The 72,089-nt window shown below is 40.8% G+C and overlaps 2 protein-coding genes across 6 annotated transcripts; both read left to right on the top strand.

The window, feature by feature from the left end:
• The first annotated feature begins 22,445 nt into the window (after positions 1-22,445).
• CUNH1orf53 (chromosome unknown C1orf53 homolog) lies at positions 22,446-27,145 on the top strand. The gene is made up of 3 exons (XM_032137035.2): positions 22,446-22,729; positions 25,663-25,764; positions 27,008-27,145. Exons 1-3 carry the CDS (start codon positions 22,466-22,468, stop codon positions 27,077-27,079), a joined length of 438 nt encoding a protein of 145 aa, XP_031992926.1. The 5' UTR covers positions 22,446-22,465; the 3' UTR covers positions 27,080-27,145.
• A 5,336-nt stretch (positions 27,146-32,481) lies between these two features.
• On the top strand, positions 32,482-52,419 carry LHX9 (LIM homeobox 9). 5 transcript variants are annotated; one of them, XM_032136836.2, is made up of 6 exons: positions 32,482-32,577; positions 37,968-38,086; positions 40,060-40,262; positions 41,394-41,749; positions 47,688-47,890; positions 49,096-52,419. In XM_032136836.2, the coding sequence occupies exons 1-6, from the start codon at positions 32,550-32,552 to the stop codon at positions 49,351-49,353; spliced, it is 1,167 nt and encodes a 388-aa protein (XP_031992727.1). In that variant the 5' UTR covers positions 32,482-32,549; the 3' UTR covers positions 49,354-52,419. The 5 variants fall into 5 exon arrangements, with proteins under 5 accessions (XP_031992727.1, XP_031992730.1, XP_031992729.2 ...); XM_032136839.2 differs by having other exon boundaries at positions 32,550-32,577; positions 52,008-52,419; XM_032136838.2 differs by lacking the exon at positions 32,482-32,577 and adding an exon at positions 36,176-36,852 and having other exon boundaries at positions 52,008-52,419.
• The last annotated feature ends 19,670 nt before the right edge of the window (positions 52,420-72,089 follow it).

Here is a 72,089-nt window from a genome sequence, read left to right as displayed (position 1 = left end):
AAAAAAAAAAACAGCTCTTGGATTCATTGATTTTTTTGAAGGGTTTTTCATGTCTCTATCTCCTTCAGTTCTGCTCTGATCTTAGTTATTTCTTGTCTTCGGCTTGCTTTTGAGTTTGTTTGCTCTTGCTTCTCTAGTTCTTTTAATTGTGATGTTAGGGTGTCGATTTTAGATCTTTCTTGCTTTCTCTTGTGAGCATTTAGTGCTATAAATTTCCTTCTACATACTGCTTTAAATGTGTCCCAGAGATCCTGGTACGTTGTATCTTTGTTCTCATCGGTTTCATTGAACATCTTTATTTCTGCCTTCATTTTGTTATTTACCCAGTAGTCATTCAGGAGCAGGTTGTTCAGTTTCCATGTAGTTTTGCAGTTTTGAGTGAGTTTCTTAATCCTGAGCTCTAATTTGATTGCACTGTGTCTGAGAGAGTGTTATGATTTCCATTCTTTTGCATTTGCTGAGGAGTGTTTTACTTCCAATTATGTGGTCAACTTTAGAATAAGTGTAATGTGGTTCTGAGAAGAATGTACATTCTGTTAATTTGGGGTGGAGAGTTCTGTGGATGTCTATTAGGTTCTGTTGTTCCAGAGCTGAGTTCAAGTCCTGGATATCTTGGTTAATTTTCTGTCTTGTTGATCTGTCTAATATTGACAGTGGGGTGTTAAAGTCTCCCACTATTATTGTGCGGGAGTCTAAGTCTCTTTGTAGGTCTGTAAGAACTTGCTTTATGAATCTGGGTGCTCCTGTATTGTGTGCATTTATATTTAGGATAGTTAGCTCTTCTTGTTGCATTGATCCTTTTACCATTATGTAATGCCCTTGTTTGTCTCTTTTGATCTTTGTTGGTTTAAAGTCTGTTTTATCAGAGACTAGGATTGCAAACCCTGTGTTTTTTTTTTTTTTTTACTTACAATTTGCTTTGTAAATATTCTTCCATCCCTTTATTTTGAGCCTATGTGTGTCTTTGCACGTGAGATGGGTCTCCCGAATACAGCACACCAATGGGTCTTGACTCTTTATCCAATTTGCCAGTCTGTGTCTTTTAATTGAGGCATTTAGCCTGTTTACATTTAACGTTAATATTGTTATGTGTGAAATTGTTCCTGTCATTATGATGCTAGCTCATTATTTTGCCCATTAGTTCATGCTATTTTTTCATAGAGTCAATGGTCTTTACAACTTTCACGTTTTTACAGTGGCTTGTACCAGTTGTTCCTTTCCATGTTTAGTGCTTCCTTCAGGAGTACCCCACTCTCTTCTGTCTTGTAGGGTTTCTGCTGAGAGATCCGCTGTTAGTCTGATGGACTTCTCTTTGTGAGTAGCCTGACCTTTCTCTCTGGCTGCCCTTAACATTTTTTCCTTCATTTCAACCTTAGTGAATCTGATGATTATATGTCTTGGGGTTGCTCTTCTTCAGTAGTATCTTTGTGGTGTTCTATGTATTTCCTGAATTTGAATGTTGGCCTGCCTTGCTAGGTTGGGGAAGTTCTCCTGGATAATATCCTGAAGAGTGTTTTCCAACTTGGTTCCATTCTCCCCATCACTTTCAGGTACATCAATCAAATGTAGATTTGGTCTTTTCACATAGTCCCATATTTCTTGGAGGCTTTGTTCATTTCTTTTCACTCTTTTTTCTCTAATCTTGTCTTCTCACTTTATTTCCTTGAGTTGATCTTCAATCTCTGGTATCCTTTCTTCCACTTGATCAATTCAGCTATTGATACTTATGTATGCTTCATGAAGTTCTTGTGCTGTGTTTTTCAGCTCCATCAGGTCATGTATGTTTTTCTCTAAACTGGTTATTCTAGTTAGCAATTCCTCTAACCTTTTTTCAAGGTTCTTAGCTTCCTTGCATTCGGTTAGAACATGCTCCTTTACCTCGGAGGAGTTTATTACCCACCTTCTGAAGCCTACTTCTGTCAGTTCGTCAAACTCATTCTCCATCCAGTTCTCTTGCTGGCAAGGAGCTGTGATCATTTGGAGGAGAAAAGGCATTCTGGTTTTTGGAATTTTCAGCCTTTTTGTGCTGGTTTCTCCCCATCTTCGTGAATATATCTTCCTTTGGCCTTTGATGTTGGTGACCTTCGGATAGGGTCTCTGAGTGGACATCCTTTTTGTTGATGTTGATACTATTCCTTTCTGTTTGTTAGTTTTCCTTCTAACAGTCAGGCCCCTCTGCTGCAGGTCTGCTGGAGTTTGCTGGAGGTCCACACCAGACCCTATTTTCCTGGATATCACCAGCAGAAGCTACAGAACAGCAAAGATTGTTGCCTGTCCCTTCCTCTGGAAGTTTCGTCCCAGAGGGTCACCTGCCAGATGCCAGCCAGAGCTCTCCTGTATGAGGTGTCTGTCAACCCCTGATGGGAGGTATCTCCCTGTCAGGAGGCACAGGAGTCAGGGACCCACTCGAGGAGGCATTCTGTCCCTTATCAGACTTCGAATGCTGCACTGGGAGATCCACTGCTGTATTCAGAGATGTCAGGCAAGGACGTTCATGTCTGCTGAAACTGTGCCCATAGTCACCCCTTCCCCCAGGTGCTCTGTCCCATGGAGGTTTTATCTATAAGTCCCTGACTGGGGCTGCTGCCTTTTTCTCAGATATGCCCTGCCCAGAGAGGAGTCTAGAGAGGCAGTCTGGCCACAGCAGCCTTGCTGAGCTGCGGTGGGCTCCTCCCAGTTCGAACTTCCAGGCAGCTTTGTTTACACTGTGAGGGGAAAACCGCCTACTCAAGCCTTGGCAAGGGCAGATGCCCTTCCCCCCACCAAGCTCAAACGTCCCAGGTCAAGCTCACACTGCTGTTCTGGCAGTTAGAATTTCAAGCCAGTGGATCTTAGCTTGCTAGACTCCACGGGGATGGTACCTGCTGAGCCAGACCATTTGGCTCCCTGGCTTCAGCCCCCTTTCCAGGGGAGTGAATGGTTCTGTCTCACTGGCGCCAGGTGCCACTGGGGTATGAAAAAAAAACTCCTGCAGCTAGTTCAGTGTCTGCCTAAATGGCCGCCCAGTTTTGTGGTTGAAACCCAGGGCCCTGGGTGACGTAGGCACCAGAGGGAATCTCCTGGTCTGCCGGTTGTGAAGACCCTGGGAAAAGTGCAGTATCTGGGCCAGAGTGCACTGTACCTTCCGGTACAGTCTCTCACAGCTTCCCTTGACTAAGGGAGGGAAGTCCCTTGACCCCTTGCACTTCCCATGTGAGGTGACACCCCACCCTGCTTCGGCTTACCTTTCATGGGCTGCACCTACTGTCCAATCAGTCCCAATGACATGAACTGGTTACCTCAGTTGGAAATGCAGAGATCACCCACCTTCTGCATTGATCTTGATGGAAGCTACAGACTGGAGCTGTTCCTATTTTACCATCTTGCCAGCCTCCAAAAACTTTTAATAATTGGAGAAACTGGCTTTTGAAATGCTTGTATTAATCTGTTCTCACACTGCTATAAAGAACTACCTGAGACTGGGTAATTTATAAAGAAAGAGGTTTAGTTCACTCACAGTTTGGCAAGCTATAAAGGAAGCATGGCTGGGAAGCCTCAGGAAAATTACAATCATGGCAGAAAGTGAAGAGGAAGCAAGCACATCTTACCATGGTGGAGCAGGAGAGAAAGAGCTAGAGTGCAAAGGGGGAAGTGCTACTACAAACTTTCAAGCACCAGATCTCATGAGAACTTACTATCAGAAGAACAGCAAGGGGAAAATCTGCCCCCATGATTTAATCACCTCCTATCAGGTCCCTCCCAACAATGGGAATTACAGTTCAAGATGAGAGCCAAGCCATATCAATGCTTAAAGAGACAGTTGTAAAATCATGCTGTGTTGCATCTTACCAGATTTCTGAACATTAGTGATTGAGGAATATTGACTGTTAACCAAGCATTGTCATACTATGAATGCTCCCATTTTCCTTTATAATTTTTGAAACGTATGTTCATAGGTAAATAAGTTTGATGTCTGCACGGTTTTTGAACTTTATATAAATGATTTTGCATGTACATATTCTTCAAAACTTTTTTTCATCAATATTATGTTTGTGAGATTCTTTCATGTTGATTTGTGTAGCTGCAGTTCATTTGCTTTCATTGCTGTCTGGAATCACATTGCTGGATGACATTTTCATGGTCTACAGGTTTTTGTTTACAAACTATGCTGTTAGGAACAATCTTCTACAAGTTTGCAGACACACATTTATGATACTTTCTTAGTCTCCTCTAGCTGCTATAACAAAATACCTTAGACTGGGTAATGTATAAACAACAGAAATGTATTGCTGACAGTTCTGGAGGCTGGAAAGTCCAAAATCAAGGCACCAGCAGATTCAGTGTCTGGTGAGGGCTCTCTGATTCATAGATGGTGTCTTCTATATGTCCTCACATGGTGGAAGGGCAGTTCTGAAACCTCTTACATAAGAGCACTAACACCATTCATGAAGGTGGAGCCCTCATGACCTAATCACTTCCCAAATGCTGTATGCTTAATACTATCACATTGGGGATTATGTTTCAACATATGAATTTGGGGGAAACATGGCAGATATATTGTCAAAAGTGAAATTATTGGTTATAAGATATGCACATCTTCGCCTTTATGAGAGTTCCAAGTTGTTTTCCAAAACACTTGTGTCAATTTATACTCCTACCCACAGAGTGTAACTGTTTCCTTTGTTCTATTCTCTAGACAATACTCAATATTCTCAGACTTTTTTTTTTTACAATCTGTTGGTATAAAATAATAACTAATTGTGGTATTAATTTGAATTGTCCTAAGGAATTCAGTCTTCATATTTTTATTAGACATTTATGTTTTCTTCTCTTGAAATAACTGTTCATGTCTTTTGACACCATGGAATACTTGACATTTTATTAATTTGTATTGTTCTTACTGGTTCATATGAGTTTATTATATTTCTGGACAATAATCTCTTGTCAGTTATATGTTACAAATATTTTCTCCCAGTTTGTGGCCTTTCTCTTTACTTTTATGGTGTATTTTGAAGAACAGAAGTTTAATTTTAATTTAGTCAAATGTATCTATCATTTTCTTTATGTGTTGTACTTTTTATATCTTGTTTGAAAAAAATTCCCCTAACTCAAAAGTCATAAAGTAATCTCATGTATTGTCTTGGAAAATTTAGTTTTACTTTTCACTTTGAAGTATTTTATTCAGCAGAAGCTAGGTTTTACATATAGTGTGAAATAGACATCTTTTTTTAAAAAAAATACTTATCTAAATAAGCTAGGACTATTGATTAAATAGTCTACATATTTCCCACCGATTGTCAATGCCACCACTGCATTATATCAAGTTTCCATATATTTGTGTGTCTGTTTATGAGATGTATGCTATGTTCCAATAATTATTTGTCTACTACCACTTATCCAAGTTCATGTTGTCTTAATTGCATTACTTTTACAATGCATCTGGAAATCTAAGAGGGTAGTACTACCCCATATCTTGTTCTTTCTTTTCAAAGTCTTCTGTAGTAGTCTGCCCATTTCTCTTCCATAAAAAATGATTACACTTGGAATGATTTCATTTTAAAATCAGCTTTTCATGTTCAATGAAAATCCCTGTTGATTTTCATGATGGGGAATACATTGAATATAGAGATCAGTGTAAGAACCATTGATATTGCTATTATATTGGGTCTCTATCTATAATGCTTTTCAATGGTTTATGCTGTCTTTTACGTCTTCCTATAAAGTTTTAAAAGTTTCTCCAAAACGTTCTTGCACATTTTTTGTTCTATTTGTTCCTGGATACTTTTTATTTTTGATGCATTATAAATGTCTTTTAAAATTGTTATCTTCTAATTATTTGTAACATATATAGAAAAAATGAAGTTGGCTTTTAATATGAATTTTGAACTCCAATAACCCTGTACATTTTCATATTAGTTCTAATAGGTAATTAAACTTTTTGTGTATTTTATGACAAATTTATAATATTTTATTTCTATCTTTTCAAAGTTTATACTTTTTATTTATCTACCTTGTCTTAATGCTGATAAGGGATTTCAGTATATTGTTGGAAACAGGTGGTGATAGCAGATATCATTTTCTTATTCTATGTTTTAAAGTACAGTCTTCTAAAGTTTCACCATTTAGAATCATGTTTGCGGTCGATGTTTCCAGCTACGTTTAAATCATTTTAGGAAGATTCTTTCTAATCCTATGTACACAGTTGTTTAGAAATACTAGTTTTCTGGCTAACTAAACCTTTTATGTTTATGTGCCATTCCTTTTCATTCCAGTAATGTTTTTGTCTCAAAGTTTATTTGGTCTGATATTAATATAACAGCTTTCTCTTGGTTAGAATTTGCCTGGTATATATTTTTCTTCTTTTCTCTTTCAACCTTTCTGCACTCATGTTTTATTTGTGTTTCTTTTTAATAACATAGAGATTTGAAAACTCATTCTAATAATTTTTATATTTTAAGAAGTTAGTTCACTTTTACTAATGATTATTGATATATTTTAGTTTATTTCCCTAATTTTATTCTTATCCAATTTTTTTCTCTTCCTGCCATATTTTGGATTGACTGATTTTTTTGTTTATGTCATTTTTTTCTGTTTTCAAAATTGTATACTCTATTTCTATACTTTTTGTGGTTACCTTTGAATTTTAGCAAGCGTATTTAACTAAATCTAAGGTTATAATAACTTTTTCCTCCTCCAAACAATTCAAGATTTTAAAACTCCTTAATTCTGCTTATCCCTCCCTAGGCTTACATCCTACTGTTGACTATTATTTTAGCTTGATTTAATAGTGTTTTTTAAATCCCATAAATTATACATTAGGATCATAATTTCAAATAATCATCCTTTGTTTAGCTTTACTCACATATTTACAATTATCATTGCTTACCTTCCCTTCACACATCTCAGTCCTTTCTGCAGTACATCGTTGAAGAGTTCCTTTAGTATCTACTGTTGGTCAATATTTTAAGCTCATGTCTGAAAAATATTTTTCACCCCTATTCTCCAACAGTAGTTTACCTTGATATCCAATTCCAGGTTGATAGATTTTTTCACAGCATTTAAAAAACAGTATGCCATTATTGCCTTCTGGTTTCTATTGTTGCTGCTTTCAAGTCAGCTGTTAGTCTAATTGTAATTCCTGAGAAGATAACTTGCCTTTTCTCTCTGGCTTTTTAAAAAGATCTTCCCTTTGTTTTAATGTTCTGCACATTCACTATGGTGTTCATAAGTGCCTATTTATTTTTATCCTGTTAAGAATTCAGTGTACCTCCTGAATCTCAGAATGTATATGTTCTTTCAGTTACAGAACAAAAATCTTTTTTTTTTTTTTTGAGACAGAGTCTCACTCTGTTGCCCAGGCTGGAGTGCAGTGGTGCAATCTTGGCTCATTGGAACATCCGCCTCCTAAGTTCAAGCAATTCTTGTGCCTCAGCCTCCCCGGTAGCTGGGATTATAGGCATGTGCCACCATGCCTGGCTAATTTTGGAATTTTCACTTTTTTTTAGTAGACACAGTGTTTCACCACGTTGGCCAGACTGGTCTTGAACTCCTGGCCTAAAGTGATCCACCTGCCTTGGCCTCCCAAAGTGCTGGGATTACAGGCATGAGCCACCCTGCCAGGCCATTACAGAACAAAATTCTTGCTGCTCTTTCCTATTCTCTCCATTATCTCCTTTTAGAAGATCTATATTATAGATCTTCTAATTCTGTCTTCTATGTCTCCTTACCTCATTTAAAACCTCACATTTCTGCTCTTTCTGTGCTTCATTCTGGATTTCCTTGTATATGAATTTTTTTCTAATATTTGATTAATTCAAATTATTTTATTTTTTTTTTTTTTAGAGATGATGTCTCACTATGTTGCTCAGATTGGTCTCAAATTCCTGGGCTTAAGCAGTCTTCTCACCTTAGCCTCCTGTGTAGCTAAGACTATAGGCACAAGCCACCACTCCCTTTTTCTCTAATTCTAATTAACTAATTATTGTTTCACTTGTGCTGAACCTGCTCTTTAACCCACTCATTGAGTTTTTAATGTTAGCTATTCTTGTTTTCATTGATGAATTTTCATTTAGTTGTTGTTTACATCTATCTGGCTTTTTAAAATCTTTTATCCTGTTCCTTTCTCATGTTCCAATTCTAACTCTTGTTTCCTCACAAATTTAAAGCATTATTTTATATTCTCTATCCACTATTAAATTAAGTTTGGCCTAAGGCTGCCTCCTTATGTATTTTAAATTTGGCCTAAAGATTTCTGCATACATAATAAACTGTAACAAAACTTGATGTGTAAGCAAAATGTAACCTACTCTTGTAACAGGTATTGGAGTATCAGCCAATCACAGTAGCTAAAATTTAGTCAACAATACGCAGCCAACTGTTTAAATCATATAAGGTAAAATTATGTAAGGTTCATATAAGGTAAACACCTAGCTGAACCAATCCAGCTGTTTCTGTACCTTACTTCTGTTTTCTGTATGCAGCTTTTTTTTCTCTCCATAAATGTGATCCAACCATGTAGCAGCCCTGGAGTTTATCTGAACCTGTTCTGGTTCTAGGGGCTGCCTGATTCATAAATTGTTCTTTGCTTATTTAAACTCTGTTTAGTTTGTCAAATGTTTTTCTCTTAACATCAAGAATTTCATTTTTGGAAATTTTGGTTGTCAAATTATGCTGTTTGTTATTTCTGTTTACATGATGCCCAAATTCCTCAAGTGTTTTGTAATTTTGGGCTGTGGGATTATGTTCAGCAGGGCATTTTCTTTTTCTTTTTTTTTTTCTTTTTTTTTTTTTTTTGAGACAGAGTCTCACTCTGTTGCCCAGGCTGGAGTGCAGTGGCGCCATCTCAGCTCACTGCAAGCTCCGCCTCCTGGGTTCACACCATTCTCCTGCCTCACCCTCCTGAGTAGCTGAGACTACAGGTGCCCGCTACAACACCTGGCTAATTTTTTGTATTTTTAGGACAGACGGGGTTTCACTGTGTTAGCCAGGATGGTCTCAATCTCCTGACCTCGTGATCCGCCCACCTCGGCCTCCCAAAGTGCTGGGATTACAGGTGTGAGCCACCGTGCCCGGCACAGCAGGGCTTTTTCTACAGGAATCTTATGAGACAAGGATTAAGGTCCATTTTTTTTTTGTAAATTCTCTAGAGATAATTTATTTCTCTCTTCTTGCTTCTCTCAAGCAACTAGGGATTTTACCAACCTAAGACAAGTTCTTGTTATTGGATTTTACTGGACTAGGGTTTTCCTGATGTGGGTTTTACTTAGGAAACATAACTTTTAGTCTCAAACTCATGTGTGAGCAGACATCTCTTCATAAATTTTCAGGGGAGCTTAGACAGAGATAGACAAGTGTTCTGCCTTGTCCCATGATTGGCAGGTAGATTTAGTTTATAGTACACCCATTCACTAAGGGCCGGGCTGTGACTAAGGTATGTTCCTTACTTGCTTCACCCTAGTCCTGGCCTGACTAAGGGTATAGCTCTTTAAATTTTCCAATTTTACAAAGGGATCTTGGCTTAAATTCCTCGCCTGGCACAGGCCAAGGCTCTTACTCCTGACTCTACTCAGATGCTAAAACCCAATCATCATGGTTACAAAGACTGACAAATTTCTCCAGGGCAACAGTAGTGCCAGAGACAAATTACCTCTCTAATGTTTAGCTCAGTTTTCAATTTTTAGTGCCTAGATTGTCTCTACTTTATGTAGGCTCAGGTGTACATTTTTAAGATATAGTTTTACAATCGCCAAGTCAATCCTAAGCCAAAAGAACAAAGCTGGAGGCATCACGCTACCTGACTTCAAACTATACTACAAGGCTACAGTAACCAAAACAGCATGGTACTGGTACCAAAACAGAGACATAGATCAATGAAACAGAACAGAGCCCTCAGAAATAATGCCGCATATCTACAACTATCTGATCTTTGACAAACCTGACAAAAACAAGCAATGGGGAAAGGATTCCCTATTTAATAAATGGTGCTGGGAAAACTGGCTAGCCATATGTAGAAAGCTGAAACTGGATCCCTTCCTTACACCTTATACAAAAATTAATTCAAGATGGATTGAAGACTTACATATTAGACCTAAAACCATAGAAACCCTAGAAGGAAACCTAGGCATTATCATTCAGGACATAGGCATGGGCAAGGACTTCATGTCTAAACACCAAAAGCAACGGCAACAAAAGCCAAAATTGACAAATGGGATCTAATTAAACTAAAGAGCTTCTGCACAGCAAAAGAAACTACCATCAGAGTGAACAGGCAACCTACAAAATGGGAGAAAATTTTCGCAACCTACTCATCTGACAAAGGGCTAATATCCAGAATCTACAATGAACTCAAACAAATTTACAAGAAAAAAACAAACAACCCCATCAAAAAGTGGGCGAAGGACATGAACAGACACTTCTCAAAAGAAGATATTTAAGCAGCCAAAAAACATATGAAAAAATGCTCATCATCACTGGCCATCAGAGAAATGCAAATCAAAACCACAATGAGATACCATCTCACACCAGTTAGAATGGCCATAATTAAAAAGTCAGGAAACAACAGGTGCTGGAGAGGATGTGGAGAAATAGGAACACTTTTACACTGTTGGTGGGACTGTAAACTAGTTCAACCATTGTGGAAATCAGTGTGGTGATTCCTCAGGGATCTAGAACTAGAAATACCATTTGACACAGCCATCCCATTACTGGGTATATACCCAAAGGACTATAAATCATGCTGCTATAAAGACACATGCACACGTATGTTTATTGCGGCACTATTCACAATAGCAAAGAGTTGGAACCAACCCAAATGTCCAACAACGATAGACTGGATTAAGAAAATGTGGCACATATACACCATGGAATACTATGCAGCCATAAAAAATGATGAGTTCATGTCCTTTGTAGGGACACAGATGAAACTGGAAATCATCATTCTCAGTAAACTATGGCAAGGACAAAAAACCAAACACCACATGTTCTCACTCACAGGTGGGAATTGAACAACGAGAACACATGGACACAGGAAGGGGATCATCACACTCTGGGGACTGTTGTGGGGTGGGGGGAGGGGGGAGGGTCAGCATTAGTAGATATACCTAATGCTGGATGACGAGTTAATGGGTGCAGCACACCAACATGGCACATGTATACATATGTAACAAACCTGCAAGTTTGCACATGTACCCTAAAACTTAAAGTATAAAAATAATAAAATAAAAAAAGATATAGTTTTATTTTTCCATTTTAAGGATATCTACTATGCCATATTCTTGAAAACCAAAATTCCCTTAAGAAAATTTTTCCCAGGAGTCTCCCTGCAGAATTTCCTCTCGTGTGTCATTGGCCACTTGCTTGCGTAAATCAATCAATGGCAAGAAAAATGTGGTTTCCAAAATTTAATTAAAGACTAGTCAGGATTTACCTCAGGGACACATAGGAAAGTGATGGACAATGAAACAAAATTGGGGAATTGGGGGAATAGCTTTTGGGGAGACAAAAATAGCATGTCTGCAATATGGATAATTTAGGGGAGAATGGGCAGATTAGTCTGACTAGAACCTTGTGTTTGAATTAGAAGGCAGCAGAACATAAGACTGAAAAGGTATTTCAGGCGTCAAGGTGTGGGAGTACCACAAAAGCCTAGGTAATTAGTTAATATTTTATCCTACATGTACAGTTGTGATATTGAGGATTTCTGAACCAGAAAACAATAAAAATGTATGTACTATTTTGTAAATAGTGTTGAGAATGAATTAGAGAGGGAAGAGACTAGAGGCAGTAATTATAATTTAGGGAGCTTTGCAGTAACTTAGGCATGAAATGATAATGAACTAAACCATGTTAAATTACAATAGAAATTCAAAGGAAGGGAGACAAATTATGAGAGAAGAATAAATAGAATTTGGTGATTCAGTTGGATATAGGATAAGTTACGGGAGAAAAAGGCAAGTATTTGGTGCCCTTAAATATATTTGATACTGTGATAAAGACCAGTTCTCCCATTGGTAAAATTGAGATTATTATATATTTAATACTTATTTTAAAAGAATGTAAAAATTATAGTTTCTGAATGTACTTCAAAAATTATGTAAAACTATATAAACATTAGGGCATCTCGACCATATGTAAGGATTTAATGTGGGTACTGCAACAGGAGCTAGTAGGTGTGTCTCTATTCCTTAAGGCTGTTATAGCTTATTATGTTGGGAACTGCTGGGAGAAGGGACATATAAATTTTCCTGTGTTAAAGAAAGGTATGAAGAACAAAGGATAACAGTGGTAAGTCAGAAATGGAAAGTAGAGTTGAAGACTGAGGGAATATGAATGGTGAGTGAAGTAAACTCACTTCCAGGCTGAGTAGGTTATGTATCTTTCAGAAAACTTAAAGGATATATCTTACAAATAATTGCAGCAAAAAAATAAAAGGAGCCTGATTTCTTGGACTACTACTTAATGGAAAACTGTCCAGGAGAACTGACTGATGAGAAATATCAACAGTTGATTTTGGATAAGTAAAAAATAAACTTTTTCCCCTTTGCAGCTTTATCAAAGTAGAATTGACAGAAGCTTATATTTATGGTGTACAATATGATGTTTTCCTAAATGTATTTATTGTTAAATGATTAAATCAAGCTAATTTGCATATCCATCACCTCACATATTTTTTTTTGTGGTGAGAACTTTAAGATCTAATCTCTTTGCAATGTTTCAGTATACATTATTAACTATAGGCACTATGACATACAGTATATCACTAGGACTTACTCCTCTTGCGTAACTGGAACTTTGTACCCTTTGACTAATACCTCTCTGTTTTCCCCTCCCCCAAATCCCTAGCAACTATTCTCTCTGCTTCTTTGAGTTTGACTCCTTTAGATTTCCCATATGAGTGGTATCATGTTGTCCTTCTGTGATTGGCTTATTTCGCGTAGCATAATGTCCCCCAGCTTCATCAATGTTGTCCCATATTGCAGGACTTCTTCCTTATGGCTGAGTAGTACTCCATTGTACGTATATACCACATTTTCTTTATCCATTCATCTGTCGATGAACATCGTGGTTGCTTCTATGTCTTGGTTGTTCTGAATAATGCTGCAATAAATATGGGTATCTCTTCAAGATCCTGATTTCAATTCCTTTGGATAAATAACCAGAAGTGGGATTGCTGGATCATATTGTAGTTCTATTATTAATTTTTTGAGAAGCCTTCATATTGTTTCCCATAGTGGCTGTACCAATTCACCTTCTCACTGACAGTGTATGTTAGGGTTCCCTTTCCGCCATATCCTTGCCAACACTTGTTATTTTCATTTTATTATTATTTTTGGATAACCATCCTAATAGATACAATATCTCATTATAGTTTTGATTTACATTCCGAGTTATTAATGTTGAACACTTTTAGCTATATTTACAAAATAGAATCCTATACATGATGAAAAGGAATGTGCTAAAGCTACATGAATTAACATAGGTGCATCTCACAAAGTTAACTGAAAAATCAAGTTTTATAAGGTTGTATAGCTATATGAAATCATTTATGTAAAGTTGAACAACATAAAAAGCAATACTATATCGTTGAGGGATACGATATTGTTAAGCAATACTATATTGTTGAGGAGCAATACTACATTGTTGAGGGATATGCATGTAGTGAAAGGGATGTATGGTATCTTAGTCTGTTTCTGCTACAACAAAATATTTGATACTGGGTAATTTATAAATAACAAGAATTTATTTATCACAGTTCTGGAGGCTGGTAAGTCCAAGATCAAGGTGCCAGCAGATTCAATGTCTGGTGAAGGCTGCTGTTTCCAAGATGGTGTCTCTTGCTGCACCCTCACATGGGTGCAAAAGGGGGACAAAAAGGAATGAACAAAAAGGGGGACAAAAAGGAATGAACATTGTGTCTTCACAAGGCAGAGGGAAGGAAGGGTAAAAGAACCTAGCTACTTCCCTCCAGTCTTTTTATAAGGACATTAGTCACATTCATGAGGGTAGAGTGCTTATGACCTAGTCACCTCCCAGAGGCTCCACCTTCTAATACCATCACATTATTGATTAGGTTTCAACACAAAAATTTTGGAGGACCGTATATACTAAAGCCATAGCACACCAGAAATGATAAATTCAGAATGTGGGGAAGAGAAATATGCTTGGAGTGGTATGCACAGGGAGTTAGAACTTTGTTTCTAATGTTTTCAACTGGGTAACAGGAATATGGGTATTGGTTATACTCTCTTCATATTTGTATGTGTGTTTGCATATCCATAATAAAATTTAAGAGGCACAAGAAAACTCATCCTTCCTCTTTCACTGGTGTGACAGTCTATCTGTATTGCTATAAAGGACTACCTAAGGCTGGATAATGTATAAAGAAAAGAGGTTTATTTTGGCTCACAGTTCTGCAGGGTGTACAAGAAACACAGTGCCAGCATCTTCTCCTGGTGAGGCTTCAGGAAGCTTCCAATCATGGTAGAAGGCAAAGTGGGAGCCAGTGGGAGCCAGCATTTCATATGGTGAGAGAGCAAGAGCGAGGAGAGGAGAGGAGAGAGAGAGTACACGAGAGGGAAAGGGAGGAGGTGCCAGGCTCTTTTAAACAACCAGATCTTGTGTGAACTCATAGAGTGAGAACTCGCTCATTGCTTTGAGGACAACTTGAAACCATTCATGAGGAATCTGCCCCCAAGACCCAGACACCTCCCATTAGGCCCATCTCAACACCGGAGGTCACATTTCAACATGAGATTTGGAGGGGACAAAACATCCAAACTGTATCAACTGAACATTGTCATGTCTGGATATGATGCCTGAAACTGCAGCAAGCCAGGCTGTCATTCTAAGGCAAGCAGTAAGAGTATCAGGTGGGCTCACTCAGAATGCCAGGGTGAAAGACAAAGAACTTAGGTCCTTGGGGCTGCTACAAAGCCATTAAGCCAGGCTACCCTGCAGCACTTAGCTCTGGACTTCTTTTGTGACATGATCAATGTTATTTTTATGCAAAGAGAGTTGCCATTTGCTGTCACTTGTAACCAAAAGCATCCTAATAGCATCCACAAAAGCTCTCTTCTTCAAATCTTTTTCTTGCCTAAAATAAGGTGTTCATTCATAGCTCTTAGCAAAATTATAAACATTCTTTAATACTCAGTTCAAATTCTTCTTCTGTCATACAACTTTTTCTCACCAAGAAACTTATAAAGATATCTCCCTATTCTGAATACCTTTATCACTTACTGTCTATAACTATTTAGGGTTACTCAAGGAGTAGGTTATTTATATTCTTACAGTCAATATGCTTTGGAAACATGATCTCTGGAATCTTAACATATAATTTTAGCTCACTGTACAAAGATTTTAATTAATGGAAAAATCTGTTTGATTATGTAGGTATATAAGAAGATTTTGTCATTTATAAAAAAAAAAGTCATCATTCAAACAACCTAAGCCTCATCTCATTAAGGATCGATGGTAAAACAGGCAACTATTAAGCAGCTGAAGGCTAACATACAAAAAGGCTAAAAGCACAAAAGTGGTTTCCCAGTTCAGTAGTAACAACAGCTAATATTTATGAGCTCCCTCTACGTGCTAGACACCATGACAGATGTTTTATATATACTATGTAATTTAACCTTCACAATAATTCAGCTTTGAGATGCTATTCACATTCCACAGAGGAGGAAACCAAGGTTTAGTTTAAATAACCTCAGTGTCACAGAATTAGAAAGTGGATAGGTTAAGATTCAATTCACGTCTTCATGCCTTCAGAGACAATGCTCTTTCAACATTCCATGCTACCACTCAAGAACATATTCATTCAGTGAATTATGGGTTAGTCACTGTCCTTAACAGTGGAATAAGATGATAGGCAGAGCATACATGTTTCTATCATAAAACTTAGATCATATATGAATTACACAATTATGTTACAAATATACCACTGACCATTTCAGAAATTACAATGTAGGCATAGCACTTACATTTTGCAGCACTCAGTCAGCCACGAAACTTTGCTTCTTCTATTTTTATTGGTCCAACGATGCAATGCAAACAGGTTTAGCTCATAATAATGCTGTCTGAAATGTGCCATCAAAAATATCATCAGATGGAGCAACTGATGTTGATGACATTCTTACAGAATTATACAAAGAAGAAAACTCACATAGCAATAGTACAGTTTAACTGCACAGAAGAATCACATTCCACAGGATTTCAAAGATGCATCAATTTCAATTTTACACCTGTAGAAAACCTAAAGGGGTTGTGCATGCTGTGTTGATCACTGAGGCATATCACTCGTGCCCACCACTGGGAAGATATTAACATGTATCATACTCAGTAGACTAGTCATACACGTCAATGTCATGGATATTTGACCTAAAACTCAGTGTGCCTTTCATTCCAGTCATGGAACAGTGGACATGGTTTTCTCCCTCAGGCAGCAACAAGAGTGCAGAGAACAACGCTCTGATTTGTATGTTGTATTTATGGCCTTAACCAAGATCTGTTACAAATGTGTTGGTATGTGGGAAATCCTACAAAACAGTGGCTGCCCATGCAATTTTAAAAGCACGATGCTAATCCATTTATCCTAATAATGTAAAAATTCTTCCTTTTTTTTTTTCTAACGATGTTCCTGGAGATTTTACTGTTATACTAAATATACCTAAGAGTAGGTTTCATTTCTAATACTTGCATAACAAAAGGGCTAGAAGTAATTAGTCTGGATATTTTATGTGACAGTGATTGTGTACATGTAGTTTATAATTGAAATGATTGTTCAGGGTTAACAAGGCTACACTTCACTGTCAACATACACTTACTTCATTTAGAATGCAGCTCATACACTGCACTTACCATTAATTCAATGACTGCTTGGGGGAACTTACTAAACGGATTGCCAAATAAAATCACAGTTATGTTGTTGTTTTAGTATATTGTGTCTCATAAACAATAGCCAGAAAACAACTAATGTATTGGCAAAACCCAATACTGCTTCATAACCACAAAATATTAAGGAAAAATACATTTGTATAATTTATTTGCTATGTTACTCATATGTAGGCTTTTGCTGCCATTATTCATTCATCTATTTGTTTAAACAAGCATTTTTTAAGCATTTCCTATGAACTTGTGCTACTGCAGATACAAATTATTAAGACAATCTTTATCCTTAAAGACCTCACAGTCTGGCAGCAAAAACTCATAAACATAAAATTATACAATAGGAAAGTGCAAATGTAGAGTCATGCTTTGGATATTATGAGAGCCTTGGGGTGGGTGCCTAGCCAGCCTGCAGAGAAGACTGGGGAAAGGAGACAAGGAGCAGAGTAAGCAGTCAGGAAAAGCTCACTAGAGAAGGTGACACATAGGCTGAGGCTTTAAAAACAGGTATAACTTCATCAAAGACTGAGGTGGAGATGAGAATAGGGTATTTTTTATCAGACTGAACAGCATGCGAAAAATATAATAAATCTGCAGCACTTATCAGAGTGCCCTGATACACAGTAAGCCCTCCTTATATATTATTTCCATTAAGAAACCATTCTGTTATAGTTGTAGTCAGGGGAAAGAAATGATAATGATAAAGATAATGAACAATGATAGAAGCAAAGGAAAGGACCGACTTGAGACTTTTTGACAAATTAGAGACAATTTGAGACTTTAACTACAGAAAAAACTGACGAGTTGGTGATGGTCTGGATGGGGAGATGTAGAAAAAGAGTAGAATTACTCCAAGATCTCTGAATTTGATGAATGATTGGGCACCCATGCCTTTAAAATTGAAAATAAATGGGAAAGTAAGATTTCAAAGATAATGGTGATTAAGTCTGTTTTGGACATGATGAGTTTGGGGTAATTTTAAACATCTATGTCTAGCAGGAAGATGGCTAGATAGGTATGTTGCTCTCAAAAGCTTTGAACCCGATGAAGAATCATTACATGGTAATAGATTAAAAACATAAGCATGGGTAAAATCACTTGGAGAAGTATTATACAGTGAGAGCAGTGGGCTGAGAATTGCTGAAGAAATCTGAAGAAAATCAACATTTAAGGATGAAGAGGAGAGAAGAAGGGCTCTTTAAAAATTCAAAGAATAATCCTAAAAATAAAAAGCAAATTTTAAGAATATGGGGTCCAAGAAGTCAAGAGAATAGCTTTGAGGAGCAGACAACTGATCACCTTAAAAGTACAAGGAGTGTTAGTTAGGGAAGTACTGTATAAGTGCACTGGATTTAGTAACACTTTAAGTTGGCAGTGCAGGTAGAAGCCAGACTACTACTCCGTTAGAGAATGACTGAGTGGATGAGGAGATGAAATGGCTAGATTACTTCATATTATATAGCTCATCTATACTCATCCAAGATAACAAAAACAAAATGGAAAGATAGGCGCCAAATGCAGCAGTGCTCTAGGCATGTAATACTGGTGGAGTAGCATCTTCTGTGAAGTCAGCAGAGATTTGCTGGGCTTGCAAATAGAAATGTTTATAATTCCCAGAAGAATTTTCTAAAACCAGCTCTGTGAAACAAAGTGTGCCACTGGATGTCCGATTAAATGAAACAAAGATTCCCTATAGGCAACCTTAGGGGCATGTAACCTTTGCTTTCAATCATAAGAATTGATAGTGAAAATCCACTCTACATGGAGCATGACACGTCATAACACACCATTCGGCTACTTGGAAAACATGAAATACATAATCAGTGTCCAAATGGAAGTGTGCAAAACAGGCAATAAATGCACAAGAAGTCTGTTGGTAGCTCTGTGGCTCCAGTAATGATTTGTCCACTATCGGCTCAATACATTCATAATTCATTAAAAGATAACACTTAAAGTCAATTAAAGGTAGCATTTCAAGGGCTTAGATCAGATCATTTAATATAGGCATCTGTCTTGTTTGTCAGTAAAATAGCTCGTTTTATTTAATAATATAATTTAATAAGATTTCAGATTTAGTACCTCTTTTCACTTAGTTTTTTAAAGAAATATTTGCAACTATATATGTTCAAATATGCAATACTATGTATAGAAATTTAATATTAAAATTTCATGACATTTTTGTCCAGTAATTAGGAATATGTATTTGAGAATAAAAAACAGCTGACTCATTTATCCATTCAAAAATTCATTATTCATTATTCACTATGTGCCATAATACTTTCTGCAGAAGTACAAGTTGGGCTGTGGAGATAAAAAGATGAAAATGACATGTTCCCTATTATCTTATGATCTGTTGGGAAAACAATGCAAAAAAATATAAAAAGTTGAAATGGCACAAATAATTGTGAGAAATCAAAGGAAGGCTTCTAGAGGGGACAGAGGAACATAAAAAAACTTTAAAAATGAGTATTTAAATACTAAGTATTAAAAAGGACTGGGTGGGCTGGTGGAATTTTCTTTGCTTTTGAAAGTCACGCTGTAGTGGACTTTTGTGAATTGTGTCCTCCGCACTAATACAGGCCATTTTCAGCAATAGATTTGGGTTGGTTGCCCATAGGCAGATCCAGGGATAGGCCCTGATTGGCTTAAGTATAATTCTATACTCAAAAGACTGGTTCTGAAATGGGCACATGATAAAGATATGGCTGACAGGACTTTCAGAAGGGAAAAAGGGCTTCTCTTATCCTAGAGCTTCATAATATGACTCTTTTTTTTTTTTTTTTTTTTAACTTGGACAAGGACCAGAAAGGATGAAACCATGGGAGCTGTCTGCAGCTATATTTCACCAATGAGAAAAACGTCTGCCTGAAAAGAGAATTAGCACTGAAGAAGCTAAGCCGAAAAATGAAAACCAAGCCCTGGTGAATCCTGAATCAAGTCATGCTTCATGGTTATATGAGCAAACACATTCCTTTTATTGTAACCAGACTGAGTTGTGTAATCTATATCTTGCAACCTAAAGAGTCCCAACATACCTATTTAAAAATTAATATAGGGGAATGCATTTCTCTGATCCCTTACCCCCGACATAACAAGCATATTCAATATTAACACAAACATCCCAAATGATATAATAAATGTTATAAAATATATCAAATATTACATTACATGTTACACACAGAGTTGTGGTACAAAATGACTTTCTAGAGCAAATCTAAATGTAAATGCTTTGTAAATAAAGTTCAAACTTTATGTACCACTCTAAGGTGGGACTTAGTGCCCCACTTTCACACAGTTTTGTCTACTTTGAGCACAGAGAATCTGAGAAATGAACACATGATAGAATAAGCTAAGGGTGAAGCCCTGAGGAGGCTTTCTAAAATGAGACATAATGAATGAAAGTTACTTGGTGAGAAATGACACCGACTCTAAAGTATGAAGATCAAACGAAAATTGAAGGGGGCAGATAATCTATTTAACATCTAAATGATACTGGGAATGGAGAAGACAGAAAAAAAAAGGTCAATTTTGGTTAATTCAGTAATCTGCCTTACCAAATAATCTGAAATCCATTTCTACATCTCTTTAAAATTGCTGTTTTTAAGCCAGGTGTGGTGGCTCACACCTGAAATCACAGCACTTTGGGAAGCCGAGGTGGGAGGATCCCTTGAACCTAGGAGTTCAAGAGCAGCCTGTGCAACATTGGGAGACCCCGTGTCTACAAATAAAAAGTTGGCCACGCATGGTGGCACACACCTGTAGTTCCAGCTACTCAGGAGGCTGAGGTAGGAGGATGACGTGAAATCAGGAGTTAGAGATTGCAGTGAGCTATGACTGCACCACTGCACTCTAGCCTTGGCAAGAGTGAGACTCTGTCTCAAAAAAAAAAAAAATTACTGTTTTTAAATTTTGAAATAATTACAGGTTCACATGCAGTTGCAGATATGGTACTGTATTTACTTCACTCAGGTTCCCCCAATGCTTACACCTTACATGCTTACAATATGAAAACCAGGGATTTGACATTAAAACAATGTATGTATAGCTCCATGGCATCTTATCACATGTAAATTTGTGTAATCATCATGGTCAAGATACAGAATTATTCTGTTACCCACAGATCTCTGTTGTTCAAGCCCTGTACAGTCACTTCCACCCTCTCATCTCCACCAATATGTAACAATATGTACTCTTCCTCTATAAGATAGTTCTATTTATTTTCTATTTAAATCTGGTCTAGTCTATTTCATTCCTGTAAAATGCTGTCTCTACCCTTTGAATCGATGTCATGGCCTACTAGTGGATCCTGATCCTTAATTTTAAAGACAATGCAATAAATCAATCTCAGGTTTTTGTTGGTGTGGGGACCTGACTTATGGTGAATGTGAATAACATCACAGTTGTTCATTTTCGGTGATCTCAAGTTTGGTCCCACTCTTCCACAGCTTTCTCTAGGGTCCCTCCTTCGCTTTCCAGATTTTAAACTCTCCTCAGATTACTTAACAGTCTCCAGATCCTGATTTTTTATTCCAACAAAAAGAAAATCAATTTGCAAAATAGAATTCCAATTTATTAATTCACTGAGATTTTTAATGAACCAATAGGGTTGTTTCGATCACCTCCTACTAAGATTTAAGAAAATGAAAATATGACTACAGGGTTGCATGGTAAACATAGAAACCAAAAAAACACATAGTGATGGTCTATAGTGGCTTAGTCGCCTTTCTCCTGTACAACTGAATAATCTACTTTTGTCCTCAAAGATCAATTCCTGCCCTCAGTTCTTCAGTATTGAAGAGCACTAACAAAATTGGTACTCTTCAGCCCTCCTTTTCTTGAAACCCAGACTGGGGGAAGGAAGATGGGGTGGTGTTAATTTAATCCTAACACCTGAAATTACCTCCCGGGCTTGCCGTAATTTTCTCAAATTCAATTCTGTGACGGTATCAAGATCACTTTCATCCATCAGAAAGGAGATAAGTTTTACGTTGGATTTTGTAAATATTCAGCAACATGAACACAACACCTTTTCTTATTCAGTGTGCGATTTTACTTTTGGCCCTTATTCTAGGATGGGCCAAAGAACCATGCAAAGAAGGCTCCGCTTCCACCTTTATTCCTATCACATATTACCTGGAAACACGCAGCCTTTTCTGGATAGGCCCAAGGTGGTTATTCACAAACCTCGGGTCTTTTAATCACCTTCTGGGATCTTAACAGTTGTGGAGATTATACTGAATGATCCCAAGTCCAGTTTGACATAACAAAAAATGCCCACCTTTCAGCTGGGTGGGCGCGGGGGAGAAGAAGAGCTTAGAATTTAAGTCCAAAGATGTAGAAACACCAGGCTCTTCCCCGTCCAGGCAGCTCATCAGAGCCTCGTTAGCTGCTTTAAAAGCCCATTTTATTTCCGCAGCGGGCCCGGTGGTGAAGGCAGAAGGCTCAGTCCGTCCGCCTCCACCTGCTACCCCGGCAGCGCGAACCGACCGCACGCAGCGGTGGCCACGAGCTGCCCAAGACCAGCTCGCCGCGCCCAGGCCCGCGTTAGTCGCCCCTCCTGGCCCCAGCGCCGGGTGCTCCGCCTCCCAAGGCCGGCGGCGGCATGGCGGCCAGGCAGCTCTGGGCACGGGCGGGTCCCGCGCTCTGGAGGCAACCTTCCGCCGCCTCGCCGCCAGCACCTCTCTGGGTACGAGCTGGGTTCCGACAGCAGCTCAGCTTAACCCTCTGCCCTGCTAACGAGGGAAACTGCGGCGGCTCCGCGCCCAGCACGCCCGGTAGGCCGGAGAGAGCGGCGAGGCCTTCGGTGAGCGAAGAGTTAACCGCGGCGGAGCGACGGATCGCGGAGCTGCACACTGCCGCCTGCGCGGTGAGACTCTCTCCTGCCCGCCCCGCCCCGCCCCGCCCCGCCGCGGCCGCCCCGGGCTCGGCGCGCCTGCGCATCCCGGGCCTCTCCGGACCCGGAGGCCGCCCGGCAGAGGCAAAGGTTGCTGGACACCGGCGCGGTCCTGCCTCGGGCGACACGCGCGCACGCACACGAGCTTCCAGCCCCGACCTTTTCGCGGGAAAACTGGCCACAGTTCGCGTTCCAGACAAAGGGTTTATTTACCCTGTATCTGTCTTGGGTATGAGTGTGATTTGTTTTCCAATTAGCGTCCGAGCTAAACTCCGGTCGCAGTGTGGGACCCACTACCACTCTTTTGTGGTGTATGTGTGTGTGTTGCGGAAGGCGGTGTTAAGGAATTGATGGAGAAGGTGGAGGGACTGAGAAGTCACAACAAAAATGTGTTGTGTGTTTTTCTGCAGTGTCAGTTGAACACTTAGCCATCCAGTGATTCTTAGAGTGAAAAAAATAAGACATTGACACATTTATTTTATTTTTTCCATTGCCTTCTTATCCTTTCTCTTAACTGTTAACGGAGCATAGGGAACTACAATCTGGCATTTGTAGACACTCAGCTGTTTTCTCCTGTTTTGCGGATTGACAATTGTCTGTTAGTACCAGTATCTAAACTTCTCTCCCTTTACGCCTTCTAACACAGTCTGCGTGAGTTTAAAGGCAGCATGGTTTCCTTTACAAAAGAAACAGTGGGAAAAAAAGAGAAACTGACTATAACAAAGATAGAAAAGCAGTATGAAATGAACCCATTTAATAAGCTGTGTGTGTGTGTGCCTCCAGCACTTGATGGGACTAAGATTATGTGGTATGACTTGAGCCAAAGGGGTAGAGAAGAAAATCCCGGAGGTTGCCTAAAATTGACTTATTTAAATAATGACAGTAGGCCCTGAGAATCCACTGTCGGTCTGACCCATTCAAGTGCTGAAACTGAATAAAGACTCATGAGGAAGTGACTGGCAGCTTTTGATTGTTCTTGTTTATGCTGTCCTTTTAAAAATAATGTGTATAATTTGTTCTCATACTTCACTATATAGATATGGCGGATATTAAAGAAAAGTTTCATTCTCTTTAGAGCAAACACCAGTATCATGTGAAGAAATTTTCAATCAGTCTAGGGAAGGAAAGGAACTTTTTCTCACTCGGGAAATCCACACTTGTTTCATCAGTGTCAGTATCACAGGTTAAATGACTATCCAGGAGACCATAAATAAGCCCAGTAAATAACAAGCTGCTTGTTTTTCTTTTTCGACAAATCAGAGCCCCCTCACTATGATCCTTCTTCCAGCCTCAAGACAGATAGCTCTCTTACCTTTCTCCGGGTACCGATGCGCATCACTGAACATCTTGCTCTCCAGTCAAACTGTCATCACCCTTGCTTCATCTTTGTCTGTGGCCACCACCATTACGTGAAGCTCATTTACTGAGGACAAATTAAGTTTGTGTGGGCAGCAGCAAGCTCAGAGGTGCTCAATCAACACAGAAAGCTGTAGGGCAGGCGCATGCGCAGGAGCAATCTGTTAGGCTTCCAGGTTGCCAGATAATTGCCCTCAGAAGACTCCCAGAAGCTATGAAAAGTGAAAAGAAGCCTGCTACAGAGTTCCTAGTGTTGTTTTTGTTTTTCTTCCAAGTCTCCAAACACGAGCTTTGTAAATAAATAAAGAAATGAGGTCCTGACAATCGGTCATTCTAAGGCAGTGCTGAGTGCTCCTGATTTCATGTAATCTGCTTCTGTGGTCCCCCTGGATTTGGGAAGTCTCTCTCAGACCAGCCTTGGGATCTGCTCGGATTTCTGCCGCCCTGCCCTGCTCTAGCTTTGCTGGAATGCCTTAGAGTGAGGCTAGACTTCAACTGTACCTCTCCTTTTGCTACACACTTTATTCATGAAACATATTGGGTTAAAACCTCAACCGGAATAAAATATTCTGCCATTAAATAAGACACTGAAGAAGTTGTTGGTGGTTCATACACAAATGTGTTTGTCAGAAGACATGCAAGTTTCATGTGTATTTTAATGAAAAAAGCTCTGTACAAGATTGATGCACTGAGTTACTGCGTGGTAAAAAGGTTATACAAAAAGTCCATGGGAACGTTCCTCTACAAAAACCCAAGGCTAAGTAATATCACCCAAAAGACCCAAATCCACAGAAAACGTTATGTTATTTACTTTTCCCTTCCCACAAAGTACTTGAGGCACCGTTTTAAGTCATATTTGGATGTAGATAGAATATACTTCCTTGACATTTGAAATAGTACAATAGAAGTTTCTTTTGATCAAACTTGTGAAAGCAGTGAGTGTTAATATGTTAAAACAATACTTTTTTTCACTTAAAAATACAACTAATAACACACCAGCAAAAAAAAAAAAGTATAAAATGTGCAATGAAGTAACACATGAAGGTAAAGAAAGTGTTCAATAATAGCAAAGGTAATACTTTTCTATAAGGACCGTTGGTTTTGATTAGCACCTTTTCTGTAAGTTTAAATCATTATACACATATTTTAAGTACTGAAATTCCAACTGCAACTTCTGAGTGAAAGTTCATTTTCAGCCTCTTAAGCTCTTAAAATCATTTAAATCACCTGTTATTAAGCTTGTTACCTAGAAACCAAATGAAAAATATCAGAGCAGTGGCTACATAGTTATTAGGTACAGAGGAGTTCTTGTTTTTCCATCAACTTCTCATTTTTCTCAAACTGTATATTTTCTCCTTATGTCACATAAAGTTGGATTGTGTATAATGCTGGAGTGCATTTGGTCTTTAATTGCAAGTGCCACTAAAACTGCTGGGAAGAAGTTTAATATTGTTTAAAATTTTTCTGCTGTATTTTATGAGTAGACATTATTGTGAGGAGATATGATGAATATTGAGATTAATGAATTGTTTCATTTTATTGCACTTCAGGCTGGCCAGCTAAACTATGTGGATCCAGCTACTGGCTATGTGGTGCTCACACAGATTGCCCACTTGCAAAGAGGTGAATGTTGTGGCTCTGCTTGCAGACATGTGAGTAGCAATTCTCGCATTACAGCAGCAGTTTGCGGTGCTTCTGTAACTTCGTAAATACCTATTATTTGAACAACAAGTCAAATAAAAAAGCCAAATAGACCTGGAGTGAACTTTTCACAAGCTACTTTAGCCAACGACAATGAAGTCCTTAGTACCAACGTAGGACCTTTAAAGTTAATGGAATTTTGTAAAGTTTCACTGTGAGCATCAGTTCCTTGAAATGCTGTGATTTGAAATTCATGGGAGCTCTTTATTACAAGGAAACTTTTCATGGGGTTTCAAATAAGTTGTTTTCATTAGGCAAGTACAAAGAGGGCAGGAAAAGAAATCTAGAATGTTGCAAACTAGATCCCTCTTCTTTATTAGTCGAATAAATAGAAACTCGCCCAGCATTGAGAGGTAGGTTTCCTTCAGATAATGATTTTTTCTTTTCTTCTTTCCTTCCTTCCCTCCCTCCCTTTTTTCCTCTCTTCTTTCCATCTCTCTCTCTCTGTTCCCCTCCCCCCCCACCACCACCTTCCTCTCTCTGGTCCTTTCTGTGGCTCTTTTCCAGTCTGTATTTGAGATAACTGTGAAACTAGATTATACCGCACGTAGTGCCTGTACATTTCCTAAAATGTTTATTTCAATAGATACCTCTCTATGTTCACTAATTAAGATAAACAGACTTCTCCTTCCCTATTATAAGCAAAAAATAAATGGGAATGAGTTCTTCACTATTACTTTTTAAAGGCATAGTAGTGAGGTAAATTGTTACAGAGTCAAGATTATAAACAGTAACAACCTCTGTTTACAGAACACTTTGTATGTTTTGGTGCAAGGAGGTGTAATTTCCTTTAACTAGCCACTCTATAAAGAATAGACACTAAATGCATGTATTAACTGTAGCCAGGATTAAAAATTAAACCTTCCTTTTATGTATGTTCCTGTGCCCTTAGCTGTTTCTAATCAAATGCATAAGAGCTTTTTGTAAATTGAGGATTTGAGGATTTTCTAAAAGTGGATTTTTTGACAGTAAAATGCTTAAATTTGGAAGGATGCATTTAGGAAATGGTTCTTGGACTCTAATTAGGACCATTTGCCTGAGGTTGCCAATATTTTTATCTTAGTCGGCAGGACCTGATAGTTCAAGTGATCTATATAAAATTGTTAACAGTCTCTTTTTGTCACCATGAGCAGTGTGCTTTTTCGAGATGATTGTTAAATAATTTAATAATAATTTGTTTTATTTCTTCTGCAGTGTCCATATGGTCAAGTCAATGTTAAAGATCCATCTAAAAAGAAGCAATTCAATTCATATTTTTATGTTTGACAACAATTTCATCTCTGTTCCCTAACTGTGCTTGTATTTTTTTAAAAATAAAGCCCTAATTCAGAATTGCTGGGTTATTAGTACTTGAACACTAGTTTAATCCTAAATACATATATTAAAAGAACAGCAATAAAATGAAAAAGCTAACAAATGTTTGTGTGTTTCTGAAATGGCACATTGATAGTTATTTTCGCTTCATTATCAGACACATATGTTGAAGAAAGGAAATAATGGCTGTTCCATTAAATAAATAGTAGCAATCAGGTCACATTAGTAGCTCTTGGTTTTTCTTAGCCTCCATTCTACTGTTTTCTCATCAGTGTTAGCAATCCCAGGGAGGTTGCTGGCAAATAGAAGAGTTTTGATATATTCTTCATTTTATTTATATCTTGAGCTATACGGAGATGGATATAATATATCTTGCAGCATATGAGTGCCCAAGAAGTGCCATCCTGCGTCAAGAAATGCTCTCATCTTCCATCTGTTCTTTCAATAAAAACTTTAAATCATTTTGACTTGAGGGTCAGGCAGCTGAAGATGTGTCATTTAGACCATCCTTTCTTTTCTCCCCCACCCTTTCCTCCTGTATTTCTTTTGGCGCTTCCTAGGCAAATCTATCTTTGAACATTTTATTAGCTGTACACTTATTTCATTCACTGCAGTGATGCCCCTGGGCATCAGTCTCCAGCCTGAGTCAGGAGCTTACAAGAGCTTCTTTCCATACCTTCTCTGCTTCCTATGAGGACAGCAATCCCCAGGAAGCCCTTTGCTAACCAGTTGCAGCTGCTCAGAAAAATGAGGGTGCTTCCCACTTGGAAGACTGGCTTTGCCCAGAGCTGACTCCCAGCCTTCCCTCAGTGGAATCTGAAAGGTTCTAAGACATCTCAGGGGTCTGCCTCAGGTTCTGCCTGTGGCCCAAATAAGAGCTTTAGAAATCTTAAGCAAACAAAAGGTTTTGGTACCTTCTTCCACATTCAATTCAAAATAAAAGCCATTCTTAACCGTGAAATGAGCGAGAAGAAGCCCAATAAGGTTCTAATTTTCCTCTTGATTATGTCTTTTATTTTTAAATGTCAACTATTAAAATGTCTCTCCAAATTGTTGGCTTTTTTGGTGCCCTACTTTTGCTGGTGTTCTAACCATGGTGCCCTAAGTAACACTGCCCATGAGACCTGAGAGGTAACAGCAGGATGTAAGAGTGGTGTCTGTGGACTGGTACTGTCCTATCTGGAAATTACTTTCAGAGGAATAGGAGAAGGTGATCAGCATTATGATAATTGAAGCAGTTTTCCCGAAAAGCATAGGGATTCCTGGGAGCCAGTTTCCTTTCCATTTTTTGGTCAAGAAGCAACCAGCTAGTTCCATGTTTTCTGCTCGATTTGAAGATTAACAAGGCCATTTTCTATGTGGGGGATAGATAGTGTTTCTTTAGCAGCCCCCTCCCCCCGCAAGAGAGAAGAGTCTAAAACGTCATCTTTTTGGAGAATGGTGGAACGAAGAAAGGAAATTCATTTTGAAAAGGGGTCTGAGGTAAGACTGTTCTGAGAAAGCCCCTTAGCAGGTGGAAAGATGCCTCCTTCCTACCCGCAGCTCTTGCCTCTTCCCAGTGCACTTTCTGTAGTAGGAAACTGGCTGAAAAAGAAAGGATGTTTGTCACGGAGGACCCTTATGTGGGACGTTCGTAATTCTTATCGGCAATTCTTCCCTGGCAGAACTTCAAGCCTTGAGGGCAACAACAGCAAAGGAGCCGCTGGAGGGCTGCAGCTGGGACTAGGGAAGAGAGATGCTTATAGTCTTCCCTGCTCCTGGAGCCAGAAGGAGGGCTGAAGTTTGCTGTAGTTCTAGAGGGATGCATGCGAACTACATGTTAGAGGTGGCAGCGGGGGCGAGTGCTCCCACATTAAATACAATATGGCCACATAAATGGGTCTCCCTGTAAGAGCTTTAAGCTATATTGTATTCGCACATTGTAAAGTAAAATTCAGGTTTCTTATTAGGTGTGTGTATACAAACACATGTGGATGCCAAGAAATAGAGACTTACTTGGAGACTTTAGAGTTTAAATCAACTCTGGCGCTGCTTCACTTTCAAGGTTTCTGGAGACTCCTGCCCCAGGGTGCAATAAATCAAGGGAAAATGATTTTTAGATTGCTTCGTATGGGAAACGACCCAACGGAAACTGGGGAATCTTGTTGTGAGGGTTGCCAGGGTGGGGTGTGAAGACGGATTCCTGCAGCCTTGATGGTCGTGGCAGGTGGATCATGATGCACACTCCTCTCTCTTCAAGCGGCAGCACTGCCCCCACTGTTTATACAGAGCAGGGAAGAGAAGGGCTTTTATTTTTTCAAGTAAAATTTAAGGTTCCCAAACAGGGTGTGTTCGCCCTGAGAAGTGGAGGCGCTCTCTGGGCCTGGCGCAGGTCTTTGTTCCAGCGCAGCACCCCTTCTCCAAAGGCACTGGCAAAGTCTGTTCCGCACACACAGTTCCACTGTCAGAAATCTGCGGATCTTAGATTTGTCTCCAGACAAGGCTGGAGAAGAGAGCTCACTACCAGACAAATGGCAATTGGCATGTTGCCTTCCTATGAGCACTTTGAGATCCCACAGCCCCTGGCTAGTGCAAAAGGAACCTCGCCCTCCACTCCTTGCTGACACCTGCCATTTCATCTTTTCTAACATTCAAGCCATAGCTTGAGTTAGTGGATTGGATGTCTGTGGTGGAGGAGTGAAAAATCGGTGCTATTTTTTCATTACCATGCAAAAATTAAGACATAATCCTTGATGCCAAAACTATCCCCTCCCCTCATTAAAAAAGTAAGCTATTTAAGTCGGGGGTGGAGGGCAGAGAAAGTCTACATCCTTTTTGCCATGTCTGTGAAGAGCCTGATTTCTGAGAAAAAGGTTGTGGAAGAACCCGCAGCTGTCTTTAGCCAGAGACTGAGCTATCCCTGGAATGTCCAGCGTACCCTGGACCTCTGGATGCTCTGATGTGTGCTGGGATGCCCAGGGCACTGGGTTGACCTCTGTCCCCGCAAACAGCTTCGAGGTTGGGCTCACGACACAAAACGCACATATTCACGGCTTTCCTTCCTGACACTGCAGGCATAAAAGACAGTGTTAACCAAGGAATCATGGACTCTAGAGGAATTGGAAGATCCTTAACGACCACATCCTCCTAGCAGAAATTGTATTCTAAAGTGTGAGCTTTGGTGCACGTTTCAGTGTGCGTGTGCCTGCGTGTGTGTGTGTGTGTGTGTGCGTGTGTGTAGAATGCATGTCGTTACCAAATACCTAAAATGGTATTGGACCGCAAAGAGGTTAAACCCGGTTGCTTTCGACAGGAATGAGTTGAAAGCACCCGAGCGTTTTCGGGTGGGTATCGCCGTCCATCCATTCTATGGCCTCGCTGATGAGCATAGAAGATGAACCTGGGAGGACTGTCCCTTCCTGGCTGCGAAACCTGACCGACATAGGGGAGATTCTAGAAGAAAGAGCTAAGGAGGCCAGGGCAGAAAGAGGAAAGTCAGGTGTGGGGGAGATTAAAAGGTAAACTGGTGGGACTGACCGGGCTGGTGGGACTAGTTAGCGAAGCCAAGTGTTTGGGTAGGAAGAGAGATCTTGTAGGAGGTGCTCCGAGCGACATTCCGGGATTTGGGGTGAAAAGAGAAAGCCAGGGGGCTGAACGGTACCACTCTAGAGGCGGGTGAGTTATGTGCCAGGTTCCTTCGGATGTTCTCTACCCCTTGGGCCAGTGCGTATATCATGTGAGTGTGTGTGCGTGTGTGTGCGCCTTCGTTGGGTGGAACGAAAAGGAGTGTGTGTTTGTCTTAAAAATTAAACCGCTCCTGGTTTGTTCCTTACCGACCCTAAACTGTATGGCGGAGCTTGTGGGGCAGGCGTGGAGGCGGCGTCCACCCCCACGTGCCCCACATGCAGCAGCAATCCCACGCGGTTTTCGCAAGCGGCTGGGAGGCAAGCGGGCGTCCCCCTACCCCGCCCACCGCGCCCTGGACCCACGCCACGTACCGCCAAGGAATAGCTATGGTGGCACGTGGAGGAGGGGCGGGTAGGCAGGGCGGCACCATCACCCGGACCAGCATCTTGGAGCGGCCAATCTCACTGCTCATACTCTCCTCCCTACCGGCGCGGGAGCCTCCCCATCTCCGACTGTGAGGGGCGCACCGGGTGGGGGAATGGGTAAATAACCGCCCAAGGCCCAGCTTCCCGGTTCTCCCTCCACTTTCCCGCGGCCTGACTGCGCCCCGGGCAACACAGCCCGTCGGGAACCTGAGACCAGGTAATGTGGCCTCCGCCCCGTCCCGGGTCTGGCTGCATCCCCTCGAACCCTTGCCTGCCCGGGTCCAAGTGAGGGTTTTCTCCCGGAAGGTTGATCACCACCCCCATCCCCTAGCCGGGTCCCAGGAAGAAGAGATGCCCCGGCTCTCTCCTTGACCCGGCCTCGAACGCCGACCTCGAGCGCAGAATACTCCCCAGAGTGCTGGGTTCCTGATACCCAGCCCGGGAGCGCGGAGAGTGAAGGAGGGACCGGGAGGGGAAGGGGGGGAGGCGGTGGGTGAACAATCAATGGCTTAGCCTAGTTTCCCCGCAGGAGCTACCGCCCATTCACCGTCTATGCAAGCACCAGCTGGCGGCAGCATCTTTTAGGTACAAGCTGCAGGGAGGCAAAAGCTGGCTGGGGGGCCGGGAGCCCAGGGCACGCCGCGGGACTCAAGCCCCCCTGCTGCGCCCCAGCCTCAAGACGCTCTGGGCTTTATGAGGTTCAGTTACCGCCGAGTCCTCCATTAACACCTCCTCTGATTATTGAGAGGCTGGAAGGGCTGAACGCAACCTCAGAGCGTTTCTCTGGGCACCAGCCCGCGTCTGTGCCCTCTGCCCACCCCTTCCTCCTCCCCCTCCCGATATGGAAGCATAAACAGAAAATAAAAGACAGGTGGAGAGAGCTAAGGGTCAGAGGTGAGGGAATCAGACCAACTCCAACGGGGTGGGGGAGAGAGAGAAGGGAGAAATTAATTTTCATCCAAAGCTTTATTTATTTATTTGGATTAACAGGGGGACCCTCAGCGAGACGCGGGGACTGGCCCGCACCTCTGGCCGCCGCCTCCTGCCTTTCCTCGCCGAGAACCGAGTTCTAGTGGGGGAAACGTCTGACATCTGGACATCAAGGTAAGACCCTGATGGAGATGTTTTAGTCGGAGCAGTTTTCTGCCCTCGGAGTGCGCCCGGACGGCCGGGAGTTTCAGGGGGGTCTTGGGAGCCTACCGGAGGAAGGCCCGGCTTTGCTCCAAGCCGCGTCCCTACCTGAGGTCTCCGCGGGAGGAGCGGTTCGGACGCGCCCCACAGGATGGGAGGAAGTGCTTGGGGAAGCCGGGCCGTACCGCCGGGCTGACGCGCGGCTTTTCTCTGCCAGTGCAACCACCATTACGGCGTGATCCACTCATTTTCCTCTAAGAATGCTGAACGGTACCACTCTAGAGGCAGGTGAGTTATGTGCCAGGTTCCTTCGGATGTTCTCTACCCCTTGGGCCAGTGCGTATATCATGTGAGTGTGTGTGCGTGTGTGTGCGCCTTCGTTGGGTGGAACGAAGAGGAGTGTGTGTTTGTCTTAAAAATTAAACCGCGCTTCGTAGGCTCAAAAATACACATTCTCTTTCAGAGTCTCCCGATAGGATTCCTGAAACCTTCGTTTCCCTCCTTTTGCCTTTCTCTTTGACTGTCTTTGACTTTCCTCAGGATCAGCGTCCGGGGCACCAGGCAGAGGTCCTGGTTCCACTGATCCTCCAGTAGTCAGTTGCTCAAGGGAGGTGCTCCTGACCCTCCGGGGAACTGCTGGGGGTGTCTCTTTCTTGGAAGGGAAGGAAGAGGGGCCGAGAAGACACTGTTTCTCACCCGTGTAGGGGTTAACTGGAAACTGGCTTCACCCACATTTTTTTGTTGTTATTTAGTCCTAACCCAGCGCAGCCGTTTCTGCGCCTGATCTCAGCGGACGCAGTGCAGGACTTCTCCCTTTATTTCTGCAGAGCTGAGGGCAGGCGGCGCAACACATCTCAGGTTAAAGAGCATCAGATTTCAGAAGCGCTGTATTCTAGACTTGGCGCAGGCCCCTTTGGGGAGAAGAGCCCAGGGGCTATAGAGGACAGAGGTTTGAAGGAAGCAAAAGCTGGCGAGAGGTTTTTTTTGTCGCGAAGGGTGAGGGTAGGCAGAGAACGCGCGAAAGGGCAGGGCCTTGGCCGGGGAGTACCGCCCAGCGAAAGGCTGGCAAGGGTGCGCATCTGGAGCGTGGCCTCGGGTCCCCCTTTCCAGGCAGCCGAACTCCCCCTGTCTCAGCTCTGCTTGGCTCAGTCCCATTTGTCTTGAGGGAGGACTCCCTAGTAGGACTGAATCAGAAGTGCACCCGTGCAGCAGCCCCAGTATGGATCTGCCAACCTCAGTGTAGGGGGAAGTTTTGCACATGGAGTATCTCAGTCTCCACTGTCTGGAGAAAGGCCCCAGCGTGTCCCGGCAATCCGCTCACCTTCCATCCAGCGCAGCCCGGGCACCCAGGGCCGGGTGGCACGGCTCTGAACGCATGGTTCCCAGCCTCAGGCTGACGCTGACGTTTCACTGGGCCTTGGGTGCTCAGGACAGTGCCAGACGCTGGATACTGTTTTAAGAGCTGCGCCTTTCAAACCAAAGGGGCTCCTTAACCAGCTTAACAGGGTCTGGAGGAAAGGTAACGCCTCCTTCTTAAAGGGCAAACTTAGAGGCACAGAATCATGGCCTCAAAAATTCAGGTAGAAAGAGACCTTAAGTCACCTTTGCTCTCAAAATATGCACATTTGTTGGGTTACTTCTTCCCTAACTGTCCTGTGGGTTTAATTTCCCTTTCCTCCCCCCTAGGGAATTCTACTGGGCGAGGGTTCTTTGCGCATGTAGACCCACCTGAGCCCTCAACAAGGGTGCTGCCGTCTTTTTGACCTTCATAGAGATTCTAAGATCCCAAACTCTCAGTTCCAACTATTATGCTCCACTATAGTCCGGCCGTCCACTTTCCTAAAAGCGGCAACAGTAGCGGGATGGGTGCTGTCAGAATAGAAAGGAAAGAAAGCTTACTGGACTGCGTGTGCTCAATTGTGAGGGAGAGCAGTGCTGGTCAAGGGACCTGCCCCATTATACCTGGTAGAGCTTTGAATTTAGAGGAAACTTAAGATCTTATCCCTGATGCAGGCTAGAGAAAACCACATGCACCTGTCCCTCAGCTCAGAAAGTGAAAAAATGAACACTCTAATTTTTATAGAACACTTGCAGGCCATTCAGACTACAGCTGGGAGAAGGGGGAACATTTTTTTTTTGTCCCCAGCCGCCGGGCCTCAGCCCCTCTGCTGGGGAGGTGAAAGAAGGCAGAGGTACAAAGATGCTCTCCTTATTTAAAGTGCTTATTTAAAGTCCTTTGAGAATGAGGAGCAGGGAGCTCTTAGGCAATCTCTCTTGGGGGCTCCAAGACAAAAACAGTAGAAAACCCAGGGTCACACACCCAATTTGAGGGCATTCCTTCCCACCCTTCATGGGCTTCCTCCTTAGGAACTGTGAGAGGAGGCAGGGCTGGACCCATGGGGACCTATTTCCGCAGAGCTAACAAGGACCTCCCAAACTCCAGCTGACCCCCACCCCACCCCCAGCTTTCTCCAGACTTCCTGCGTTCACTGAGAAGGAAGAATCCTGGCAGTTTTCTTCTTTACAGGAAGTAGCAAATGCCACTGGATGCAGGAACTTATAACCTGAGTTTTATAAGAGCAGGAATAGCTAGGATTCAACTTGGAAACTGATTGCAGAAGGTGTTCTGCCTTGCCTGTACCTAGATGATTAACAAACTTGTGTGGAAGAGAAGAATGAATGGATGACTGGAGGGCTTACAAAACCTCTGTGTTTGGCTTCCCTGGAGACGCTGTAAAGTTCTGGCTTTTTCCTGGAGTTGTTTAACTTTCCCTGCATGCAGTCTCCAAAGTTTTATCTCTTGCAAGGAAGCAGTGGTATTCTTGGGTTCTTCGTTGTTGATTTTGCTGAGCAGGGGCAATATGCAACAAGAACCAAACCTAATTTCAAACACCCCCATTTGGGCGTTGGGAGAGGGTTTAGCACAGAAACTAGACAAAGTAGGTTGAAGTCCTGTATTTACTTTTTGCTTGGAGCTTCCTTGGGTGAATTGACTGAGGGGACTTCTCAGAGACGACTCCTCCTCCTCCTCCTCCTCCTCTTTCTCCCTCTCCTCCTCCAGCTCTGAGCCAGTTTAGCCTCTGACTTGTGTGAAGGCAATCTGCCCCTTTGTGAGAGGACCTGCTGTCTCTGAAAGGACTGCTGCCCCCAGCCCCTCCTCAGGGCCCTTCTTGTGTGCACGTGGGTTTGAAAAGCTCATTGATTCCCATCCAAAGGGGCTAATTACATTACTTACAGTAAATAGCAGCCCTGCTGTCAGGTATAGCTGCCAAAGTAAGGAGGAGGGGGATGTCTCCAGCTTAGTTCACTTGATTGGCTTCATTTTTGTGTGAAATTGTGTTTTACGAGCTGCATTCTGGCACCCGGAGTACCTAAACTGCGTCCAGTCTGCAAATAACATTATTTTTGACCCTGAGAAAAAAGGAGAGGAAGCAGTAGAGTCTTGAGTTTCATGGAAGAGGCCACTCCAGCAGCCTCAGAAGGCAACGCTTTGGGACAGGAAGTCAGGCTGCTGCACCAGGGGTCGTTTCCTCCCTCTCTTTATTTCTGCCTTCCTTCCTTCCCCTTCTTCTCATCTTCTCCCTTCTTTTTTTCTTTCCTTCTTCCCTCCCTCGCTTTATTTCTGCCTTCCTTCCTTCCCCTTCTTCTCATCTTCTCCCTTCTTTTTTTCTTTCCTTCTTCCCTCCCTCCCTCTCTCCCTGGCTTTTCTCCCGTGGTCTTTCTAGCTTTGGCCACAGTTCCGGGTCGGGCTCCCCCGGGCGGAGGAAAGCGGGTCTGCGGCCGGGCGGCTCTTCTGAGGTATCTAGGATGTGCCAGGACACAGGCACCGCAGTCCTGGGAAAGGCGGCGGGAAGTAGTGGGGAACGCAGGCTGACGACGGGGACGAAAGGAATAGAGAGCGGCCGGCGCGTCCTCATCTCTGGGTAAAGCCGCGTTGGTTCCTGCCGCAGCGCTGTGCTTCGGTACCCTGGGGGGCCTCTGGCCGTTTGAATGAATCGACAATATCATAGTATTGTGGACACTTTTTAATGGAGCCAGGGAGGGGCCGCCGCTACCGGGAACAGAGGGCGACAGGTACAATCCCACCTCTTGTGAGGAGCAGGTCTGCCATTCTGCTTGTCAGTTCTCACCTTCCCCTCCTCCACGGCAAAGAGTCCCTTTCACACCCTTCTGAGTGTGCGGGTGTACCCAGTTTTACAAGTCCTCTGTCCTGCCAGGGTAGTGGGAGCAGCACGCGATGGGGCTAGCGCCCAGTCCTGCGGGGGCAGGCGCCAAGCTCCCGGGAGTCCTTAAGTCGCTTCCCATATTGGCAAGTTTCAAATGAGACATTAGAATCTCCGGCAGCCTTCCTTCAAACCCGAACCGGGGAAGAGAATAAGCCGCCCTATGGCCAAGGCGCAATTGCGTACCCGTGTGTACAGGTCCATGCCCTGTCCCCTACACTCTAATTTTCTCAAAGAAAATTGTTTTGCCAAAAGTAACCCTGAGAAATGCAGACGCTCCAAACGCCCTTTCCACTTTGGATGAAGCCAGCATCTAGTAGGGTCTCCGGCCCTCAAGAAGGTGAGGCAAAGAGATGAATTGTCAGACAGCTGCTTTTAAAAGTGGATTGAGGAAGATGGGATGGGGAGGAGAGGAACCAGCATTATCTCCACTTCAGTAAAGTGCTTACATTTCTGCTCAATATTTATGCATTTCGGGTGACAGTCCTGCAGGCTGGGGATGAAAAAGTCCACAAGGAGGAAATTCAAAGTTTGAAGTTGATATTCTGTGTGTCCTGAGCCAAGGTCTGATCTTGAACTCGGATCAAATAGGCGGGCTCTAGGCCTCCTGCATCAGGGCGGGGACAACAAGAGCTCCTTTTCCCCTTTAAAACATGACTGCTGGGAACTCTTGGAAGGATGTGTGTGTGTGTGCGCGCGCGCGCGTGTGTGTGTGTTTTGTGGGGAGGTAAATGCCCCCTCCTCCTGCCTCCCCGCTCTCTATCCCCCCACCCCTTTGTAATGTTTGTCCTGCTTGCCCATCACCAGGGGGTTGAGAGGAGTATGACAGGTCTTTGTTGTCTGAATAAAAATCCGTGGCAGCTCCGGGGAGAGAACTCCTCCTACTAAATTATCAAAAATGGGCTGGCTTTAGTCTCTTAACAAATTGGACACAGCTCAGGCAGGAGCAGTCCCCAACCCAACCTACAGGCACTGGGAACTTGCAAGCAGCCAGGGAACGCTGAAAATAGCACGTCTTTTTCTTTCTTTGTGTTCAAAACTATTTTCTTTCTTCACCAGATTTTGTTTTCCTCCCCCCGCTGCAGTTGTTTCCCATTAGTAACTCGATCTCTCAGAGCAGTAAGATTCGCCTTCTACGCCTCTTTTTCCCTCCGCCCGAATTGTTTGTTTTCTGCACATCTCCTTCAGGGAGCCGCTGAGGTTTCCCCCCTACTCTTCCCAGTTCTTTTTACTTCCCCTCGGCCCCCCAAACAGAGCGATTTCCACTCCATCTATTTCTTCTCCTCCTCTCTCTCCTTCTTTCCCTCCATCCTCGAGCGTCTCTGCGCTCCCACAGCGCAGCCCTCTCGGGTCCCTTGCCTCCTTCACTCGGATGAGCTGAAAGCCCCGGGCGTGTGTATATGGAAATAGTGGGGTGCCGAGCAGAAGACAACTCGTGTCCTTTCCGCCCCGCAGCCATGCTCTTCCACGGGATCTCCGGAGGCCACATCCAAGGCATCATGGAGGAGATGGAGCGCAGATCCAAGACTGAGGCCCGTCTGGCCAAAGGCGCCCAGCTCAACGGCCGCGACGCGGTAAGGAAGGGCTCCGCCGCAGCGGTAGCCGGGCACCCCTGCGCCCTCTGTTAAACCAAGCTGACTCCCTGGCCGGTGGAGATCCGGGGCGGCGGGCCGTAGAGACGTCCACTTGAGGGTGGCGGGCGAGTTTTCTCCCGTCTACCCAGGTCTGCAGAGCTAAGAAACGGTCGTTTTTCTGAATCGAAATGTCTGCTTTAGCTAGCTATCCTCTATCGCAGCTGATTCCGAAAGGGCAGGGAGAGGAACTGGGAGGAGGTGGGGTGGGGGGCGGTGGCATTCTCTTCTACAGACCTCAAGGTTCCCTTGATTCCGGGGCGGGCGTCTCCCCGGCGAGGATCCGCAGCTCCGAGGGCAAGCTGGGCGCAAGCAATAGGAGGACTGCGCGCTGCCGAGGCGTCCGAACCAAGCAGGAGCCCAGGTGGCCTTAGTCTCTGGGCCTGATGACTGCACCTTTGGAGTAGATTCGACGCGACTGGGTCATTTCCAGTTCTCTAGACGCTCGGGGCTTGGGACCCCTAACCGAGAGAATCTCAGGGTTTCTAGCATCCCGACTCAGTCCCTCTAACGAGACAGCACTACGTTTAGCGCCAGGACCGGGCGGGTGTCATGTGTAGGGGGAAATCAAATAAAACGTACGGAGGAGCGCGGCACCCAGTCGAAACGCATGAACTTTATAACCAGCCCTTAAACAAGCTAATCAACTACCACTGTTTCTACTATCCATAATAATAAACTCATGTCCTTTTAATAAAGAAAACTAATTACTTATCTAAGCGCTTCCCTTTCCAGATTACTAACGGGAGGGGGGGAACTACAGAAGTCTCCGGAAATGATTTCAGCCAAACATAGCTGTGTAGATCCTTTGGTACCACAGTAGGACTTGTAGCCCAAACTAATCAGGAGACTGCTCTAGTCCTTGTCAGCTGGGTTTTGGATCCGGCCAAGTGGCCCAACTGGTGAACGTGTCTATATTTGTAACACTCATTCAGTGCCGGGGCCCCTGGTCGGAGTAAAGGGCTAAACTTTACCTTTTCAGGCCCGCTGAAGTTTCGTGGGGAAGTTCAACCCATTTCTGCTAGTCGTGAGGGAAATGTCTAGAGGTTAACTCCTTTTCCCTCTTTCTGGTCATCACGTTTAAAAACAAATAGTAGCAACCCAAACCCAAATTTTGCAGCGGGGCTGGGCTCCTCAAGGTGGGGCCACTGGGGCATCCCCAGTCGGGTCAGTAGGACCCAGACGGAAGCGTAACTTGGGCACTAAACAGATTTTCAAGACAAAGGTCTCAGTACGCCTGTTGATGCTAGGGAAAGAGGGGACTGTATAGAGCGGGCTGGACAACAGACCCTCTTTGGGAACAGCCAGTTTACACACTTATTGGGAACGGGACCAATAGCCCTGAAAATTAGGGAAAAGCAGGGTCTGCCAAATATATCTCAATTAAAACAAAGTCGACCAAATTATGAGCGCAGGTCCAATAATCTCCCCTTTGCTTTTGATTTCAATGCTGCTTATAAGAATTTAGAGAAATCGAACTGTAATATTTTTTGTTTAAAAATAACCTGTGCTCGTTTAAATTTCCTTTTCACTCCCCTATCATTCCGTTGTTTTATTTTGTGTGCGTCGAAAACCACAATTTTTAGCTTGTAATTATTTGAATTCGGAAACGATCACCAAACCGTAGTCAATATTCTCCTAGTCCTTTTTAAGCGAGGCTCCGGATGGCCGGGATGTCTTTAGGTTAATAGTCCCGGGAGGACGCGAACGCCGGTTCAGGCAGACACGGAAGAAAGAAAGCGAGCCGCAAAGAGAGAAATCACAAATGTTTCCCCTGACTTTTGCCTTTGTGCAGTGGACCCTGGCCCCTGCCGCGTTCCCTGCACGCCCTGGGCTCGGTCTGCCTGGGGAAGAACCCCGCGTCGTGCGGCTACACCGCGCGCCCTCCTCAGCCTTGCGGTGTGCTTTCTTTGCAGGGTATGCCCCCGCTCAGCCCGGAGAAGCCCGCCCTGTGCGCCGGCTGCGGGGGCAAGATCTCGGACAGGTACTACCTGCTGGCTGTGGACAAACAGTGGCATCTGAGATGCCTGAAGTGCTGTGAATGTAAGCTGGCCCTCGAGTCCGAGCTCACCTGCTTTGCCAAGGACGGTAGCATTTACTGCAAGGAGGATTACTACAGGTACTCCCCTACACCCCCACTTCCTACGCCCGAGTACACCTAGCGGGGCCATCTTCCTGAGCCCGGAATCCCCTCTCCGTCCCCTACCTTTTGCCCCATTCCGGGTGCGGTTATCATTTCGGAGACCAGGGAAACCCACTGCATATGCCTTCAAGCTGCAATCTCCCTGACCGACGGTGAGGGTGGGTGGGAGGGACATTAAAGGTCTAGAGCTTTATCAGCGAATACCACACGCTCCCATCACTTCTCAGCTTGGCTGGCGGAACATGGGGAAATCTGGGGAAGAGTAAACGGACGTGGTCTCTGTCGACCGAGACTTGATTGGGTTTTTGTTTTCCGCTTGCTACGAATTGGGCAAGTTCTGCGCCTTGAAACTGAACTAGTGGCTCGGGCAGCAGCAACAGAGTGTTAGGTTTTCGCAGGTGGCAGGAGACTCTGTAAATGACTATGAAAAGGAATAAATGCCATTGCCAAAACCCAAGCCACTCAATTCCGAGTTCCTTTCATCGCTAGTTACAACCATGCCCGCCAGATTGGAGAAAACTCAGCAGCAGGCGTCTTTATTGATTCTTCTCAGTTATGTTTCTGCATTGGGAAAGACAGAACTATGTGCAGGTGACCTAGTTCCGCTCTCAGGCAAGCAAGCTAAGTGGTTAAAAAAATAATAACCTGTCCTCTACAAAATCGTCATTTTCCAGGACTGTGTCTGCATGCTTTCCCACACCGGCGCACATCCAGGAATAATTATATCTTCTTTCATTCATATAATATTTTGTAATTGATTAAGTGTTTTCACTTGGCATGGCAATTTAATATTCTAGTACTGTGAGTTAGCTAGTGCTAACTAGTGGTTTGCTTTTTAAATTTTTTTAAATTTTTTAAATTTTCACTTTACAGAGAAGAAAACTAAGGCTTAGTTGCCCGATTCTTCTGACTTTAATGTAAAGATCCTTTGTCTTGGTTTATCAGAAAATGTCGATGAGCAAAAAAAATTAATGCCCACTGTCCTGTCCTCCTGGAACCCTCCCAGGTCCCAGTCTCAGGCCACTGCAGACCAAACCCAGGTGTCGCGGGTGGGAGATGGCTCTGCCTTGCTTCAACTAGAGCCCTGACTCAACTGTTTCCTTCCAGAAGGTTCTCTGTGCAGAGATGTGCCCGCTGCCACCTTGGCATTTCCGCCTCGGAGATGGTCATGCGCGCCCGAGACTCTGTCTACCACCTGAGCTGCTTCACCTGCTCCACTTGCAACAAGACTCTGACCACGGGCGACCATTTCGGCATGAAGGACAGCCTGGTGTACTGCCGCGCCCACTTCGAGACCCTCTTGCAAGGAGAGTATCCACCGCAGCTGAGCTACACGGAGCTGGCGGCCAAGAGCGGCGGCCTGGCCCTGCCTTACTTCAACGGTACGGGCACCGTGCAGAAGGGGCGGCCCCGGAAGCGGAAGAGCCCAGCGCTGGGAGTGGACATCGTCAATTACAACTCAGGTGTGCCCCCTATCCTCACCCCCGGCGCAGCCCCGGCCTCCCTGAGGAAAATTCGTAGAGCTCCTTCCCCGTCCAAAGTCTTGCTGCAAGAGTGTGTTTTGCCCAATGCCTCTGTTCTCACTACAACTCCCTCTCACTCTGAAGGAAGGGAGAGAGGGAGGAGGAGGGGGGAAGGGAGGGAGAGGCAGCACTTTATTTAGGTTGTGGCAAAAAACACATTCATAACTATGGGGCTGTAGTGACTTTCCCCAAACAGGCAGAGCCAAATCCTTGTTGCCCATTAGTTAATGAGCCCATTAGTTTCTGGCTCTCAGTTGGAGCAAAACAGCCCCAGGGCAATTTCTTTGTGGAGGCCAAATTATAGATCCTGGAGGAGGTTTCCTAAATACTGAAGAAAAAAAAAGTCTACAGAGCCCAACCCTAGTCTGTCTAGAGGGGTCAGAGGCTGTGGTCACCAGCCCAAAGTTAATCAGGAACACAGTTGGCAAGAGTGTTGAAAAACCTAATCCCTGATCTTGGCAAAAAGCAGTTGTAGGGGTGGGAATCACTCTCCACAGCTGAGCTAGCCCGTGTCTTTCCTAAGTCAGGATATTCATCCAGCCATCTCATTCTCGGTGTGATAGACCATCCAGAAATCCAGACCCCTGGAACTGAAAGTACCTTCAGGTCAGGCCTCCTGAAGAGGCTTAGTGGTATCTCAGGCCATTTATCTATACTCAACCACCTCCTCTCTTCATTAAAAACAACATGCAGACAAGTCAAGAACACATTCTTCCTTGCTTTGGGGGACACGCCTATCATGTATCAGTCTCCCACATGCATCAGTTTCCCATTGTTGGTAGCCTGCCCCCACTCCCCATCCTCCAGGTGAGGATGGTGATCAGCTCTGCAGATGATAATCTAACTCTGAGCAGAACAGAAGCTATTCTTGTGAGTCCCAATCACTGGAAAAAAGAGGTTTTAGAAAGCCCTGGCTAACCTTTGGGGAGCCTAAGGACCTTAACTGCTTTGGCTTTCAGTGCCCTGGCCCACACCTGGCTGAGAATCTCAGCAGACTGACACTCAGGACAGGGGAGACCATTCTGTTGGAAGGAAGCTTGAGGACCTTATTATGGCAACCCCACTCTATTACTGCGAATGCCCCCGGATACCAAGCATGGGCACCCCAGAGCACGGGATCTTGCCTGTTTTTCTCTTCCAGTTCCCAGGGCCTGGTATGGTGCCTGACATTGCTAGTCAATGGTAAAGAACAGTGTCCAGCCAGTTAAGTGATTTGCCCAAGATCACACAGCCAGTGTGAATGTGAAGCTAAGAGTCCTGCTCTCAGTTTACAGTTTTCAGGGGAATCCACACAGGATGAGTGGCCGCTCTCTCAGACCTCCGTTAGGCTCTCTCCTGGGGTTCTCTACCGCCTGATCTAACTGAAGAGGCGAATCCTTTATGGGCAAGCACAGCGGGTGGCCTTGCAGGGAGAATAGGGAGCAATGGGGAACACTGTGCGGCAGCACTTGTCCCTAGGGGGTTCATACCAGGGTTGCTGGACGAAAAGAATAGGACCCGCCAGCTCACTGCAAATCTCACCAGGGTCGGTCAATCTGTGTAAGGGCAGCGGGCGAAGCCCCGGGTTTTGGCAACTGTCGGTAGTGGCTGTGCCCTCACACTGGCCCCTGCTGTGCTGGGGCAGGAGATTTGGTTAGGGGCCACTTTGCCCAGCATGCTTACTTCATCTTCTTTGATGCGTGGTCCCCGGGGCAGGGCAGGCAGGGCACTAATTGTTCTTTATTAATAGAAGGTGACATTGGAATCTCAAGCCACTCACCAAGGCCCTAATTCCCGAGAGAGAGAGAGAGAGAGAGAGAGAGAGAGAGAAAGCAAGCCACTTATACACAACTAGTGAGTTTTTTTTTTTTTTTGGAAAGAAGGGATCTCTCAGGCCGGATAAAGTCCAAAAGGGTGAAGATTTCTAGCCAAACAGTAGGCAAGCCTGACTTTTTGATTGTTTATTTAATCTAATTAGCTAAATTTGATTTCGCCTTGGATCTTCATGTTAGATCCAAGGAGCTTTAAGAGCAGTGGAATTTAGATTCTTTTACTTCTCTGAAAATAACTAGAGAGCACAAATTTATTTTTAAGAAGAATAAAAGAATACTTCTGAGCCACTTAGGTCTTTAGTTTGCAAATTAATGCTGCTACAAGTTGTTGTGGAGAAGGTCGCTTTTGTCTTGCTCCCAAAGGAGGGAAAAATTGCTTAGGCCCCCTTAGCCCGAAGAGTTTGTACCTTGCACCACTACAAACTGGATGCCTCTTAGTTAACATCTACTCCTTCCTTTCTGGACTTTTCCAAGAGATACTATTCAATAGTATATATATTTTAAAGATTAGATTAAAATTATCTATGGGAATTGGTTTGAAGATGCCTGACCAGAAATCAGGCCATCATTTAAAACAGTGCTTGCGAATCTGATGCCACTTTGTTACAAAACTAGGGAAAGAAACCCTTCAGCAAATTAAACACATGTTAAAATGTAAAAAATAAAATAAATCCAGTTTTAACTCATTATTTTAGGCTGCTTTGGATTTTATCTTGCTATCTTTCATTAAATGTAAACATTAAATGTAAACAAGTCTCATAAAGAGTAAGGTTGATACGAAACTAAGTATAATTTACACAATATGTTTTCAAAATGTGCAGAAAACATGTTTGTGATTCAAAGAATCTCAGAGAAGATGTGAAACTTGGCAAAGGCCAGCTAGTGCTTAACAGGGCAAATGCCTTTTAATGAGAATGTCCCTAGTTTCGTTTATACCTCTGTGCAAATTAATCAGGCAAATATTTTAGAAAGAGACATGGAAAGTTTACCTGAAATGCTAGCTTGAAATAAAGCCCTCTAGGGATGAGCAGAAGATTTAGTTTAGGATAGGAAGCTCTTACTTGTGTAATTTAAACATTAATTGAGAGATTAAACTTTTGCCACTTCTCAAAATACCGTTTCCTTAAGTCCTTTCTTCCTATCCAAACTTTTAAGGCTCCTGGTGGTTAAATTAGCCTGGCACTGACCCCTAGTGGTCTTCCAGGGATCAGTTAATTCTCAGAAGGCTGCATACCTTCACAGCGACACTCACTTTAGGATGGGTGACCATTGCATGAGTGACTGGAAATAAAATACGTAGATCTTCTCATTAACTTTATAATACTGGATGTGAACTGACAGGTAGATATTTAAGACAGCTTTAAGAGTTATCATTTCGTCTCGTAATTCGGGGAGTGGGGGAATCCCCTACAGCTTTAGCAATAGGCCTTGGAGAAACAGTCATTTGCAAGTTTATATAACGCATGTGTAGTTAAACATAAATAATATCAGATAATGCACTGTTACTCTGTAGAAGAAATAGGTTTCTCTATTAAGTTGCATAATATAACAGTCACAGGAAAACCATATATAGTAATATCTGTTTAATAAAGACCCAACGAGCTATCTCCTTACACATTGGATTGTGTATTTTATGTGGAAACAGGGCCTATAACTGTATTTAACACACTAAAAGGCTCTGCTGAGTTTTTAATCAGCAATAATGGATATAGAATGCATTTTCAGGGAAGCAATTTCATTAAATCTTACTACAATTATTTTTCATAAATTTCATTTTAAGAACCAATGATTATATAGTCAGGTTGGGAATCATATTCATTTCTATATATTACCCTGGTGTGGAGTGGGGGAAAGATGGCCAAGGGCATTATTTAAACACCAAGTCCTCTGTCCCAAGTGTGAAATTCAATTTGATGTGTTGTTCAGGAAAGGTTACATGTTACATATGATAGGAAAGAAATCTTACTTGAAGAACCCTCTGATAACTAACGTGTGCCTCTTTGACTATTTTTTGTGGGTATATTTATAATCTGGTTATGAAATATGGCTGAGTTTACTGGAGATAAGTATAGTTTTATAGTAGGTCATAGAGATGCTGTTTCATCCATTTGAGGATATGGAAGTGCAATTCTGTAGAATATTTGAACTTGACATATCCCCACTGGGCCAAAATAGGATAAAATGTAATGTATACTCTTTCTGTTATCTCTGGACATATGGTACCCTTTCTGGTGGAGTTTAAGAAGCCTATGTTTTACATTCAAATGTATATATCTGACTTGGATTCCACTTCAAGTTGATTTAATTTCGCATTAATACTCACTTGTAATTTAGTGATGAACAAAGGGCCCAACATCTTGATTGAATGCTTCTTGAGCTCCTACCCCTGTGTTTGACTCAGGGAATCAATTCAAAGTTGAGTATGGTATAGTCATTTCCCTCAATGAACTCACCTGTTCTTTTGCCAAGTGTGTCCTCCTACTTACGTGTCTTACAGAAATACAAACAAAGGAGACATTTGTTTGTGTCTAGTCTTTTTACATTAGGAGGAATTTCTTGTTAAGTGAGTTTTATATGTGGCTGACTTCCTGGTTGATGACTACAAAACTTCTGTATTTCTGTAAATATGCTGATTTGCTGAATATTTTTTAAAAAGTAATTCTAAACAGAGCCTAGCAGGCAGATAACATTTTATTAAGCAGAACATTTTATTAAGCAGATTGGAAGAGCTCATATTAAGGGATGCCTCCCTTTTTTAAGATTCAGATTTCTTTCTCCCTGGAATGACATGATCAGGTTGGTTTTAGATTTTCTATCATAAAGCAGTACAAGGCAGGATGATCAGATCTAAATTTATATAACTATCTGAAGGAAGGATTTAAAGAAAAAAAATTGCCATGTTCTTTAATTTGTGAAGTTGGCTGAAGTTGGTTTTGTAAATATTTCACAAAATGTTTTCATTTTACAATTGTATTTCCTATGCAGAGCCAGTAGATTCTTGGAAATGACCCTTTAAATGTGCAGCTTTACATCCTGGGGATAATGACTTTCTGGCTGGTTTCAAAGACTGGGTTGTTTTGCCCTTGGTGCTAAGAAAGTCTTTGTGAGGGGAGAGAAAATGCCGCCCTCTCTCTGCCAGGCCAGCCAGGGGCACAGCTCACATCCCACTCACACACATTTGGAGCAAAAGGGACTAAGATCTGAGCCTAGAAATAAGCACCATCAGTGTCTCTCAACTGTGAGCTGTGGGGAGCGCTTCAGGCATGAACCATGTGAAGGGAAGTCTGGGCTCATTCTCTTTCAGAAATATTTATTAAAATCACTCCGGGGGAAAAATATTTTCTTTCTGGTATAGCCCTGTGTTAACCAGTCATAGCTAAAAGCTGAAACAAATAATATTCTTATGTTTACATAAGAAATTCACAAATTTTAAATTTCTAACTTCCCCTCCTTTTTCAGCCTTTTCTAACTTTCTCCTGACTGAGGGAGCTCTAGGAATATGAGAAAAGGCTAACCCTCAGAATTGACCTAGATGCTTCGTTAGTTGGTGGGCTCTCAGAAACTTTCAGACTTGAGAGAATGGTAATACTTTTTTCTCTATGTCTCATGACAAAAAGCAATACCTTCACACAGTGTGTCTCATTCCAGAAATATAGACAAAATGTAGAGTCTTAAAACACTGTGAGTGTGGGCAGTGGGGAGCTGGTACAAATAACTATATTAGAAAAGGGTTTCTTCTTCTCACTCTCGTAGGTCTCTCTCACTCCCACTTTACTACTTAGGGTTTGTTCATATTCTCAAATTCTTCTAGGAGCCATTAAACAAAAGAGAGGATTTAACCAATATTTTTCTATTGCATAAGCTTTGGTTGTGTCTACATTAACAGACGAGTTCAGCTTACTTTAGCAATTATCTTCTTTCTTTTTGTCTAGATACTACTCATAATTGGGTTGACAACCTTTTTCACTGCTGCTTTATTACCATAGCAGTGTCATACAGCCTGCCATCATGTCAGCTAATGCAAGAATTTCCACTGAGCAGTTGTTTGTTCACTGTTACTGCAACAGGTTGTAATGAGAATGAGGCAGACCACTTGGACCGGGACCAGCAACCTTATCCACCCTCGCAGAAGACCAAGCGCATGCGAACTTCTTTCAAGCATCACCAGCTCCGGACCATGAAATCCTACTTTGCCATCAACCACAACCCGGATGCCAAGGACCTCAAGCAGCTTGCCCAGAAAACAGGTCTGACCAAAAGAGTTTTGCAGGTAAGACACGTGCATCACTGACTGTGCATACATTTCCCTTCCCCCTGCCAGTAAAAATAGTGCTCTTCCCTGGTTAGAGCGACGCAGATATTTCCTATATTGCTTCTTACTAGTTTATCTTAGCTATCTCCCTAGAGGGTGTTCTGAGATTTTGCAGGGGCTTCCTGGAGGGTGCCCAAACAGAGACCCAGGGTCTTTTTAAATACAGCCACACTCTCTCTACATATGTGGAGATGGGCCCTCCAAAGGCAGCACAGCTTGTCTCACCGCTGTGCAAATGTGAATGATGTTATTTGCACAGGCCGTGGCTTTATCGATTTCCATTAATATGCTCAGTGCGCAGACTTGAGAGGGACCTGTTGGCACTGTCTTAACTCGGCAAACTTTTGGCAGCCTCACTCACCTTCCAAATTCAGGTGGAACCTTTTTTCCACTCCTGAAAAGCCAAAAGTATGGTTAGTGTTTCAGCAGCCAACTGGAGCAAGTATTTTCCTGCCTTAACAAACCATAATTAAAAACAAAATACTGGAAGTTAGTTCTGCTGTCCAATTGATTTCCTAAACTCATCATGGCAAGAACATATAACTAATGAAATTATGATAGGTTGTTGTGAGTCCCCTGTGATCTTCTCTCACTTCTTGGTGACAAATAGCAGGCATTTTAAATTCTGCTGAACAGTTTCAGGCTGTTTGAGGTCTGTGGCCCTGGGAGTTTTTTCTATGTGAAGAATATATACCGTGTGTTGGGCTCAGGAATGGCTTGAAGTCTGTTTCAGTGATGTCCATTTCATATGAGTGATTCTTACTTTGCCATACTTTCAATGGCCCTGCTTCTACCCCTTCTCAAAAGATAACAGTTGAGGAATCACCGTGTATTTCCCCCCCCTTTTTTTTTTATCACCATGTGTTCATTTCCATGGTATATCCACTTAAGCATCAGTTGTTCCAAGTGGCACTTGTTAATGCTACAGGGTAGAATAAGTGCAGTTGAGAGAGAATAAATCCGTAGTGTTACTTGAATAACTCTGTTTTAAAAGAAAGGAAAAAAAGCCCCTTTCCTCCTAAGAAAAACAAACAATTATATTTAAAAGGAGAAACATATATCAAAAAAAAGAAATAAAAAAGAAAAAAAGAAAAAGTGAGAGAGAAAGAAAAGAAAAATAAAAATGAACATCGGTAAAGAAATCAATTGGGATTGGTTTGCAGGTTTGGTTCCAAAACGCACGAGCCAAATTCAGAAGGAACCTTTTGCGGCAGGAGAATGGGGGTGTTGATAAAGCTGACGGCACGTCGCTTCCGGCCCCGCCCTCAGCAGACAGCGGAGCTCTCACTCCACCCGGCACTGCGACCACTTTAACAGACCTGACCAATCCCACTATCACTGTAGTGACATCCGTGACCTCTAACATGGACAGCCACGAATCCGGAAGCCCCTCACAAACTACCTTAACGAACCTTTTCTAACATTGGTTTTTTTTTTTTTAAATTCTTCCTCTTCTTTTTTTTATTATTCTAATTATTATTATTTTATTATTTACAAGACTTTTTTTTCCTTCTAACCCACAAGATATTTGGGGAATAAAAATAACAGCTTGGTGTGTAGCATCTGCAGCCACTTGGCAAATGAGTTTACAGTATTGTCTCCTTTAAGTGAATATATTTTGTCTACAAAGTGTATTTGGATTTAAAAAAAATTAATTAGATCTTTCAGTTGGTAAGGAGAGTTTTTGAATAATTCTAATAAGTGCCTCTTAAAATTGTATGTTACTTATTTCCAGAATCTCGAAGAAAAAAGAAAAAGAGTGGTATTATTATGGGCAAATAATCATATTCCCAGTTAAATGATTAGGTTAATAAAGAACCAGATAATTAATTAGTTTCTTTTTAAATCTTGCAATTGTATGTGTGATTATGGAGTTTTGAAAACATTACATTTTTTAAATCTTAAAACTGAAAACTTGTTTTTAGTATTTCTATTTCTTACCTGAACTGTTAATTCAAGTGAGGAATATGATGAAATAAAAGCATTAACTACAGACATTTTAAATAGTAATGATTAATTAGGTGAGAAATCTATAACAGGAATGTGACTTTTCCTTCTCTTAGGGGTGTACAACTCTAAAAGCTTTTTACTTGGTTATTTGTTTTTCAACATTTGAAAAATTCTTAAGCCCCCTATGTATCCATGAAAATTCCGCATTGATTTTGACATTCCATACTTTTAACCTCCTAAAGCTAAAAACAATAGCTCGGAAACCATTCTTTCTAGTAACTTTTTTTCCCGGGGAAAATGGAAATAAGCAAAATATAATGTTTTAAGAAGTAAAAAAATCAGTATAATTTAATTAATAGCTCTATTAATTGGCTTCAGCTGTACCATGATATTGTATCTGGCATTCTATATGAATAATGTTTAAAATACCCAGCCTGGTAGACTTATACCAACAATTGGTTTTGTTTTGTTTTATTTTATTTTGACATAGGTTGACTTATGTATTGAAAATAATTTTTCCGATATTAGAGATTTGAAGTTATTAGTCTTGAAGTAGATAAACTCAGAAGCCTTGTGGATGCTGATCTGAATATATTTCCTAGTTTACAGTAGCATTTTTTTCTTTTAATTTAAGCTAAAATCTTAATGGTCTGGGCAGTGGTGAATGTTCATCTATTACGCTTCTGTTGTAGTTAAATACCAATTAGATTGTGGATTTCCTAAAAAAAATAAAAAAGAAGTCAAGATATATGTCTTGCTTTAGTGGATTGTTAAGAATAACTTTGCACATATTCTCCACTTTTTGGACCCCTTAAATCTCCTTTGGTGGTCGAAGTGGCTATTTAATAGATTTTAAAGGTGTCCTTCTGGCTGTATAAATGTGTGGTTACATATTGACAGTTCACTGCCCACATTAAAGTGCATTATTGTAACTTTTGCTCAGGGTCTTTAGAAAATTAGCACAGAAAGTAGCTTATTTTTTAAAAAAAGTTGATGGAAGATAAGTTAACACTGTAACAGAAGAAAGGTGTGATTGCCATTATATATTTAGCAAGTATGGTTATCATCTTATATGGAGCTTAAATCTTGACTTTTCATATTTCTATTACATTTTGGGCATTTACCACTAACCAGACCAAACAACCTTGGTAAGGCTGAGATCTTATTAATACACTTTTACAGGTAAAATATTGACACTTATAAATTTTGTTCTTTGACAGAACAATATATGGTACTATATAGATCTACTTTATTAAGTAGACTAATTATAACTCAGTTCTCCTATGTGCCTTATGATATAACTTGGAAGTAAGTTTGTGAAAAATCAGGATATATGTGTTGTTTGTTAAATTAACTGTTTTAAGCCCTTTTGACACCTCACTAGTTTTGTACTGTTTTACCTCTTATTTCTGAAACTCTTTTTATGGTGTATCCTGTTAGAGGGGACAGACATGTCATAGAAAGCAGTTGTGCACTCTTTCAAACATAGTTGATAAATTCAATAATCTTATATATTGAGCTTCGTGTTTATAGTACAGTAAGTGATCTAGCAAAATTGTCCATGTTTCTTTGTTTATTGATAAATGCATTGTATAGAAACTATTTCCCCTAAATATTTATGGACCAAACAATTGTGATATATCCTATTAAATTTGTGTGAATAAACCATTTTGAATCTAAGGAGTTTTCTTTCCCATCAATTTTATTTAAGTTTTAACTGTACTAGTGTGTTCCAGCATCTATATGTAAAAGCTATTCAAATGGTAATACAACATTTTTAGAAATATTTAAACATACAAATAGTTTTTAGATTTCCAAACTTCTGATTCATATGAAATGTTACACATTGTTGCACATGCAATGTAATTCAACCTAGAAATACCTTTGAATATATTTGCTTATAACAAAAGTAATGCCCCACTGATTTGACTCAGTCCAATTTTTAGAATAAAAAGGCTAATTAGCATATAAAGTAATTGCATGGAAAGAAACCTTAAATATGATTAAGATTTCATGTTAGGTCTATTGAGCACAAATGGATATTTGTAAATCTAAATAGAAATTGCAGACCCCTAAAAGCCAAGTTGCTCTGTAGTTAATAAATTGTCACTATGATTTTTTTCAGGGAGAACAAATCTTGGGGCATTACAGCCAAACATCCCGACGTTTGAAAATTCCCTAAAGTATTAAAAGAAGGGGAAAAGTTTGATCGGAAATCCACTGCAGTGAAGACAAAGACACTATTAGGTTATGATAATCATACATTAAAAAATTTATTAAGCCAAAAAAAGAGAGAGAGAGAGACTTAAATGTCATTTACTGAATGTTAACAAAACTTGTGTTCTTTATGGTGTCTGACACAACTAAAGGCCTAAAATTATGTGGTTTAAACAAAATTAGATAAACCATGTACAAAACCAGAGCAACCCGGCAGTAGTGTGCCCACCCCATATTTGAAAAAAATTATTATTGAAAAAAATTTCACACATTTGTCAAGCACAAATAGTTGTAAAATAAAGTCCAAAACATTCATTTCACCTGCTTGCTAATGTGTATTAGTCCTGTTAATGGCATTTTCCAACTGTAAATTCAAAGAAAAGCGATCAGTCATTTAAGAGTATAGGGATCAAACCCCAGTAATTTTAGCATTATTGTTTATTACTTCCTTTTAAAACAGAAATCTCTGCATGCACTTTTACATATGTCACCTCTAGTGTACACCTCTGTATGATGACTTATCTTTGCTGTTTCTTGTATGATAAATAGCTTTCATTAATAAACATTTATTTGATGCAAACATAGTTAACTTTATGTTAAACACATGCTGTGGAAATTAATTTTGAACACTTAAAGAGGCAGCACAGTACATTTACAACTTGTTATACTAATGAAAAAATACAAACAGCATAGTGAGATTAAATTCTGGTAATCTAGGATAAAATTACTTACTTGGTTTTTACCTTTTCATGACTTATTTTCATTTGTTGTATTCAATTGCCATATGTATTAAAAATAAAAAACAAAGTGAACCCAAATTACAACAAAATAAACCTTAGAATAAACTGTTGTGTAAAATTTCAGCAACTTTTTTAGATTACTAGGGTAAAATTTTTAGATCCTATGTGAGTTTACATGTTTGCTATGCAATGAACAAATTTATTGAAGTGTACAAATATATTCTGAACTATAAAAAGATCCAATCTTTGCATAGTTCAAGTTACATACGATTATTACAAACAAAAAAGCAAATGAAAGACAGACAAATATTTAGGAATGAGGTTTTTTTTTAATTGTTAAAGGGAATATTTGAAGAATAAAATTTTAGCTATTCCTATTTAGCTGTATATCCAAAGCATATGTTAAACAAACTAACATATACTTTCCAGAAAATTTTTCATTATGATGAAATTTTTATTATATACAAATGAACCCTATGTAAATGATGTAACTTTTATGAATGACAGACATTAAATATTTCACTTACATGTATTCTCAGAATTTTGAATGTTTTCTTAAAAGCTTTCACTTCCTGAATACTAAAAAGAAAAAATTTTAAAGAAGAGAGAGCAACTTACTAATAAAAAAAAAGCAATGCACCATGACAAGTAGACTATTTTGAGTGATCACAAATCATGCTGGTTTTGTCAGTAACTTGAATGTTTATGCCTCATTGAAACCTCATCCACAGCTATAGCAACTTAAATAGATTTTCCAATGCATTTCCAGCCAGTTTATTCAAATCTTTGCCCTACAGTCTTGCCTTCTTTCCCTGTTCTGTCACCTATGGCAATTTCATTTAGAAGTATTTTGGAACTTCGCCTGGTTTTACAGACCTTTAAATATTTGTCTGGTATGTGAAATGCAGGAAGAGACCAGAGAGGGAAAGAACATAACTGAAATTAGACATCTGAAAAAAATAATACACATTTGAAACAGGCACATTTTTTAAAACCTCAAAAAAAAAAAAAAGAAAAGAGAGAGAGAGAGAAAGGAGTACTAATTATGTGAGTGGGAAGAGGAAGCGTGTGATGCAGAGTTGGAAGGTCTATTGTGCTTTAATGTGATGTAAAGCAGTCTTTGAGTCTGGGCAACTACACATTTACTGTTTGGTGTGGAATAGAAAAATGTGGACCTCTTAGTTGAGAGCAGGGCACTAAATTTTCATAGCTTCTACCTCCCAGTTGCCTGGGTTAGTCTAACTTCTGGCAGATTGATCTTGGGCAAAAAGCTTCACTGAGAGTTAGTGTCTGTGCGCTTTGGTTGAATAGCTACCTTAATACTGACTTACATAGTGGGTAGGTTTTTGATACCTCAAATAAGGATAAAACTCTGTAATAAAAGACCCAAAGCAAATACTTTTAAAACAGGTGATTTTTCATCACCTAAAACATAAATAGCTTTATTTAGCAAAATCCCAGTGGAATCTACCATACATTCTTCTATAATAACCCTTTTTTGGGAGACAAATTATTGTTTTTTATTAGCCACATATAAATATCATCTCATTTTCTGTTGCAGTGTGACTGCAAGGCGTGTTGTGGAAATCATTAGAACTGGGAAGCTCTGGAATGGAAATTTGGAATCATGTCATTCTAGGCTCTTAAAGAGAATATTAGGGATAATACTGTTGTAAAAAGTAAATATAAACACCTAATTTTGTATGAAGTTTTGCTATTTAAATTTTAACTATGTTATAAACAAAGCTAGCTTTACTTGTAGAGAGTTCGTGTACTCTTGAGCTCATTCAATAGCTTTTACATTTTGTAGTCTCTTCCACAACAGGGCAAAATAAGCACAGTATGACTTAGTCCAAATTGAAGAAATATCATTGAATTTTCTTTGAAACCGTATATATAGATAAACTCTGGATTGGCCTTTTAGATCTATTTTCTGTTTTTAGTAATTGGGAACAAACTCTCAATATTAAAATAAATAAAATGCCTCTAATGTAAAGCCACAGCTCTTTGCTTCCAGCCAATGTCAAAAATAGGAAGTTTTTTTTAATGGTTTGCTGTTGATTTTAAACATTTTAATAATACTTGCTCTGCCCTCACAACAGTTTTTTTTCAGAATAATATTATGAGTTACCTTATTTTAAAAATAAATTATAATTCTAACTTAAAATATTATTTTAAATGCCCTCTGGGAAGATTTGCATTTTATTTTATGAGGTTCCCTGGCAGTTGGGGGGGTGGTGAGGTTGGGAGAGGGAAAGTTCAGAACTGTGCATGATACTCAAGGAAAAGTCTATGAATATGATGTAAGTAGTAACATTATTGCCACAACTAAATTTCTGTTTAACTGTGTTGCAGAATAAGATAATGTCATCTAACATCACTCCCTACTTGCAACATTTCTCTGTGAATATTAATATAGTTAACCCTCCCTTATCATGTATCACATAAATAAGTTTCTCTTCCCTTGGATTAATTTTTGCTTCTTTGCATTACATTTTATCTTGTGCTAAGATAACAAAAAGCAAGCAAGAATAAAGATCCAGATATTAGCCATATGTAGAAAGTTCCTGGTGTACATTTCTGTGTACTTTTCCCTTACATATTAGAATTGTCAGGAAAGTTTTTTTCTTTTGGAACTTTCTGTTTACATTTTGCATGATCTTATAAATTAACCTGAAGAGTAATTGGATACCTTTTATGGTTATTTGAAAATAAAATTTGCTACAAATAAGATGCTTCAGTCTCTGTTGCCTCATATTATGCCTGAATATATTAATTTTTTCTGTACTTTCATATCAAATCAGAAAACATTAACCTTAGAGGATATTTAAATTGTTATTTATGACAAATAGACAAAGATGAAGAAATTCAAAGGTGAAATTGCCTTTACTTAATCATTCTCATTCTGCTGCTTTTCCTTTTCCAAAGCAGCAAAAGTTGTGAAGGGCTATCAGCTTTAACTTCAGCATTCAAGGGTTTTGACAGCTTGCATCACTTAAAGTATATTTATTATTCAGTACACTTTAATTCTGTAGAATAAGTGCCCTTTATGAAGTGTGATTTTTGAAAACACAAAGGTATTTCAGGATTTCAAGCGGCTGAAGCTGCTTGAATTCTGCAGAGTAGTTTTTCAGAGGAAAAATATAATGGAAAGTAATTGTAAATATAGTATTTGTAACATTTTACCTGATTGGTGCAAATACTGCACATGAATTTTAAAGAGTTATAAAAGCCTCCAAAATGTTAGGATGTAATTATGTGATGATTATTTTTGTAATATAAATTGAGACAGTTTATTTTATAAATACAATTACCTAGTTACTTTATTGAGTACAGATTCTGAGGTCTCCTTCTGGATATACTTTTTTCTTTTATTATTATTATTATTTTTTGAGATGGAGTCTCACTCTGTCATCAGGCTGGAGTACAGTGGTGCCATCTCGGCTCACTGCAACCTCCGCTTCCCGGGTTCAAGTGATTCTCCTGCCTCAGCCTCCCAAGTAGCTGAGACTACAGGTGTGCACCACCACATCCAGCTAATTTTTGTATTTTTAGTAGAGACAGGATTTCACCATGTTGGCCAGGATGGTCTCCATCTCTTGGCCTCGTGATCCGCCTGCCTTGGTCTCCCGAAGTGCTGGAATTACAGGCGTGAGCCACCTCGCCCAGCCTCCCTCTGGATATTTTAATGACAAGATGTTTATACTTCCAAGGGTTCTGATATATTTCCCTAGTTTTCTTCTTAAATTCAGCATCATGAGCCTGTGTATGTATGTGTGTTGTATATTTTCATCCTAACACCCATAGAAAGATATATATTTTTAAGAAAGAAGGCTCATCTCTTCTAAAGCCAGTTTTTAGTTGAAAGCAAAAGAAAAAGGCAAAATAATGGCAATTTTTCTTCAGTTAAGGTATTGTAATAGGCTACTTTTTGTTAGCCTAACATAAATCCACGCTCCCCAAAGCCTCCCTGCTAATGCAGTAGGGGATCTTTCTAGGTTACTCTCTTCATTGAGCTTGGCCATAACTTTGCTTTTTACTGGAATTGTGTTGCCATTTTGAACTTTTCTGTTCAACAAAGTTTGGCAAATGCTTATAGTTCAACAGAAACAACCACAACAAAAAAGGTAATTTTTGTTGTAATGAACAGTATAATTTACTTCATTTATTAAAAGAGGCACAGTGGAAACAAAAGGTTATATAGGCCAGGCACAGTGGTTCACACCTGTAACCCAGCACTTTGGGAGGCCGAGGTGGGAGGATCGCTTGAGACCATGAATTCGAAACCAACCTGGCAAACATGGCGAGACACCATCTCTAAAAACAAAAACAAAAACAAAAACAAAAACAACCCAAAAGATTCTTTCACAAATCAAACGGACTATTTTGGTTTAATTTCAACATTATGGGTCTATTAAAGTGGCTGGACTTCAATGAGTTACTTAGTAAATATCAACTATACATTTATCAATCAATCCATATTTATGTACACGTAAGTATCCAGTATGTCATGCTCAATGTGTGTTCTATGTAATAAATGCAGCTAGATCCTGAAACTTCACCACATATGCAACTTCAGTATCCCGAATACCTAACTATTAAGTGTTGGATTATGAAGCCTTTGGGATCAACACCGATGTTTTCTGCTTTTCCAGAGTGTCTTGTATTGGAACTTATCACTAATAAAAGTTTCCACCATAGACTTTGTTTCTGTTTAGAATCGGATATTGATAAAAGCATAGAATCATTCTGTGTACCAGAAAGAGGGTTACTAAATTGTCTGGCTCAAATTCTCATATTTTTTCAGTTGAAATGGAAAGCACCCAGACAGATGTGTATTGTTTCTAGTTCAGAGACAATTTTTGGCCTTCCTCAGAAAAATGTGTGTATCAAGAGTTTCCATTTAATCTCTGCAGATTTACACTCTTTTTAAACCATTGCTGAAACAATGTAATTGCAATAATTTGGCACTATCGATACCTCTTATTTATTGCCCCTGAAAAGTTACTGGAAGTTGCAATTCATTTAGATAGATTACAGTTATTATAAAACACGGATGGTTATTACTTCATTGAATTTTCTATAAATGTTCATAGCTTCCATTACGCATCAGTGGCTTACCACCATTTCTCCTAAATTGTCGTTCATATCACTTCTATTCCCATTACATTGAAACCACTTTTCTTAAAGTTAGCAATTACCTTTTTCTTACCCAAATCTTGGTATTTCCCCTGTCTTTATTCACATTTACATTTGTGCCAGATTTTACACTCCTTATTACTTGCTTCTCTCCAAAACGATTTCCCCACAGGTCACGCACCTGCTGCTTCTCCCTGGGGTTCGGCTGACTCAGAGCCAGCACATCACGGTCCAGCTTCAAAATCTCCTCTCCACTCTTGCACTGCTTATTTCCCGGGAAACAACATTCTTTCTTAAAGGCTCAACATTTTAGTGATGACTCCAAATATATTTCTTGAGACATTTCCACCTGACTCTTCTGCTATTTTTTGAAGGGCTGCATAGATAATATTGAACTCACTTTTTCTCTTCAGCAAACTTCTGGACTTTTTGCCATTTTTGTTAAAGATGTTACTGAAGTTTCTCCCAGTCACCCAGACTGGGAGTCATCAATTTCTCCATCAACTTCTTCTCCTTTTTCTTTCTTTTTAAAATTATCTTGTATCATTCTGTTACCAAATCCTATTGATCCTTTCTTCATCCTATGTTTTTAATCTCAGTCTTGATCTACCTCTTTTATTTTATTTTTGACATCTCCCTGATCATTGTACTCACTAGAACCAAGTTTTCTTAATTGGTGGGAAGACATTCTCTATAGGATGTCATATGAGTTGTTTCAGATTTTGTGCTGCTTCCTCCATCTTCACTCTCTGCAGCCCTATAAGAGTAGAACCAATGATCAGACTTTTTAAAAAGACTATATCTAAACTATATGAAATAACTTTCTTACTAAAGTAGAATCATATGATCTAGAAGATTTTGATCATTCTCTGTGGGGATTTAAAAAGAGCCTGGGCCAGGTGCGGTGGCTCACGCCTGTGATCCCAGCACTTTGGGAGGCCGAGGCAGGCAGATTACCCGAGGTCAGGAGTTCAAGACCAGCCAGGTCAACCTGGTGAAAACCCATCTCTACTAAAAATACAAAAATTAGCCAGGAGTGATGGCACGCACCTGTCATCCCAGCTACTCGGGAGGCTGAGATGGGAAAATGGCTTGAACCTGGGAGGTCGAGGTTGCAGTGAGCCAAGATCACGCTACTGCACTTCAGCCTGGGTGATAGAGTGAGACTCTGTCTCCAAAAATAAATAAAGTGCTCCAAAAATACTACTTATTTGCAGTAGCTGAAGGAGAGCTTTCTCAGCCCATGTATAATTAGAATAGAATATGCAGTCATGCGTTGCTTAACAGTGGGGACAGATTCTGGGAAGTGCATTGCTAGGTGATTTCATCACTGTGTGAACATCACAGAGTGTACCTAAGCAATCTAGCTAGAATAGTCTACTACATACCTAGGCTGTATGGTATAGCCCATTTCTCCTAGGATACAAACCTGCATAGCCTGTTACTATACTGAATACTGTAGGCAATTGTAACACCATGCCTAAACATATCTAAATACAGAAAAGGTAAGGTAAAAATGCTATAATCTTCTTTTTAAACTTTTATTTTAAGTTCAGGGGTACAAGTATAGGTTTGTTACATAGGTAAACTTGTGTCATAGGGGTTTGTTGTACAGATTATTTCATCACCCAGATATTAAGCCTAGTACTCACTGGTTATGTTTCCTAATCCTCTCCCTCTTCCCATCCTCAACCCTCCAAAAGGCCCCAATGTGTGTTGTTCCCTTCTGTGTGTCCACGTGTTCTCATCATTTAGCTGCCACTTATAAGTGAGAACATATAGTATTTGGTTTTCTGTTCCTGTGTTAGTTTGCTAAGGATAATGGCCTCCAGATCCGATCATGTTCCTGCAGAAGACATGATCTCATTGTTTTTATGGCTTCACAGTATTCCACGGTGTATGTATCACATTTTCTTTCTTTGTTTTCATTTCTATTCTTTTCTTTCTTTCTTTTTTTTTTGAGACTAAGTCTCGCTCTGTCACAAGGCTGGAATGCAGCAGTGCGATCTCAGCTCACTGCAGCCTCCGACTCTCTGGTTCAAGTGATTCTCCTGCCTCAGCCTCCCAAGCAACTGAGATTACAGGCACGTGCCACCACACCCAATTAATTTTTGTATTTTTATTAGAGACGGGGTTTCACCATGTCGGCCAGGATGGTCTCGATCTCCTGACCTTGTGATCCACCCACCTCGGCCTCCCGAAGTGCTGGGATTATAGGTATCAGCCACCACACCAGGTCCACATTTTCTTTATCTAGTCTATCACTGATGGATATTTAGGTTGATTCCATGGCTTTGCTATTGTGAATAGTAAAACTGCTCTTTTTACTCTCTCTATGTATGTAGCAAAACTGCTAGTTTTAAGGAACTACTTAAGATAGTTCATATATGCAGTCCATCGTTGACTGAAATGTTGCACAGTGCATGATCGTACTTGTTAATTTTACTTGATAAAATTTTAAATATTAATTTTTTATTAAAACAAATATGAATATGCAATATAAGAAAATAAAAGTGTTGCTTGAATTGTAAAGATAAAATCTGCTACTTCAAAGAAAGTTTTGGTTTGCAGGTGGATATCCTAAGATTGTACTCCAGGTTCTCAGGAACAAATTGGTGGAAGAGTTTGAGAAGTGGGGAAGGAGTAGAGTAGAATCAAGTTTCCTCTGGTTCCAACCACATGTGACAGGTGTGTGAAGTAGAAGAATCAGCCTGTGCAGTGACTCATGCCTGTAATCCCAGCACTTTGGGAGACTGAGGTGTGAGGATTGCTTGAGGCCAGGAGTTCAAGACCAGCCTGGGCAACATAGCAGGGCCCTGTCTCTTTGAAAAAGAAAAGAAAAGAAGCAGAGGATCATGGGATTTGCACAGACAGGCCTGGGTTCAGACTCTACCTCTTCCACTGTAATTCTAGTCCAATCCTTCAGTTGCTCACATTCCTCATACTTCAGTCCTTTATTTGTGGATTCCCTTATGTCTAATTTCTGTTGGCTGAAATATTTACTGTATGCTGCAAGAGTAATCTTTCTAAATATCGCCTTTCAATGACTCCTTCATCTCAGGAACTTTAAGAGATTCCCATTGTAGATATGATTAAATATAAACTCCTCTGTGAAACAGTAAAGGTTCTTTGTAATACGACCCTGTCTCACTCTAACCCCCCGTTGTCCACAGCAAGTGATGTGTTAATTCTCTGTCACGTTTTTGCATACAATATCTTCTCCAATTATAAAAGAGTTTTCAGTACTTCTTATGTGCCCAAATCTTACAAATTCTTTTTCATTACTTATTGCATGCACAATACAAAATACTAACAAAGAAAAACGTTTAGAAGAAATAAAATCATCACCGGCCATCCCCATCATGATGATAAACCATTATATATCATCCATACACATTTTTTCAAGTTCTCTTCCAGTCTTTTTGTTTTTTTTTGCAAAATTATAATAATTTTGTTAAAGTTCATGGTTTGATATCTGGGACATGGTAAATACTCAGTCAGTGGTAATTGAATTTGAATCTCAAAGCCATCAATTATTTACATTATTCTGTAGTATCTTCATGAAAATTCCCTCTATTAACTCTTGTCATAATTGATGCCTTCCTTTCTGACCCCTCCATAGCACTCGTTGTGTGTCCCATACATTTGACCTGAATATTAGGCCTTTATTATATACATAGCACAAGTCTAGTTATTTCCTATGTCCTCCCCAAATATTAAACCTTTTTTATTTCTGAGAAAAGAGGTTTCTTATACCTCTATTGTATTTTTAAATGTATGAGGAAAATAGTAATTGTTCAATAAGCATTTTAAAACTTGAGTTGTGATGTAGTAACTCTTTCATAGATAAGACATTTTGTCTAGAATTCTGGGGGAAAGAGAAGCTTTCATTATGAAGAGCTACTGCTGGCACTTACCGTTCTTCATAATGTAGGTCAGGGGAGAGGCAATGACGTGGACCCAGCAGGACTTGTTCAAGTCTTACTTGCCTTCTCTGAGACCAGTAAGTGCTATGTGGGGTTAGCCTCTTGAGAATGGAAGTCAGAGTGCTAACTATTTTCATCCTATTCTGTAGCAAGCAACACCCAGCATGATTATGAATTTCTCATATGGAGAGCATTCCAGGGACCAGTCCTGGTGCCCTGATCGGGAAGGATAAAATCTTTTTGCCCTGAATATTTTGGTTATGTTACTGTAGTAGTTCTTTCCATTTTGTAAGAACAGTTACCACCATAGAGTTTCGGGAGGCACACTTGAAAGGAATTAAGAGACTCAAAGGAGCATTGAACAAGTCACTAATGATGACCACACAATCACTACTACTGAATCATAACGACTTTCATTAATGACAAAGGCATTTAATTGTACTGTTCACTTATCTATCCTTCAGTTCTGAGTCTTGGTTTGAGTAAGAGTGTTTATTGCTCTGAGCAGACTTTCTTATATATTCATAAGGCAAAATCTCACATTTCAATAAGCCTAAATATTTCTTTGGTGCCAGATTAGTGTTAAACTATATTTTCTCCTGTAGCTGGTATCAAATATATCTGGCTAAACATGACCTGAAACCAACAGCATTACCTTATCAATATATAAACTCAGAGCAGAAATAAATTCTGCACATTAGTTAAAGCATGGCGTCAAATCTTTTTTTTTTTTTTTTGAGATGGAGTCTCGCTCTGTTGGGTAGTGGTGCAATCTCTGCTCACTGCAATCTCTGCCTCCTGGGTTCAAGTGATTCTCCTGCCTCAGCCTCCCAAGTAGCTGGGATTATAGATACCCACCACCATGCCTGGCTAATATTTGTATTTTTAGTAGAGACGGGGTTTCACCATGTTGGCCAGGTGACCAGGCTGGTCTTGAACTCCTGACCTCAAATGATCTGCCTGCTTTGGCCTCCCAAAGTGCTGGGATTACAGGCATGAGCTACCAGGCTCAGCCAGCATTAAATCTTTGAGGTATTCACAGCATAGCTGGGAAGGGTTCGCCATGCTTCCACGGCTGCATCATCCTGGTTGAGAATTGCTTTGTAAAAGAAGGAGATGTATGGTGTTTTCTCCCCAGGAGCCTACAGCTCAGCGGTGTTTATTATTTTCCAAGGTTGGTTGTAGATTTTGTATTTTTTACATTAGAAAATAGGCATTAAATTCCTCTACCAAATTGTTGCTAAGTCCTTATTAAGTATGAACTATTTGAGATACGCAATGTCCAATAATTGGCTATCTCTACATTAATAAAATACATATGGCCTTTAGATAAGTGTGTGTAGATGTTACTAGCAGGGGGATTAATGAACATTGAATGAACTTTGAAATAAGAGGCTCTGGAACACTTTTTCCTTTTGAGACAGGTGAACTTCTAAAGTTGATCAGGCTTGCAGATGAGAATATTTTATATCGCTTATTCTCAAATTCTTCTTTTAAGCAACAAACATTGCTCATTGAACTTTTCCATAAAATTGAATGTATAAATCAGATAAGAGTAAAGCTATTCTGGTGGAGAGAAGAGAGCACTGGAAAAAAAAATAAAAGCTGTGCTTCCACCATTCTGTCTCCAACACCTTAAGCCTTGCCATGGAGTCTGGAAACTTCTAAGTGAACACTTTGGAAACCATAATTTTAGATCCAAACCTAAAATCCTGTCAAAGACTTTGATATATAAAGGAACAAAAGTGATACTCTTGTGGTTGTCAATTATATGGGGAAAATGTAAACATGACAAAATAAAGCTGTAACCTCAAGTGAGTCATTTGAACAGTGTTGGCCTTGGAGAGGCTGCCGTAACTCAGCTTCCAAAACTTACTTGATCTGAAGGTTTATCTCGAGGGCTTGCTAAAAAAAAAGTGTGTGTGTGTGTGGGGGGTGGGTTTCTGGCCCTCACTCTCCCCAATATAAGAGGCCTGAAATCATTTTCTTTTTCTTCATAAATATACCCCAAGTGATCAGGCAACTTTGGGAAAACATTGGATCAGATGCTCTTTACTTTCAGCACTAACGTTTTGATGATTCCCTTCAGTTCCTTGAGTTTTTCCCTAACCTGTGGGACAGGAACATTTTTGCTCAGATTAGTAAGGGTAGAGCAGCTCTGAAAAGCAGGAATTGAAACATGGTGGAGTAATGGCAGTTACACAACGGTGTCTCATTCTCAGAGAACTTGCCCAGACAGCTGTCAGGAGACTTTTAGAAAGTGGCAGAAACTAGGGTGTATATTAGAAGGCAGTGCTTGGAGTTCAGCAAAAGCTATTGAAGTGTTTCATGAGTTTTTTTAGGGTAAAATATTTTCTGAATAATAACATACATATCTCTGCATCTTTCCAGGCCTGGTCTATCTTGGGGTACCAGAGGGCATCATATAACTTCAGACACCCAACTTCCACTGTTCTCTTAGACCCCCTACTGGAAACATGTGAAAGTCCCTAGGGATGTTTCAAACATACTCATGTATCTGTCGAGTACATAATGGGAGGTGATTTCATGTTCTCCCCTTCAGCTCTGATTTTCCCTGGATGTCTTCCTCTCATAAAGCTGTGTAAGGGTGCCTATTAAGAGAATGCACCATTTGCATCAAAGGTTCTGCTATTCCCTAAATGTCCCCAGAGAAGGAAAATGACTCCTTCCCCACTCACTGTTGCACGTTTCAGGTCACCTGGGATCCAAGCAGCACTGTGGGAACTCCCTCGGCATAGAGTCCTTCCCTCAACTTCTTCTGGTTTCTCCTATCTGCAGACCTTGATATCTACTCAGAAGACTGTGTGGGAGAGATAACATTCTAACTCCACCCCACCCCAGGCAGCTTTATACAATCCTCCTTCCTCATTTATTCCCAAAAAGAGGTCCTCAAACAACTAACACCTGCAAATCCACTCGTGTCAGGTCTCTCCATTTTGCCAGACATGATTCGACGTATTGGAATCTGAATTTGGGCTCGGGGTTGGAGAATCACTATGTATAGTTGTGCAGATTGGTAATTGATTCGAAAAAGAATCCCAGAGAGTACGTATTAATGAATTACTATACCCTGTGGGATGTGTCTAGGGGCTTGTTCAATGACTTTTTTTCAAAATTTTTATTAGTGAATTAGTTTGAGGACAGAGCTGTCAAGCTAATCACACTTGTAGATGGCACAAAGCTGGGAGGGACAGAAAATAAAGTGGATAGCAAAATCAGAATTAAAAATATACTAAGAGATTGGAATGCTGATCTGAGCCTAAGAGATAAAATTTAGTAGGAAGAAAATGTAAAGCTACATGTAGGTCCTAAACTCCACCTGTATAGATATGAGCTATAGCAGTGACTTTTACATTTATTTTACCATGGACTACTTTGTTTTTTATTATTTATATTTATGTATTTATTTGTGATTTTACTTTAAGTTCTGGAATACATGTGCAGAACGTGCAGGTTTGTTACACAGGTATACGTGTGCCATGGTGGTGTGCTGCACCTATTGACCCATTCTCTAAGTTCCCTCTCCTCACCCCCTACCCCCTAACAGGTCCTGGTGTGTGTTGCTCCCCTCCCTGTATCCATGTGTTCTCGTTGTTCAACTCCCACTTATAAGCCAGAATATGCAGTGTTTGGTTTTCTGTTCCTGTGTAAGTTTGCTGAGGATGATGGCTTCCAGCTTCATCTGTGCCCCTGCAAAAGACATGATCTCATTCTTTTTTATGGCTGCATAGTATTCTACTACCATGGAATACTTTCATCAAATAAAATCTTGCCAGAATTCTCATATGTAAGAAAAACTTGTTCTGGTTGAAGTGGGAATGGAGGCTCTGGGAACCCACTCCTTACTCCTCTGCACCACTCTCCATGGCCCCTGAGGACTTTCTCTAAAACACAGTTTGAAAGCTCTTGGGCTCTGAGGTGGCAGGCAGAGTGAGGAGAAAGAGACAGGAAGGCTGAAGAGATGGCTAAGCAGCACATATGGGAACAAAATCTGATCAATTTTAGTAGCAGACAGACTCAATAAGAGCTAAAGATGTGATGTGGTTATCCCTTGAACATGGTGATTTTATTTGGGTTGAGGTAAGTGACACAGTGTAGTAAGACTGGGGAATGTTTCTCTCCAGGACAAACCACACAGGGACATCATGTTTTCATACCACTGTGATCATCTGAAAGCTATAATTTTACAACTTATATTTTCATTAAGATTTTATTATTATATCATAAGGATTTTCCACATGGTTAGATAATTATTATTTGTAATGGCTGCATACTATGTCATCATGTAGGTACTTCATGTAACCACTCTCCCACTATTGGAAGATTGGGCAGGGCTGCCAAATACAGCTGCATAGACTGTGCACTGCACAAGTCCAAAGACATTCTCAGAGAATGTAATGATTACAAAAAGTTGTTCTTAATTTTTTCTCATTATTCCTTTAGGTTGCCTGCTATTCAGACCTCTAAAATTTCTTTTTAAAATTATTCATATAAATTTAAGGGGTACAAGTGCAGTTTTGTTATGTGGATATATTGCATAGTGTTGAAGTCTGAGCATTTAGTGTAACCATCACCCAAATAATGCACATTGTACCCATTAAGTAATTTACCATTTCTCATCCCCTTCCCATTCTTCCACCCTTCCAGGTTGTGAATGTCTATTATTCCACACTCTGTGTCCATGTGTACACATTATTTATCCCCCACTTATAAGTGAGAGCCTGCAGTGTTTGATATGTTGTCTTTTAAGGTCAGACATACACCAATGGGTATAGCTGGAAAATAGTATGAATAAAAAATATATTTGTTCCTCCAGTATTTAAAGAATTCTAGAAATACCTGAGTATGGTGTTTTCTCATTGGTCTCGGTAAGAAGAACGACTGAAGCAGTTAAATATTCCACACAGGTTCCCAGCATTCTTTCTACAATCCACAAATAAGAAGAATTTCTTTCTTTTTTTTTTTTTGAGATAGAGCGTCACTCTATTTCCCAGGCTGCAGTGCAGTGCTGCAATCTCGGCTCACTGCAACCTCTGCCGCCCAGGTTCAAGCAGTTCTCCTACCTCAGCCTCCTGAGTAGGTGGGATTACAGGTGCCTGCCACCGGGCCAGGCTAATTTTTGTATTTTTAGCAGAGACGAGGTTTCACCATCTTGGCCAGGCTGGACTTGAACTCCTGACCTCGTGATCCACCTGCCTTGGCCTCCCAAAGTGCTGGGATTACAGGCATGAGCCACCACGCCTGGCTGAGATGAATTATGAGTTTTATTCTCCCAAATGAGCAGGATGGCTTCAAGTTTACATGTAACTCACCTCTGACCTTGTTCAGTACTCAGTTTCCTTATCTTAAATATAAGTGACTTAGACGAGATTACCTCAATGTTCTTATCAATCTTAATGTTTCATGATTCCATTATAGTTTCCAGTCAGTCAAAAACATACTTTTAGAGAAAGAGGTGATAATACCTCATTCCTATAATTGAATCCATCTATTCCATGTCAGAGTCATGCAAACTCCTTGTGGAGATTCTAAAGCAACGGTTCTCAAAGTACAGTCCTGAGACTGCTGTGGGTACCCCAGACACTTTTAGGGCTTCCATAAGGTCAAAAATATTTGTATAGCAGTATTAAGATGTCATTTGTAATTTTCACTCTTATTTTCTAGTGAATATTCAGAGTATGAGAAATTTATTGTTGTGTTTCCAGATTCCATATTGCAACTGACCTTTAAAAAACATTGTCATGTTTTGGTGTAGTGTCAAAGAAAACTATTGGCAATTATATGGCTCTTAAAATATTCCTCTATTTTCTAATTACATATTCTTATAAGGCCAAGTTTTCTTTATATAGTACAACCAAAATAATGTCTTCGATTGAAAGTAGAACCAGATATGAGAGTCAAGTTCTACTACCATAAATAGTGATATAAATAAACTTCAAAAACAAATATCTTCAGGATCCTCAGTAAATATTAAGTGTAAAGGGGTCTGGTGTTCGGTGTTCTAAAATGTTACCAGAATTTCCACACTACCTTGTGAAAGAGGCTGGTTGCTGCTGTTACTCCCCTGAACTTCCCTCCTTTTCTGTCCTCATTTGTTTACATGTAGGTCCATCAGGAAGAGCCATCGGCAATTTGAAAAATGATCATCCTGCAATACTCCTTGAATTTTTATATTTTGATTTATTTGAAGTTATGACAGCATTCCCTTTCGTTCCTTCTCTAGCATTTTATTCTTATATAGAGTTCAGAACTCATTTCCTGAGTTTTGTTTCAATTAAGGGCATTCTTTAGGAACTCTATATAAGAATAAAACAACGATAGATCATTTGTTAGATCCAAGGGAATAAAAATGTAATGTACGGGATGGAGAAGAGGATTGGAGGCTGAGATGAGGGTGGTAGGCAATATGGGAAGTCCAGGATTCAAGGAAAGAGATGATATCCACCACCCTTTTGTGTTCCCAAAACAAAGATGCAGGAAGGACTAGTATCATATAGTCATTGTGGTTGGAAGGGTCCCACAGAAAAGAGATGAAGTTTTTCTCTGGACTACTTTATGTTTTACTCTTTTTTAAAGGGCCACGATGGGCCCAGATCAGTGCATGATCTGTATTGGTGGGACCCAAAGATGCCCTCAAATGAATGGCCAGTTTGTAAGTGCTACTGTAGAGCCTGAAAGCTGTAAGGTGAATGCTAAATGCCTTCAAATCCTTGCATTCACTTGGAAGTGACTCATTAACAGGACTTCTGTTTGGGTATTCAACATGCAGGAATCAGTGGAGAAGGGAAGGGACAGTAGGACACAGTATACACATAGATAGAATTTTTGTACTTTCATGTAACTTCTTAATGGATTTTCAGATGTTTCCTAGCCTGTTGAGCTCCCCATCCCTCCCCAACTCCCCTTTTAAAAACTTTTTGAAGGCCATATCTCTGTTTTTATCTGAGTCAGAGTGAAGACACATATCACCTAGGTGAGGCAGACAGAGGCTGGCTTCGACCCCTGCTAGAGAGCATTTGAAGGGACACAGTGGCTTTTATCAATGCCACAGGCAGAACTCAAGCCCTTTCATTCTCAATCAGGTCACCAGTAATGAGATCCTGGAACCTATCCCCAGGGTCAGCCCCTGATGTTACCGTCAAGCTCACTGCAATGTGGGCTCATCAGATGGAACATATAAAGAGGGGAGGTGACAGCCAAAATCCCAAGCAAATGCTAGAATGATTACATGAGGGCAGCCTTCAAGCAAGGTTACGAGTATTCTAAGGTTACTATGATATGCAGTCATATGTGAAGTGGTCTAGCAATGATTATTTTCATACATGAATTTTAAGGACCTGAGTAAAATGTTTATAGAATAGAATTCATTCATCTCTCTTCATTCATTCACGCATCTATACACTTTTTGTTATACTACAAGTCCTCTCACTCCACCTTTTCAGCACATTTGAATGACAAAAGTTAAAACTTGGCTGAGCCTAACTGTGCACTTTCTTCACCACCATAGTAAAACAACTGCCTCTGTGAGAGAACTTTGCACGATAGGTCAGATGGGTATTATGATAAGTTCACAATACTAACCTCAGTATTTCCTGGCAATCCTACCTACTATTTCTCTGATTAATCTTACTCTCTGCAACAACTTTTCAGTTGTTCCACTCTTTTCAAACCTCTAACACCAACTTCTCCACAGTACCACCAATCCTATGTTCCACTTATTCTAAGCAAATGGCCTAGCTTATTTCCTAGGAAATAGAATCCATTAGATGGGAACGGCATCAACTTTCTGCTAAAACATACCAACTTAGCCACATCAAAATTCCGTGTTTCCCTTTCTGTCACAATAGAGGGGAAATCCATCTAAGCTGTGTGCAGTGGAGTGTGCCAAGTACGTGGGAGGATCACTTGAGCCTGAGCAACCTTGTGAGACCCCACCACACACACACACACACACACACACACACACACACACACCCTTCCATCTGTGGACCCACATTCTTTAGCCTTTTCATGAAATTTGCACAACAATTTATTCATCTTTTGTCTTGTATGCCAACTGATCCCCTGATTGTCCCTGTATTAGTCTGTTCTCACACTGCTATAAAGAAATAAATACTGGAAACTGGGTAATTTATAAAGAAAAGAGTTTGAATTGGCTCATGGTTCTGTAGGCTGTACAGGAAGCATAGCGGCTTCTGCTTCTGGGGAGGCCACAGGAAACTTAAATTATGGTGGAAGGAAAAGAAGAAGCGAGCACTTCACAGGGCAGAGCAGAAGGAAGAGAGAGGTGGGAGGTGCCACACACTTTTAAACAACCAGATCTCATGAAAACTCACTCACTCACTATCACAGGAACATCACTGGGGATGGTGCTAAACCATTCATGAAGAATCCACCCCCATGATCCAATCACCTCCCACAAGACCCTACCTCCAATATTGGGGATTAAAATTTGACATGAGATTTGGGTGGAGAAACAGATCAGTCCCTAAGCCCACTTTCTTTTCTTTTTTCATATATAATATTTTTTATTTCAAAACATTTTTGCAAACTTCAGTTTATGACACTTAAAGGGCCAGTTAAGATTGCTACTTAATATCTCAGGACTGGAAACAACATTAAAGGTTACCCAGATAAACTACCGACACAACTATTAAGCCACTCTACTGTCCCCACCACACCTCTGTTTATGTTGGGCTTGATAATTCCAACAATAGATGTTTACCCTCAAAGGTAGTAGATTTTATCTGTGAACTTCCTCTAGTCCAAAATGATTAGTATAATTCCGTACATAGCTCTTAGAAATGCTAATTTTTCCTTGAAAATAGTAAAGGCTTTTTTGTATTCTTTTTTAATATTTCAAAATTGCTATAAAAAGTAGTATATTCTTTTTTAATATTTCAAAATTGCTATAAAAATAGGTTTTTGCCAAGTGCAGTGACTCAAGCCTGTAATCCCAGCACTTTGGTAGGCCAAAGTGAGAGGATCACCTGAGGTCAGGAGTTAGAGACCAGCCCAGCCAACATGGTGAAACCCTGTCTCTACTAAAAATAAAAAAAATTAGCTGGGCTTGGTGGCATGCACCTGTAATCCCAGCTACTTGGGAGTCTGAGGCAGGGGTGTCACTTGAATCCAGGAGGTGGAGGTTGCAGTGATCCGAGATCATGTCACTGCACTCCAACCCGGATGACAAAGTGAGACTCCATCTCAAAAAAAAAAAAAAAAAAAAGGAAATTTATTTTTCTTAAAATTTTTTTTTTATTTTAGGTTTGGGGGCACTGTAAAGATTTGTTATATAGGTAAATTGCATGTTGTGAAGGTATGGTGTACAAATTATTTTGTCACCCAGGAAATAAGCATAGTACTTGATAGGTAGTTTTTTGGACCTCACCCTCCTGCCACCCTCCCATCTCCAGTAGGCCTCAGTGTTTGTTGTTTCCTTCTTTGTGTCCGTATGTACTCAGGTAAATCCACTCTCTATCCAGTGTTTGCTATTTTAAGGAATGACCCCATGATTGCCTGTTATGCAAACTAGAAACCCTGGAGTCGTCCTTGACACTTAGTTTTCTTTAATATCAGATCTGTCATCACATTCTGTCCATTTTTACTCCTTAAATGTTTTTCAAATTCACTTTCCCCTTTGCTGTGGTATAAGCTAGCATCTTTCCTTTTTTGGACTACAGCAAACATTTTTAACTTGTCCTGCTATAGCTACTCTTGACCGCTTTAACTTATTTCCCAAATTATGTGATCTGTTCAAAACATAACTCTAATGTTATGACCCCAACCCCACCCCAGTCATCCTGCTTTAAACCCTTCCTAGATTGCTCCCCATCATTTTACAAAAAAAGGCCACAGTTTTATATTTGAGATGGAAGGACCATCTTTTATGCTCCTGACTTCCTGGGCTTCAGCCACACTGGCCACATTCTCCTTCAACACAGGCCTTTGCAGCGCTGCTCCCTCAGCATGGAATGTGCTTTGGTCCCTTTGGACCTGTTAAAACACATACTTATCCTTCATTTCCAGCTTAAGTGACACTTTTTCAGAAGCACACCTAAGACAAGACCAATTTTCCACAGTAAGCTTTCATAGCATCATGTGCCTTTCCTTTATACAACTTATGACAGCTGCCATTTTATGTTTATTTGTGAGATTACTTAA

The sequence above is a fragment of the Hylobates moloch genome, unplaced genomic scaffold (genome assembly GCF_009828535.3).
Source record: "Hylobates moloch isolate HMO894 unplaced genomic scaffold, HMol_V3 SCAFFOLD_18, whole genome shotgun sequence".
NCBI classification, from domain to species: domain Eukaryota; kingdom Metazoa; phylum Chordata; class Mammalia; order Primates; family Hylobatidae; genus Hylobates; species Hylobates moloch.
Note: the sequence above shows the minus strand (reverse complement) of the source record. Positions and strands in the feature narration are given on the sequence as shown.

Coding starts and splice junctions, on each gene's coding strand:
- CUNH1orf53 (XM_032137035.2), top strand. CDS start 22,466: ATGGCGGCCAGGCAGCTCTGGGCACGGGCGGGTCCCGCGCTCTGGAGG. Junction 22,730..25,662: donor TGCACACTGCCGCCTGCGCG/GTGAGACTCTCT, acceptor ATTGCACTTCAG/GCTGGCCAGCTAAACTATGT. Junction 25,765..27,007: donor GTGGCTCTGCTTGCAGACAT/GTGAGTAGCAAT, acceptor TTTCTTCTGCAG/TGTCCATATGGTCAAGTCAA.
- LHX9 (XM_032136835.2), top strand. CDS start 37,913: ATGGAAATAGTGGGGTGCCGAGCAGAAGACAACTCGTGTCCTTTCCGC. Junction 40,263..41,393: donor TGCAAGGAGGATTACTACAG/GTACTCCCCTAC, acceptor GTTTCCTTCCAG/AAGGTTCTCTGTGCAGAGAT. Junction 41,750..47,687: donor CATCGTCAATTACAACTCAG/GTGTGCCCCCTA, acceptor TTACTGCAACAG/GTTGTAATGAGAATGAGGCA.